At 36.5% G+C, this 72,089-nt stretch overlaps 3 protein-coding genes across 3 annotated transcripts in view; 1 reads left to right on the plus strand and 2 right to left on the minus strand.

The window, feature by feature from the left end:
• Positions 1-19,649: 19,649 nt before the first annotated feature.
• LOC103150962 (probable N-acetyltransferase CML3) lies at positions 19,650-21,104 on the plus strand. Its single transcript, XM_007570745.2, has 2 exons — positions 19,650-19,804; positions 20,337-21,104. Exons 1-2 carry the CDS (start codon positions 19,786-19,788, stop codon positions 21,080-21,082), a joined length of 765 nt encoding a protein of 254 aa, XP_007570807.1. The 5' UTR covers positions 19,650-19,785; the 3' UTR covers positions 21,083-21,104.
• Positions 21,105-46,312: 25,208 nt separating this feature from the next.
• cbln4 (cerebellin 4 precursor) lies at positions 46,313-57,564 on the minus strand. The gene is made up of 3 exons (XM_007570746.2): positions 56,495-57,564; positions 51,874-51,990; positions 46,313-50,080 (listed from the first exon to the last, which is right to left on the minus strand). The coding sequence occupies exons 1-3, from the start codon at positions 56,759-56,761 to the stop codon at positions 49,883-49,885; spliced, it is 582 nt and encodes a 193-aa protein (XP_007570808.1). The 5' UTR covers positions 56,762-57,564; the 3' UTR covers positions 46,313-49,882.
• Positions 57,565-69,932: 12,368 nt separating this feature from the next.
• LOC103150964 (formin-like protein 13) overlaps positions 69,933-72,089 on the minus strand; it is a 38,118-nt gene continuing 35,961 nt past the window's right edge. The window contains exon 17 of the mRNA XM_007570747.2: positions 69,933-70,780. Coding sequence (XP_007570809.1) covers positions 70,679-70,780 — 102 coding nt within the window. The 3' untranslated portion in view covers positions 69,933-70,678. The remainder of the gene's footprint in view (positions 70,781-72,089) is intronic.

Genomic DNA, 72,089 nt, shown 5'->3' on the forward strand with positions numbered 1-72,089 from the left:
GCCTCAACCTCANTGTTAGGCCTAATTGCTTCTCCATTCTTGCATGTTATTCAAATCATTTGTTTTTTCAGTCTTTCTGAATCAAGTTGCATTTTTTGGTTGGACTACTTTTTCAGAGACAAAAAACTGAAGCTGTATAATCTTTTGAATATATTGCATGTTTTAACATTAAATATCACGTTTATGTAGATCACACAAATCACATGCAGTCCAACAATTTAGAGTATTTAAATCTCAGAATACATTCACCACCCAGGCAGCATTTACAAACTATTTAAGAGCAAAATTTGCAGAGTTTGAACAGGAATCGATCCACATCCAGAAATTCACAATAATAAGGTAAAGAAGAAGCCACATGTGGCTCTGTATGATTTTGAACATAGGATTATAAACTGACACTTGTTAACAAAGTAGTTACTTTTCCTTCCTTGCTGTAAACATTGAACCAATTTTATGTTACTTTAATAAAGTCACCAAGACGTTAGGCAATAAAAAAATATTTTGAGTAAATTTTTTGTTGATTTAAAGGGTAGGGTCAAAACTGACCCCAAATACCATGGAACCTAACAAAAAACTAACACTATAGGAAGGATATAGACATAAAATAACAAGAATATGCAATAAGTCAATTGTCTACATTTTCAGTGTCTACCGAGTACGCAAATGGAGAAGGTCCCCTGTGTTGGACTGGGAGCACGAAAGCTAACTTTGACCCTCCTCCACGTTCACCATCTTCCCTGTTGTGACATTCTGCTAATGAAAAGTCTGCAGCTGAAATTTTGTTTATTGCAGACAAATGAAAACCTAAATATCAAATCAATACAGATAATCAATAGCAGGTATTGCTGTCACTGCTTCATGGTAAAGGAAATTCAAAAGTTGGGCAAAAATGTTATGCTATCATTGCTATGATCAAAAGCAAAATAAATACTTTTAGACCCACAAATCGAGAAGAAACTTTCAACACTTATAAATTTCCTAACTTAGATGATATTCCTAAATTATGATTCATCGTTGACTAACTTAATGCTTAATACATGTTTAACTAAATGAATAGTAAACCAAAGTATTCATACTTCTTGAAATTTTCTTTTCAATGTTGTGATTTTAAATCCTCAAACACTGTTATTTACACATATTTCATGTAATAGACCGGAACAAAGTTGTGGATAATTGTGAAATTGTACTCAAAATTGACATGGATTTCAACATACAAATCAAGTAACTTTCTTCCTATTCCTTGGTCCTGTTCCTTGGTCTTCTCTATACTGAGGTTTGTTCTGTAACAAACCTCTTCATACAGCAGTTTGCTGAACTAATCTTAACCACAAAAGTGAAGTCAAAGTAGAAAAGGTAAGGCCTCTTACACACGGAGAGAAGCACAGCATATTTTTTGTAAACAATTAAAGATGTGAGCCCACTCAACAGGCTGCAGTGCCCCAGAAAATAATGTAATAGGTATGCCAGGCCAGTTGGTGGCGCTACAACCCTGCCAGAGAAGGACACAAAAAAACACGCAACGCCGCCATGTTTGTTTTTTGTGTTTAAGGCGCTCGCGGGATAGAACGAGAGCTGGAGCTACAACGTCATCGGCTCTTAACGGTCACACTGTAACATAAAACTGCCACAAAAAAAAACCTGCCATTTTGAAATTTATTCTGAACCCAGTTTCAAAATTTTTTGTTTATGGTTTCCCAAGCTGCCAAATTTGTGTGGTTGCACAACCTAAATGACAAAAAATGTTGCGGAAACACCTAAAATTATCTTGTGCATCTCAAACAATCGTCCATCAACAACTTACGAACTTATGAAACCCCGTCACTGTAAGTATAAAGATATTTATGTTATTGGTATTAACATAAATATTCCTTATTTGTTATTGAGAAGTCTGATTCATATGTTTTATGAAATGTATGATCTTATATCATTACTTACTGATGACTAATTTTTTACTCCATCATTTAACATGGACTGAATGTAATTAAAAAACACTTAAAACACTGGAAATAGACAGTATTCACTCTTAGTGTGGGGCCTAATCATGTTTCTTTTCTCCAAGTTTCCTCATGTGTTTAAGAAGATAGTGAACGTAGAGCAACTTATTCTCATCACATGCAATTTATATTTTGATATATCTGCTGACTAAGAAAGAGCAAAATCAGCATCAAGCACAGCAATATTAGATGCTTATCACAGAGCCCAAAAGTGGCTCAGAGCATTTTCTTCATAACAAGCAAAGAAGTGTTTTAAGGGGCAGGTAGAAAGTACTGAGACCATGTACTATTAGACCTCAGTGTTTTTTAAATCTAAATGTTAGTGCTTTAATATCTTTAATATGTCTGTGTCCTAATATTTTACATGAAAAAACAGCATATTAGAAATTATTGTAAATGCTGTGTAATCTAAATATATGTAGGTCACCCATTGGAGGAGCTTAGTCTTAAAATGAGCCCCTTCTGAGTCTACAGATCTAAAGATATTACTGATGCTCTGCAACAGTCACACTATATTAACAGGGTGACCCAATTAAAAATGTGAGGAGGACCATTTTCCACCTTAGCTTTGTAAGGATTAGACACGATGTGAGCCCTGGAATCCTGCCATCCTTCAATGTGTCATACATCGCTATCTTTAACTGTACATCTCTGAACCACACTATATTTTTGACAGCGTCAATGTTTCTGCAGGGCAGATGGCGTGATGCATAAACGTGTTGCACCATGCAAACCACTGCATATTTTAAACTGTTGTTTAAAAAAAAAAAGAAAGCGGCAATTTCTGTCCTAACTGCTCCATAGATGAACATCAGAACATGGACATGATGTCAAAAGAGAACGTCCCAGACTGAGCAGGTGCTGCGACCAAGCTGGCAGGAGCAGGGTTCGCTCGGACCACAGGTGCCCGGAGTAGCAGCTAACCCCATTTATTTTCAGAGCAATTATTTCTGTCTTGCTAATTATTCCTTTTATAATTTTATAGTTTTTCAAATATTGTTTGGTCCACCTTAAGAGGAAATTACAACTTTGCTATAACTAGTGTTGAAATATAAAGAAAGTAAATGAAAACTGAGGTACTATTAAAATGTTTCCGCGCTTGTAGCCTGCGACTGTTTGGAGCATTAATGAGGCATTTTAAACCCGCTGTGCTTGGCTGCTCAGTCACTTTGTCATGAATCTGAACCCAAACACTGGAAATTATCCAGCCATTGTTTTGATAACTCTCAGACAGTCCATGAATAACCCAGCTGGCATTTTCATTGCAGTTCAGCGCTGCCGTTTCCTGTGTGGTGCTACGCCCATCTGTCTTCCTCTTTTAAAATACTGTTATGGATTAGTTTTACTCTGTCTGAGTAAACGGGTGATGACGTGATGGGTGGACGGGTAACTGGCAGCTAAAGCCCTTTAATCAAGCAAATGGAAAGCTAAATGTTGCCATTTCATCAAACAGGTAATTCACTCATTTGAGGGTTAAATTATTTCTTCACAGTTTGTAGTCAGAGCAAATTTGCACCTCAGTTGAAAAAGTAAAACAAATGTTTGATCAAACATCATAAAATACAATTTAAAAATGCCCAGTTGGGAAACCTTGCATTCAGGCCAATTGTGTCATGATAACAACTGTTTGTTTTTGCTTTCTTGTGTGTTTATGTTCTGATCAGTTTGTGGGTTTTCTGTATTGTTTGTTCTTGCCATTGTTCTTTCCTTCGTGTTTAGATTTTTTTAATATACATTTATTTTTTGTTCCTTTTGATTTCCTCTCTCATCTTCATAGTAATCTTTTCCAATTTTGATCTGTTATTTGTGTTAATTAGTCTCCCCTCTTCAGTCTCCCCCATTCATACTCTCTTGCAGCTGTTTTGCATCCCTCTAATTAGGCCCACCTGATTTCAATACAGATGCAGGCAGTCTAGAAGCAGAATGGGGTGAAAAAAAGGATTTAATGAAGAACAAAAAACACAAGCATACATTTACAACATGAAGGGAATGTGGCATCTAACTGAAGAGAAACCAAGAAGCTTAAACACTGAGGAAAGACTTGAGAGTCACATCATTCCAACATTAAATGATTAAGACAATAAGCTGAAGTTTTTTGGATATTTTTTCCATAAAAATATATTTTTTTGCCAGTATCTAATTGACAAACTATTTTGTCAATTAGATATTTTGGTAAGTAATCAGAGTAGTAATACTGACCCTAACAGGGAACAAAAAGTAACTGAATGATGGCAGAATTTCTTTTTTTTCCCCATCTACTGTAAGTCACCATGGACAGGTTGATCTCCCAAAGCACGTTCTGTAGTTTGGTTACCCAGGCTTTTTCCTCCTGACTGATAAATATTACCATAAAAGTTCACCTTAGCAACTCACATTGGACCTGAGGATTTTGCAAATGCTAATGTTTTCCTTGAGCACATTGTGCTATGTGTACTTGCCTGAAGCCAATGTTCTGTACAAATATATCACAATATAATTATTTCACAGATTTTAGCTTCAATTTACTAGTATGTCTACTTCCAGACTCTTTTTTTTTCCACACAATTTTTTTTTTTCATTTGTGGAAACAGGTATGATTGGTCTGTGGTTCTCTTGGAATTCCTCAGCTGGGAATTCAACCGAGGAAACCAAACTGTTGATGGACCGGTCGCAGAAGGTAGTTGAATTTTAATGATACAAAAACTATAATCAAAGAACTGATTACATTGTTCAAAGTAAATTAAAGTAGTGTAAAATGAGTGATGCTATTAAAATCAAGAAACGGTCAGCAGGTACAACATTTTTACTGTTAAGAAAATACATTTAAAATAAGCTAGTTTTAAAACTTAACATCTCTTGATTCAAATAGCCTAATTGCGGTTTTAAAATCAGTAACGTATTCTGGCTTTTTGACCTTTATGTTACCTGTAGTTACAGCAGATGGTTTGCTAGGATTGTTTGAACTGCCTTTTGTCTGTGTGGGAAAACAATACAGTAGAAGTTCTAGCTTTTCACACTCATCTGTGTAAAGCTTTAGTTTTTATCTATTTATTAATTTATTTTTATTTCTCTTTCTCACTGTTGACGTTTTAATGATATAACCCCCCCTGGAAAACGTCCCAGTTAAACGACGTTTAACTAAAGTCCTACGGGGTTTAGAGTCCCAGTTGACGGCATTTCAACTAAAAACCTAGAGGTTGGAGTCCTTGTGAAACGGTGTTTTTGACTAAAGTCCCAGAGGGTTAGAGCCCCAGTTAAACGACATTTAACTGAAGTCCTAAAAGGGGCGCTGGTTTTAATGTTTTTATCTTTTTTAATCTTTTTTTTGTTTTTTCAAAATCTCTTTCTCTTTCTCACTGTTTATTCAATGTCACATGCAGTTTTTATTTTAATTATGTAAAGCACTTTGAAATGCCTTGCTGCTGAAATGTGTTATACAAATAAAATGTGATTGATTGATTGATTGATTGATTATATAAGGTTCTTTAAAATAAACTGAAAATGTGAGCTGTCCAGAAACTGCTGACTCCTGTCAATTTCTGCAGCTTTTCATGAAGATCAACAAAGATCTTAGCAAGTATTTTTTTGTTACTTCTGATTTAAATTAGCATGTCACACTTTATTTTTTTATGTGATGCATATGTTTTTTTTTAAATATCCTTTAAAGGTATTTAATGTTTTTAACATTTCTTTCCATACTTCTTAAACTGTAAAGCAGTTTGAAACACAATGTGGATAAGAAGTGCTAGAAAGAAAATAGCCTCATTTTTATTCATTAGGTCTGTATCTGCAGCATCATGTTGTTGCAGACGTTTGCTTCATTGTTTCTTATTCAAAAATTCCAGAACCAAAAAAAAAAGATTTTTTTCAGATCCAATCTGAAATGAAATACGACCAGTAATCTTGGATGTGTGAAACCATTTGACAGCTTGATGCAGCAGTTGCTGTCGCATTGGTTTCACTAATTATACCTCCACTCCGCGGTGGAGATGCTGGAATTGGCTGGACCAGAGGTCAGATGGGGAATCTTTAGAGTACAGCAGAGATGAGCAGCAGCTGCTGATCATAACTCATTTTTGTTTGTTTACTACTCGATCGTCTTGTCGCTGCCGCCACCGCACACTGAACATTAAGAATATGATTATTTCAAATTATTTTCTTTGTTCATCCTTTAAATCCCACAGTTCAATTTGCATACTGCCTTATCAACAAAGTGCCAGGTTTTTATTCATTGTGCTTTATGGGATGTGCATTTGTAATATGCTAGATCAGATAAAATAATTTGTTGCATAGATAGATTTTTACACTTGAATGCTTCCTTTGTCTAATCCATTTTTAGAATATAGCTCAGCAGAATGCATTAAACAAAACTCTTTTATCAAACAAGAGGCTGTTTGCTTTTAAATGAACACCAAGCACAACCAGGTAATAGAAATATAAATAACTGAAAGCGCCCATAATGGAGAGTGCCCCTTTGTTTAAACAGAGATGTAAAATTTACAGTTGCATTAAGTCTTTAAACTCTATTCATTGATTTTTGATTTTTTCATAATTTTGGGCTTTTTATAATTCAGTTGAGCCATTCTTTTTTTAGGAAAAAGTCACAATACATTTTCAATATTTTTTTTTAAAGATACAGTGCTGCTATTTCCTGTCAATGTGACTTTGCGTCAAATCGCACCTTCATAAATTTCTACTTGGTGCTTCTCTGAGTTTTATGGCTCGACTCCTAAGTTAATTACACTATAATCAATTCCACGATGTCCAATAATTAGATAACATAATAATAATAATAATAATAATAATAATAATAATAATAATAATATTCCATAAATGTTTTTCATCCAATCTGTCTGTTTTTTTTATTAAGATTGAGAAATATATACAACTTTAACTTTATTTGTTTATAAACTCCTTCCTTCTTCTCTATTATCTCTGTTACTCTGTTGTCAAAATTGTACTTGTTTTAAGAATAGAATAAAAATAATTGCTTGCCTTTATTTTCAAGTACGGTTGCTTCAGCGGAGATAATCGGCAAGAGAACATTAATATTCTGATTGTATGTTTGTATTTTTCCAATTGTTTTATGTCCTTTGAATGTGTAGAAGAAGATCACTTGTTGCACATTGTACCTTTGGGACTCAGCAGTGCCCCCTATCAGTGTGGCACAGTACTTTCGGCCTCAACCTCAACAAAAGTTTCAACCTCCCCTCAAATTGGCAGACAGACAGACAGAAGTTGAAACAGGACAATGTTCCCACAAACACATCAAAATTAGTTTTGGAATGAAAAAAGTGGCCCCAACCTTTCATTTCTAGAGGATTTGTGTGCTTTGTCTTAACCTGTGCAAGGAACCAAACCAGTTTAAATGAACTCTGCCAGGTCTGGCTAGAAGAGTGGTTAAATATCTGGTCAGAATTAAACTGATGTGTCCTAAATGTATGTGAATTTAATCGTGCACATTTTTGGCAGGGTGTTGTATAAAAATGAGCATTAAATCTAAACAGATCAGTTAGGTCATCTGACATTATTTTAGTAGGAATCCACTTTCAATCTAGTATTTAAAATAAAACTAGAGTCTGAAGTTAATTAAAGGCAATTTTTCTGCAACATCTATAAAAAATAGCTGAAGTTCCTAGTTCTAATGTTTGATAATCTGTGATGCAAATATCTCTAATCCATCCATGTAGAAGCTTTGTGCCAAGTAAAAAAAAGGACAAAAAAGTGAAAAGAACAAATAACACTTGCTTTGATCAGGTCTTCATTTCAGTCACTTTAAGAGAATTCCTGCATTTAGAATCTGCATGATAAAGATAAGTGAGCAGTAACATATAGAAGTTCCTGTTTGTCAATTTGTACCACTGTATGGCTGCGTGACTCTGGATGAATGAAGCACTGTTTCCCTATTCACCTGATCATTTACAGTTTTTCATCCTCAACATAATAATGCCTCTTGTCTTTAATCAGCGATTTAATAAGATGTGACACTTCAAAATATTCCTTGCTCCAGACGAATCGCTTGTTTAATTTAGCCTACAACTACCTCCCCGAGACCATAATTAACCTTAAACAAAATCAGTTTCTCCTTATGAAAGAAACAAGCCACTGGTTATTCAAAGTTTTATCCGTCTGCCAAATCCCTCCCTAATCCCCCTCGATGTCTCCAAGCGTATCGGTTGGCTAGGTGGAGGTGGGCAGCTTTTTAAGTGAGATAGATGGAGTTTAGTTTGAGGCTGCTGCAGTTTCTTTTTCTGACCCAGCCATCTCCTGCGGGAGACTGGGATGAATCTGAGCCTTAGTACAGTTCTGGTCTCAAGCATTTTCTTGATGTTAAATCTGTTTTTAAAAGATTATTCAGCAAACTGGCCTTCCCTGATCTTTATTTGGTTCATTAGTTCTCCGTTAAGCCAGTTTCTATGAACACAGATTTAAGGACAAGCGCTACAAATTGAGTGTGTTTATGTGGCTGTTACATTGAGAGGGTTGGGACCCAGGAATGTTCCAGAAAGGAGATGAGAAAAATATTGTTATAATCCAAGTGATTCAATAGGATTTAATTAATCTTTAAGTCAAAATGCAAGAAATGGAAATATTTGGTCACCAACATAAAAATAAAAAATAAGAAATGAACAATATATTAAAAAGTCATGCACTGAAAATAAGATGTCTAATTAGACATTAAAAGATGAGAAATTAAAAAAAATGAAAGGAAGATTTTTATAAGCTGATAAAAACAGTTGGGTAAATAACAACCCATCCATCTGAAGTTGGTTGCGGTGCTGCCTTGCAGCAAGAGGGCTCTGGGTTTCTGAATGTAGTTTGCATGTTCTCCCTGTGAACAGATGGATTCTTCCCAGGTACTCTGGCTTCCTCCCACTGTCTGAATTCTGGTTTATAAAACCCTGTTGTCAAATTTCAACTTCTTTTTCAAATTGGTAAAAGAAGTAAACTCAAGTAAACCCAGCCTACCACATTATGTCTCTGACTTTTCAGCAATCCATCTTCCTAAATGATTTGTTGAAAAGCAAATATTCTGAGTAGAGGCAGGCTAAGTGCTGCCTCCTCTGATTTAGCTCACACTCTGGTCTTACATGGTGTCATATCTGATCAGATTTTCTGCACGCAGCATTTTGAATGTCAGAAGTCCAAGTGGAAAACATTTGAGTGGATAGTTTTGTGTTTTTCATCTTTCCAATGTTAGTTTACTTTGCCATTTATTCTTCTACTTACAGTTGTATGTTTGGATTAAAATGGTAAATCAAGTGGATAAAGGAAATTCAAAAAATTAAGTTATGTCAATATTATTTTAATTTTATAATAGTTGAAGCAGCACCTTGATAATCTCTTGATTCTAAGTCACCATGCTGCAGGAGAGGCAGAGCCTAAGGACCCAGGGTCCATCATGTTGGTTGAAGTTGCTGAGGTAAGTAAAACGTTACCAGGTAGCAGGACACCAGGGATGGAGAAATCTGCACCGAGATGCTCAAAGTGATGCTTAAAGAGAAAGAAAGTTCCTGGGACAAGTTCACTGACATCAAAAGTGCATGAAGAGAGAAAATCTGTAGGGTTGAGGAAGCTACAGAAAGCTGCAGTATGTAACTTTTGTAAACAATATGCTTTATTAAAAAGATGTCATAAAGCTGTTACAACGCAGTTACAGTTTGATTTGTGACAGATAATTGTAAAAAAAAAAAGTTTTCCTCTCCTCTTCCTGTGGTACATCAACCTACAGAAATACACCGCTCCCAGTAAAAAAAACAACCAATCAGAGCCAGGAGGAGGGTCTTAGCGTCGTCAATCTGCTCATGTACACCCCCTCTCCCTTTATGTCTGCTAGGCAGCTTAGTTCTCCACACCAGAGCATGTTGTGAATGCTCAGGCTAGTTAGCATGGCCACTAATGACAATGTTTCTGTAATGGAAACTTGTTTCTCTGTTGTTAGCATAATTAGCACTTACACTTGTGGCAAGTGCTCATTTATATCATTAGTTTTCACAAAACATTACCCAATTTATATTTAAGTAGATTTATAAAAAGAAGAAAAAAAACAATCAAAATCCAGTAAACCAATAACACAGTTCCAAATAGGCTGGTCACTTAGCACTTTTGGGATTTTGGTTTATTAATGCTTGAATCTGTGATGGACCATTTTGATGTACATTAGGATTCATGGTGATTAATGACCTATACTGACAGACCACAGAGAAGACAGACAAGACTTGTATTTTCTTTGTACATGGAAACAATTATTTTAGAGAAACTGATTTATTTAGATGTGCAATAATGACACATATCAGGTTTGACCAGATGATTACCATATTATTTATGCTAATAAATCTCCTTATTAGAAAAAGAAAAAGAAAAAAATACTCAATTAATTGGAGGTAAAAACAAAATACTAAAATATGTGCTTTGGAAAAGTAGTAAAACTTTGATGTTGCCTTCCTGTAGCAAAGCCCTGAGGCCATTTGTTCCCTTTTGTTTGCTGCATGGATGGTTTAGACAAGATGTAACCTTCAATTCATCTATCCATCTCCGTTGTTTATGAAGTGAATGTCCTCTTCAGGGACAATTACTCCTAAAACTATTCACCGTGGGATCCAGATTTTCCACTTGCGGCCAAGTGAGCTGATTATGTCCTGTAATGATCATAACTTATTCAGCTACTGTTTGCTGATCCTACCAAACCTCTTTAGATCAGAATTTAAAAAATACTGCAGACTGTTGCACCTGTACTGGGTGCAGTCTCTCAGACAGAATGAAAATTACCTAGAATCCTCACTTAAGGTGAGACAGACGCTTTTGTCTGAGCGCTGTGAAGTGTTTTTGCACTTACAAAAAAACGAAGCATGACTTGGTTTGTGATAAAGGAAGATAATGAAGCAAGAGTTGAAAGAAAACGTCTTCCAACCCCTTATGGGCCTGTAGCCGTTTCTGACTTTTACTTTTCTTATCTTTTACAATCAGAATGAGAGTCATAAGACAACCAAAGCATAACAAGCTCCCATTATTTTTTTTTTGATGTATTTACTTTGTAGTGGGTCATAAGAAACAAGATATAATCTGACCGATTCACATTTAGACCAAGGCATTGTTATTCATTAACACCTGATCATGACTAATTTAGGATTATCAGGACTTATCCTGATTTTATGAAGCTGATGTTCTAACACTTCTTTTTACAGTAGCTATTCTCCAGCGCCGTTCACCCTAAATGGCACCTTTAGTTAAAAATAAATAAATAAAAACAATTAAGATAAATTAATCTTTCACTGCAACAGCATAATTTGGTGCTTTATTTGACAGAACTAAATTAGTGATTAACTCAGCAGTTTTTAATAAAACATGCAGTGAGAAAGTAGATTCGAACCCAGGATCTTCTTTCTGTAAGACACCTACACCACCATGCTGTAACTAAAACTAAGTTTTCTTTGGGTTTTTGAGCAGAATAATAATCAAAACAGAATGGCCAAATGGACATATTCTTTATTTAGTATATTGTTAACGAGGGACTGTTGCCCTACTAAATACATTTTAACCAATCAAACGTTATAACCTCTATACATTGTTAGTCTATGTGATTAAACCAAATGAAAGTTCTCATAATATGTCAGCTCGAATCTCAACAACACTAGTAATAAGTTATTAAACCATGATTCTTTTTCCAGTCGCCTCCTTTGATTCCAATATATTTCTAGTACAAATTCAAAGAAAAAAATCAGAGGAGATGCTTTTATAATATTTGAATTGTAATGGCCTTTAAACAGCACTCGTGACTGGGATGTGTAAAAACCCAGCATAATAGGCAATATCCAAAAGAAATCACAGACTATATTTGCCTGAAGCTGTGCATCAGCCGATACACAGAGAACTCCATAACAGCGGGTTGCTTGCAGTACGTCTGCTGCTTTTACCACAGGATGCAAATATATCACAACAAAATCCTATGATTGCATATTTCCGTCCCTTTTCCAAAGTCTTTGTTTTATTTGCAGCTAACCTTCCACATTTTGATAGCTGAAGACTCATGAGCAGTGCTGTGTTGTTGCTCTGTCAAAGTAAGACTAAAATGGACTTTGATAGTGTAAAGATGCTTTGAATAAGCTTGGAAACTCAGGAATGCTCTGAGGAATGCAGTCTTTGGATTAGTGAGGAAGGTCCGATTTAGAGGTTGACCTCCCTGCGACTTCACACACTTTGGTCATGTTACGGCATTCTGAATTCAGATTTATCATAACCAGAAGTTGGGAATCCACCAGCGTGAGTGGAATAAGGGGAACACAACTGAAGCCAAGCTTGTGGATCACATAACACACCTGGTGTATTGCAGAACGAACCAGAATGTAACCATTCAGGGAAATAATGAGTGAGCACTGTGTATTTTTTTGACTGTATCCAAGTTGAAAAGGTGTCTGTCAAACATTCATAAAGACACAATTTCCTCTCAAAATTCACAAATTTACTGTAGCCTGAAACCTCAATTAGCTCCGTTCTGCCTGGATGGTTAGATCTGATGAATGCTGAAAGAATTTGATCGCTAGGTAGCTGTTAGTACCGGCCCTATTTTTACTCTCTTGGCTCCAAAAGCTCAACCAATGCAGTAACTTAAGAGAAAATAAAGTTGCTCTGGCTTGTCAAGTTACGTATAAATTTGGAAAACAGGTGTAACAGAAAAATGCCACTGTAATGTATATGTTTTTGTTTGTTTTGTTTTGTTTTTACATATTTCAGCTCCATTTTATTGTGTGTTTTAACTTTCATGGTGAGTCAAGTGTAAATCTTCTGGGATGTGTGACTGATAGGAGCAGAACAGGGCGGGTCCATGTTTGAATTAGTTGTGTAATGCTCTATGCTTGTTACAGTCTAATTAACGTCTCTTTCTTCAACAGAGTAAACTACTTGGTCCTCTGTTTATTCTATGATAAATAGATTAACAGAGCTTTATATTATCTGTTTACGATTAGTATATATTTTTTTTCTGTTGCGTGTTTTAGGCTTACTAAAAACAAGCCACAGAAACCCAACCATCAAGCACGTTGCTCTGACCCAACATGGGAATACTGTGTGTGAGGCTCAGATTATAGATCAAATCTTTACCTAGTATCACTCAAGAAGGCTAAACTGATGGTGGAGGTGAAGAAACTTCCTACAGGGAAGTAACTCTGAGGAAACAAATAACAAAGATGTGATTCTGCAGACAAACCTCGATCTGCCCAGTATCAAGGCGCAGTAGCATTATGATTGCCTTTACAATAAAATATTATTGTAAATACGCCTTTATTCAGTGACATAATAACTGTCATGAAACTCCTGAGGACCACAGGTTAGTCCTGATCAGGTCTGAAGAGACTTAAGCACTTTACTGATGGGCATGCCAAATTTACAAATGGTGATAGGGATTACTTATGTTTTAATAGAGCCAAATTAGATTTTTTTTCATTGTTTATTTTTTGCTAGTTTCATTGTAATGCTTAAAAATATTATGTTTAACTTGGATGTCCAATATCAGATGCAATACACTGGTCTAGCAAGCTGACAGCAATATGTAGTTTTCATTTGTAGTCACTTGACTGACCGCACACTAGATTTGTTTCCAGGTTTCTGGAAAAGCGGTGAGAAGGGGAGAAAAGTTTGCTTAGGGCTTGATTAAAAGATGTCTTGCCACTGGATATGAAGGGGAAATCACACTTTTATGGTTTAATCCCTTAATGTCAAACTGTTATGACAAGCATACTAAACAGGCTCTTTCCCTTTCAGTCTTTGTGGAAGAATACAACCATGAATAAAATTTCAGTTCAGTGGTACCCATGTCTCCACTGTACTTTTAATGAAGCAGTTTAGTTTTTATTTGGTTTCCAAGGCATCTCAGGTGTATCTGATGACTTTCAACTTCAAGACAATGGGCAATCAGCTCAGAAAAACTCTTAGCTAATTTTATGACAAACTTTAATGATGTGCTGAAAAGACTTGTACTATATTTCTTATGTTCATCTTGATTATTTCTTCAGCTTTAATCTTCAGCTTTATGGATGCCAAGTCCCTTCAAAGCTTTAACACACAATCTTTTCAAAACAGATCAATAAATTGAAGAGTATTTGTAACTGTTTTATCAATGGACCCACAGCCACATGTACGTGTTTGATTCTGAATTATATCAATGTATTATCTTGCTGAAATACATTACACTACTCCAAAAAGAGGCTAATAACAGCCTGACACTTTTCTTTTTGGAAGAAAAGTGGATTAAGTTGTGTGTTTTTATGTGTGTGTGTAGGTGTGTGTGTGTGTGTGAGAGAGAGAGAGAGAGAGAGAGAGAGAGAGATGATTATGATGATACGCTAAACAGAGCTAAGAGGCTTTTATTTTTCAAGCAGTTCTGCAATCAATATAATATGGTGACCCAACTTGAAGAAACCTAAAAGCATCTGAAGGAAAAGTAAAGCAAAGAGTCAATATGTCTCCATTTACATTTCCTCAGATAAAGGCTAAGACTTTTAATTACTTCAAGTGTTATGGACAGGAGGACTTTATTAATAAGTCTTTTTATGAAACAGGGTCTGCATTCACATTCTCATTATTAGTGTACTTGTCATTTCCTGCCCGACAAACACCCAGCCTAAACATTTCAAAACCCCCGAGGCATTCTGACAGAGGCGAGGCTGCCATCCATGAGAACTGGATCAAAATTAAAACCTCTGCCTCAATGTTGTCAGAGACGAGGGTTTTTGAGTTAAAAATTTGTCATTAAGGATCAGCTGTCACGGAGCTTTCAGGGTACATTAAAACCTAAAAGTCAGTTTTTATCAAACTACACGTTGTTTCCTTAGAAAGTGCGGTTAATTTGGGGAGGTGTGAATGTGTAATCAAACTCTGCTCACCAAAAAGAAACTCTGCTCTGGCTGAAATCCTAGGTCTCTGTTCAGTTGAACCGAACTCTGGTGCTGTTCAAATGTGAATGCCAAGCAGATCAGAGACCGTTCCAAAAGCAGGAAGCAGACTGTAGTGCAAGGGATTAAATACAACCAAATAAAAAACACCAGCGTCTAGCATTATCGGTAGAAATACCAAAAGACAAAAGAGAAATTATTCAACTGCTAAGATCTGACACTCCATTGTTTTTTACGTTTCTCATAGATGGAAGTTGCAATCAGTGTCTTCTTCAGAAGTTTTCATGTTGATTCCTTCTGTGGCTCTTGATGCAGCGCCACCACAGTCAAGGGGGTGAACAGGTTTTTAAAGGACTTGGTTTGTTTGAGAGTATAACCTGAAAGTGAACCAACCAGCTATAAATATAACTAATGTTGCCATTTTCATCCTCAATCGATCCAAATATGCCCTGAAAGTCAGTACTTTCAGTAGTTATAACAACACTGAAATGTTGTGACTTATAATGATAGTTATATATTTACAGACACATGTAGAAATACACTCCCACATTGTACTGAGTTGTACAGTTCCCCTGTCCAAAACAAAGAGCACAACAGGTGACACACAGCGCTGCATTGTGATTTTCCATTCCCACCATCCTTTTATTTTTTTGCTTATTGCATCTTTGAACTGTTCAGTATTCAGCCAACGATGTATTCACTGTGTAATTATCTCCAGAACTCATAAGTTAAATTATGTGTGGTCATAAAAGGCCTGACGCTACGGACGAGGACCCATATGTTTTCTGAAACAATTTTTAATACAGACGCCCACAAGCTGCCCTGTTATGGTGTGAATATTTCTCGATCACATTTTCAAGGCTATGTTAGTCCTGCTTTTGTCTGGTAGTGTTTGTTGACCTCAGCAGCTTTGTTCCCTCCAGGCAAGATTGCATTATTCTCCCCAGCCCAAATCCTGCACATCAATGTTCTAAAGTAATTTTCAATCATTGTTTTGTTACTTGTCTCTTTCAGTTTCTGCAACAGCCAAACCTCACATTAGTAAAATTGCAGTAGAATGTAAAGTACAGGGGACTCATGTTACTCTGTCAGATTTTTCAGGAGGTGATTATAGGTAATCTTGTCAAAACAGTCAAATCTATATTATTTTTAAATGCATTATCCTTCATTATTAGTGATACCTGTCAGTTGTATCTGTTGCCATGGAAACATCCAAATTGTAACAGGGTAGTTGTGAATTTAGCATTTTCTATTTCTGGTAAAAAAAAAAAACAAAAAAAAAAAACAACAAAAAAATTCACTCAATGGTTGTTCTAGTTATACATCGTCTTTGTTAAGTTTTATCTATTAATGGTGTCCTTGCTCTTTGTATTGTATTTTCCTGATGCACCAACAAAGAAGCTGTGAGATAAAATGAGAAGAAGTTTTAGAGGAAGTCACTTGTTACGTTCTGCTCCACGTTAATGAGAAATTCAGAGTCATTCTGCTGGTGAAAAAGAGACAAATTAGTCTGGCTTTTTTCTTTTCTTTTTTCCTTACAAAAGACAGAAGAGCTGCGCATATGTTGAACATTATAGTCCTAACTCTGATGTGTTTTGTTAATTATTCTATAATTGAAGAATTGTTACAGAATAACATTTTGAGGAAAGTGGTAAAGTGTGAGCCACAGAGGGTTCGATTTAGGAGACCTGCACAATGTTGGAAATCCTCAGGGACTCAAATCAACTTCTCACAGAATCCAGTGTTCATATGATCCTTGACCATCTTGCCAGTTCAGGAGGATTGCCATTTCTTGTTTGGTGTAAAATGGCGCCATATTGTCTTCATTTTCAGTTTATAGATGGGACAGAGATGTCTAAAGCTTGGGATATTGTTCAAAACCTAATCCTGCTTTAAAATGCCATCCCTGAACTTTAATACTAATAGAAACTACTACAATATTTGCCCTCTCATTTTGTAAAGTCATATATTTTCTACTATTCTTTTCACAGGTTATATATTTTCTGTTAGCTTGTTCTAAATTAAATGTAGGCAAATCAAAAGCTTTAAATTTCTTGTGGTGAAACCATTCTTTTGTTGACCTAATTGAACTTATTTAATGATGCCAAAAAGATTAAATCTCTTTTAACCCTTGTAGCAGATATCTGAAGGTTTTGAATGAAAATTGGCTAGTATTGATGATTTCAACCACCTTTACAAATACCAAGATGCTGTGGATTTAGTTGTCTTACTTGCAGGAGCAAATTGTTTGTGTACTTGCAGTTGTAAATAATCGGTCCCTGTTTTCAAGGTGAGGAATATGTGCAAGACTGTGGTGTTTTTTCATGTAGGTTGCTTCTGAGCTCTGGTCGGCTTATAGCTGCTGCTCAGCCTTATTCTCCACATTCCATGTCTCTTAACTTGGTCAACTTGCTCAGCTAGCTCCCTCCTCAGAAGTTGCTCATGCAACTCCTTACTATAACAAGCAGTCTATTGTCTTTTTTTCAAAACCAACAACAGAACCACATTTCTTTTTCCAGGAACAATTTCTGGCCTGTCCTGCTACAATTATCCATCCATTTATTGTGTATAGCTGCTAATCCTTGGAGGGCCACATCAAGAACACTGTCTCTAATGATCATCAGGCTAAAGGCAGTGTACACCCTGGACAGGTCACCAGTCTATCACATAGCAACAAGAAGACACAGAGGAAAACCATAGGGACAAATAACCCAAAAAGTTATGTTTTTTGAAAAGTGGGCGGAGTCTGGAGTACCTGGGGAAACCCATGCATGCACAGAGAGAAAACCCAAACTTCATCCTTTGCGCATCGAAGCAGCAGTTGTACCTTCTGCGCCACCATGCTGTGATTATCCCACTTCAAATATTTCAGTTGCATAATTAGTCTTTTTTTTTTTCTTTTTTCTTTTTTTTTGTCAAATCAGACAATATGGTCAACTGAGAAAGTTATCTTTTTACTTTAACAAACTGTATTCATCTAAACCTTTTCCTGGATGAATCATGATAATTATGCTTGCAGTGCTAAACGTTTTGTGTCTACTCTTAACAACACCAAAACATATGCGATAATACTACCACTAATAAATGAAAATCAACACATCTGCAGCCTTTAGCATTTTATTACATTAATTTATTGAGTTTAATTAAGTTTTCCACAGAACGTGGGAATTAATTACTTTGCTTCAAATGCATCAAACTGAGCTTAATCAAACCAACAACGATGTGCTTTTAATTTCCCTCTGTTTCTTTAATGTTGCCGGAGCTTTTAGATTGATCCGATGGGATTTAAATCAGACTGGGAAATGGGAAAGGAAGACTTTTACGGGGATTTGTCCTCACCAAAAGGGATTTCAGTGTTGGTGAGGTTGGAGGTTCAGGATTTAGAACTTGCATGGTGGTTGTGAGTCGGTTCCAGAAGCTTCCTGTACAACTCAACCTTCCAGCCCTTATGGATTCATGAGACAGTGCTATTGATTTAAGCAGGTGTAAAGGCCCCTCTCCTGCCAACGAAAATTAAATCATGTCCAGGGGCCACCAGATTATTGCACAAGACACCAACAGGCTAGGACACCTTTATGTCAGAGAGGCTGACAGTATTAATTTTATTTTAACCTTCAACGGCAGAAAGGAAACAGCCAAAACTTTCCCAGAATGTGTTTACTCACAAAGGCTTGTACAGGTTCATAAATCAGTCACCCAGAATATCATCTGAGATTTCATTTAGTTTATTAGTACAATTCAAAAACTCATGTTATGTAGCATCATTACACATAAAATGTAGGACTTGAAGTTTATTTCATTTAACGTTGCTCAGAATAGCTTAGAGCTAACAAAGACCAAGTTTTTCAAAAGTCCAGTTGAGAGTTTGTGACTAGGAAGATCTCCCACAAAAGTGGTGTATCCTAGCAAAAAATTGTTTAGAGTAAGGGAAAAACAGTGATTCCGTTTTATTATTGAGTGGACAAGTGAAATGTAAAAATCATGGTTCCACTGTGCTTGATCAGCAACCGAATTCACCTGACATGAACTCTTGAGGCAATCTATAAGCTAAGCTCCAGAGAAAAATACTGGACCCAACATAACATCCTCTTTGTTGGGAGGGTGTTACAAAAAGAGCGGCTACAAAAAGCAGCTCTTTTTGTAGCAGCTCATACAAAAAGAGCTGCGAAATACTGAGTACATATACTGCACAATATGTACAAAGAAGCAGGCTGGCATTTCTGTTTTAAAAACATCAGTATTTTAGGTCCAGTTTAATATTCAAATTTTCAAAGAAACATAGTTGCTTGTTTCCATTTAAAGATTTCATATAATTATCAAATTTAACAGAAAGAGACAATTGTAATCACTTTGAATTTTGCGAATAATATGAGTTTCACTGGTTTTCAGTGATGTTCTGTTTTACTGAGATGCACCTGTATTATGATTATGATTATTTTAGGCTGGGGATTGTCTATTAAAACCTCAATCGTGCAATGTATTTACATTCTGCTCAGTTTCCCCTCTCAATTTATTCAGGATCTGTGCTCATCCTCCCAAAGAAACCCAGTGATTGAGTTCTTTACTCTGTTGACTAAGCTAATTAAGTTTATAAAAAAAAAGTCTATGTTTCTTAATCAAATCATTGCTGTGAATAATTTCAATCAAACTTTTAACACACTTCCACAAATTGATATCATCTCAATTTAACTGTGTGGCTCAGTATACACATTGTTCAGTGCTTTCAACAATCATTGGTTGCAAGTCGTCTAAGGTCTTCCTGTTGTGTGTGTGTGTGTGTGTGTGTGTGTGTATGGTGAGCATGCTCAGACTAATTTCAATCCCTTTCATGAACGACTGATTATAAGAATCTGTAGCTTAAGTCCAGGCACAGCAGCAGCATTAAATTCTTCAGTGCAAGCGGAAGACAAGGGGACCGAGTCGGCATGGCCCACAAAAGCGACTGTAAGTTAGACTCTTTTCAGTTTTTTGATAGCTCTTTTTTTCCTGCTAGAGGAGTTGATTATAATTGAGGTTCAGCTGCTAATATGAGAGAAAGAGAGAGAATGAGTGTCACCAATTAAATGCCAGATGACATATAACAGCACTCAGTGAAACCGGAGACCTTTTGTTTGTTGCCTCAAGATCTCACCTTGATTGGATTTTTATCAGCAGTGCATTTGAGACCTAATTGTATTCCATCTCACAATGACTCATGCTTGGAATGTGAAAATGAAATAATAGGCTAATAATTTCAATTGTGAGTTTCTCCTCAGGTTGTCATGCAAATGGAGGTTTTGTATTAAAGCTCAAAGGCATTAATTACAATGAAAACTGTGTGATTCTGTAAGAGGTATATTGATGGGTGTATTTTTTAAAAGCGTTAGGTAAGCTTACTGAGCCTATTGTGAAATCCATCAGGAATTTATTATTGCAACAACAGGCAGATTAGTCTCACTGAAAACTCTTTTCCCTCCCCCTCCCTTTCTTTTTTCAGTCCAGTTCTCCATCAGGGAATACAAACCCTCAGATCAAGATGTGGTCATGTCACTCTTTCACGATGGGATACTTGAACATGTTTACCCAGCGTTTTTCAAGGCAATAAGCAATCCAGACCATGTTGGGATTGCTCTCAGTATTTCCATGGCCGGCTATGTCCTCGGAGGTAGCTCCTATTTCCAAGCATTGCTCTTTGGGAGCCTTTGGGCTGGCTTCATTTATTACTGCTGCCATGACATCTACGATAGCTACATGATGGGCAGGCTAAACACAGACATGGCCGACATTCAAGCAAGGTACCTGGAAATCCCAGACAATGGCTTTTGGGTGGCAGAGGCAGACGTCAACGGTCAGGCCAAGGTGGTGGGAATGGTGGCGGTGACAGGCCAAAGGGGGGTGGAAGAAGGCGAGAGGTTTGACGACTTGAACGGTGGAGTGAGCGGCACAGAGTTTGCTCAAGACGCAGGAGATGGAAGTTACGCCCGGATGACTCACGTGGTCGTGGCATTCGCGTGGCGCCGCAGAAACCTGGGCTCGCAGCTCACATGGAAGGCTCTGGATTTCTGCAAGAAGAGAGGCTTCTCCCGCCTCGTTATGGATCTTAGCTCGCCACAGACCGCGGCCATTTCTATGTGTCAAAAACTAGGCTTTGTTCAAACGTCGTCCCACCATAACACCCATGCTAATCCCTGGTTCTCCAAACTAGCAAGAATGAATGTGATTGAAATGGAGAAGTTAATTTAAGAGAAATGGACACTAGTTTGACCTCAACACATGAGACTGAGCAAACAGTTCAGTAAAGCAAGAAAATTACAACTAACTTATGGTTTTTGTCATTTTTAATTCAAACAATTTTCTGTGTGCGCTAGCTAGTTGCACTTGTTAGCTTGCTCGACTCTTAGTTTCGACGAGAAGAATAAATATTCCTTTTTCTCTACAAAGCAGCATCAATATTCACAGTTTCTTTGTATTTTTGTTTACTGTGATACATTATGCATACACCTGCTCTTATTACAGTCCATTGCCCACAAACCTTCAGAACAATGAAACAATTAGTCAACTCTTTCGCTTGGTCAAATTAGCTTTATTGTTTGCAAATGAAAAAAAATAACTGTATATGAAGCATTAAAGTGATTATGGAACATTAAACATAATCAGAATTAATTAGTCATTCTTTAGCTGTACAGAAAATGAAATAAAATGTTTGTGAAAACGGAGAAATACTCATTTGAAAGCAGGAGAACTTTATCTTAAGCTTCTTTCTAGGGGAAGTAGAATCCCTTCGCCTCAGAGGAATTAATGCCAGCTGACTTCTAAGACCCTACAAGTCTTTGCTTAAAATACCAATGAAATGCAGTAGTATCAGGACATTGGAAGGTTTAAAATTCTTTGGAGATAAGGTGTGAGGTGTGTGTATGTGTGTGGCATAAAAAGAAGATAAAGACTTCTCAATACTGCAGAGCATTCCAGTGAAATACACAAAAAGAGTCCTGTGTTTGATACCAAACAAAAGGTTGACATTTGGCAATAATATTTGCTCTGAACAGGATACAGGACAATGAAGGACCATGTTAAGCGGTTCTGACACACCCCAAGATTCATTAGGTAAACAACATGGAGTTACAGATTTTTCATCCGACATTACATCAGAAATCCCCCAAAGGTGATTAAATTTCCCCCAAAATTATCAGTGCCACACAGCGTTGGTTTATCTTGCAAGTGTGTACATGTTACCAGGCATTAAGCCTACAAGCAAACATAAATAAATAAATACAGAGAATCAAAGCGTGCAAGTACAGGTGTGGCCAAAATGAGTTTCAAGAGAGAACGTTGGCTGGATGGAGCAGCTTGGCAGTGAGATGCACTCACCATCAGAGACCTTCAGGCATCAATCATTCCTGCTGAGCCTGTCAGAAAAACATTCGGCCGGTGGCCAGCAGGCAGGTGCTGAACCCGCCAAAGGAAGATGAGAGTTAATGCTGGCCAACCTGTTGTCATCCTCTCACAATTACCAGCACAACTGGCTTCAAGGTAATGACAGCTTAATTGTAATTCCACTCATACCCATGCAGCACTGAGGAGCTTCTCGCTGTTTGGATCTGGTGACAACGTTAGATCAAGATGCATCACAAATCTTGTGGTTATGATAATCACCACAGCTAAACTTGTGCCAATGTACATCAGGAAAACCATGAATGGTTAAGTAACGAATTACCTAAATTCAGTCAGTTTTTTTCTGTTTTTAAAATTTATTTAGTCTATTTAGCCCCTAAACTGTCACCCCCAAAACGCTTACATGTAAGTCAATGGGTTCATGAGGCCACTGGTGTCCTCATGATAGTTTAAAGTACTTATCAGCTTCGAGTTTCTTTCAGCTTGCCTGATCTTAAACATTAATGTTTTTGACACCTTCATCTCAGAATTTCTTAGGAATTTCTTTGGGATTGATTTGAGAGACTTTTCTATCGGTTTGTCATTATAGGAGTGAGGATTCCCAGTGTGAGATCGCTTAAGATCAATAAAAAAAATGGGCACAATCTCTTCAAAGGAAGAGATCAAAAATCCAATTGGAAAACATTTTTTGTCTGGTCTTAGAGGAAAAGTGATGGGATGGTATTGAATGTGTGCATGTGCGCGTGCGCGTGTGTGAGTGTGTATGAACTTTTTTCAGCGTAGCTGGAGATAATATTGTGTCTTCCTGCATTCTTGCAGTAAAGTATTTTTCCTTATCTTATAAATCAAAGTCCTATCTCGATCTAAGCGTTTTTGCTTATGATAGAAAGAGTTTATATATCTTTTAGGCAAACTTTTGATGACAATAACAAAGCAAGTAATCAACATTACAAGCAGCGACTGTGTGTAAACAGGGCTTTCTTTTAGTATCCTTATTGAATAGGCAAACATTATGGTGATTAATTGCTTAAGGATACCAGCTCACTTTGTGCTGCTGTATTGGAGCCAAACATAGATTGTTTGGATCATTCATCATCATATGTTATTCACCACTGCCTTGAATAATCGCATTTTATCTTCATTGTCGCACCACAGGAAGTAAGTTACTTTTGGTTCATTCCCCAGAGCTTCAGTGCAGAAGAACACCTGGCCAATTACGTTAGCTGATAAACCCAAGAAACATTGCAAAGCTTTTCCTGTCTACATTTTCTTCTAACTTTTGTTACTACATTTAAAAAGCTGAAATTATGCAAAATCTGCCCCTAATTTCATTGAATGATTGGACATAATCCTCTTTCGGAGGAGAGGTTAAGACCACACACCAGATTCTGACAGTAAAATCAGTGGAAATTTGTTAAATAGGTCATCTGAATCCAAGCTAAGGAAGTCGGAGCATGTGGGAAATTATGCTCATGAATATTTATGAAAGATAAAATATTAGATGAATGTGTAATTTGATGTATTTCATATGTATGGGAATAGAAGTTGTGCCCATTGAGATTTTTCTTAGTTTGTTACAATACTTCATACTACAATACTTCAACATATGTAATTGATGATCTTTGGCAAGACAAACACATCATAACAAGTTGACGGAAAATTATGCATGTTAAAAATATGAAAAATGTATAAAGTATTTGTTTTCAAACTTCGTTCTTTTGATTTAAGTATTCAGAAACAATTTTCTTACCCATTCGTTTTGCAAAATAGCTTAAGGTCCATAAGGTCCATTACCATATGTCACTGATGGTGTGTTTAGGACAGTGATCTCCAAACTCATGTGGTTCTTAAAGAACCACATAAGAATTTTTTTTTAATTATAAAAGCAATAAGATGTTTTTGTAATATCCACATAGCACATGTACAACAGAAGGGCTGTAATTGTACCAGGCTGTTAAAATAAATTTAAGATTTTTAGTTTCACACTATGTCCTTTTATATTTAAGTGAGCTACCTATCTTTCTTTATTTTCCATATATATGGAAAGGGCTCACTAAGCTAAGCTAGCCTCACTCTTCAAAATATAATATTTTGTTTTCCTTTGTAAAAGTTAGATGATTAATTTTGTTCTAAAATCTGAAAACGGTGCATTTGAGTTTAATTTTTGTAGTGCATACTTCTAAAATCTGTTTTGTTGTTTTTTTGGGGGGGCAGAAAATAAACTTTATTGTTTTAGCATTGACTGGGAACAACCCATGGTCATGACATACAGGTTCTCCCACCTGTATGTGGGTATATGCTGCTCTTCCAGACCTCCCATGATCCTCTTGGATGCTTCTCCTTACCTGGATCACCCCAACTTGGCAGATTTATAGTTGTGCATAATCTTCTATTTTGGATAATGGATTAAAAAACTTTAGTATAGTTTTTAATCTAACTGGGATGTAAACTACACAACTTTACCCTGACTTGCCTGCATTGCTCCTTGGTTTTAATGCTGTTTGTTCACTCATGTTCTCCTTTGAGTCCTTTACAGAACTGGATATATACTGAGATGAAATTACACCCTAGAGGACTTTATTTGTTGATTAGGTGAGTTCTGAAAGGAATTGTTTTAATTTGAAATTTTTATAGGGTTGTCAACTTAAAACAGAATGCATCATCTTTCTCCCACTTTACAAACTATCTACTTCTTCTTGTCCTCAAAAAACTGCATCTAACTGTTGGGGTGGAATGTGATTAATGTGGAAAAAGTTCGAGAAGTGCGAATACTTTTGCATGTCCCTGTGGTTGATAAGTGTTTTAAACAGGAACCAGCTGCATGGTGGCTGAATGTCGCAGAGGACGAAGCTCTGCCTTGTTTGCTGAGCTGCAGCTTCAGTGGAAGAGGACTGTGGGGATTTGTTCAACGAAGTAATTGGACACAACAACAACTGAGAAATTGATTGCAGCTGCTGTAATTACGAGAAATATGGGACAATCAATTTTTATTACAAATCCGATACAGTGAGGTGTAAAAGTTCCTGAGTGATCCTCCTGTGCTTAAAATGATTTTGGTGTATATTCGATGAGCTAATGAACCGAGGGACTCGTATCGCAGTCACATCTCAATCACAGCAGTGACTTACAAACTGTAGTTTTAAATAAGGTACTTCAAGTAACTGTGACAACTGATGGAAAATGGGAATCAGGTTTTAATTTGTCCTTTATAAGCACCAACTTGGAAAAGTGAGCAAGCACTGTGCACACGGTAGCACTGAAGAAAGGAATTGCATTAAACATTTGAAATCTGGTTAGTGCTATTTTATTAGTTTGGATCCTTAGAGCCAAAAGACAGAATGAATATGTTTATATATTAAATTATTTTAAATGGGACAAAAGTTTTCCAATTACTCCAAGTAAGATTTTAACTTCTCAGTTTAGATACAGTTAGATTGCAACAGTCAAGGTCAGTGTTTTTTTTTTTTTTTTCACATATTTTGGTATTTTGTTGTAAAGCTTCATTTTATCAAGATTAAATTTACCTTGTCAAAAACAAACTTTCATCAACCGCAAGCTTGTTCTTTGAAAACATATTTTTGGTGTTGTTTTCTTACAGAAAAATAGTTTTAATCAAATTCATTTGAACACTTTCACTAATAATCATCATATGGGACATGTTTGCATAATTTAAGCAACATTTGGCTGCAGTGAAACACATGGAGACAGAATATGATGGAGACCAGAGCAAACTGGATTGGAACCTAAATGTAGATGTTAAAATCTGTTAATGCCAGATGATTTTCGAAATTCTTCCACCTCTTATGATGCCAATGACCTCAATACATATAATGTAGAATAAGTTTTTTTCCCCCTTTGTGCCTTTTTAGATCTTTGTATTTTGTGAAAATACTGCAGAGTAAATCCATTGTTAACCAAGTTTTTATCATTAGAGTAAAACTGTTTACACCACTGGGTGGTTTATATGAAGAATCAAACTGTTACATAAGAAAAAAAAACAATTAGATGAAAGAAATGAACCCAGGAAGCCAAGAAAATATACATGAGGTTTTCTTCTCATTAAAAGGCAAAGCAGAACAACATAATACAACAAATCCTATTTCAGAAACTTGTGATTGCAATGATGAAGTGAAAAAGAAAAAAAATTTACAAACACAACAATGAGTAAAATATTCCAAAGTTGGATAAATGCACTTTGGGCTGTCACATAGAGGAATTGTCAGTAACGATTTCCTGGGTTTTTCACTGGTTCAACATGATGAGTGAGTCTGCGCTTCTGTTGCTGACCAGCATGGAGTGGACTTGGAGTCGTATCCACTATCGCTCTTAACTTAATCAGCTTTCTACTCTCCGACATAAAGAGCCAAGTTCCAACCCCAACAACATTACCGGCCTTGCAGATCAGTTTATTCAGCCTATTGGCATTCGCTCCTCTCAGTCTGCTGCCCCAGTTAGAGCTCTGGTGACCACAAACTCATAAAACATCCTGAGCATCGTCTGACAGATGTTGCAAGACAAAAGTTCTCTTAGAAATAGAAATAACTTGTTTTAAAAGTGAAGTAATGGGCTCTGCTGCAGTATAAATTTGTATTTGTAATGATTCACTCGCATTGAAAAAGGAGCTGCAGGTATCCTGGTCCTCATTATATTCACCAACAATTTAATTTTTTGTTGCTGAGAGTTGCAAATGATTCTGTTTCTCCACTACTCTGCACCCAGTTATATCATTTTCTTTAATACAGTGACTTACAAAACTATTAGGAAAGACTAGTGTGGTCAGGGATTGGAGGGCAAAACTGGAAGAAACCTGTTAGAAACGACAAATGAGGCGAGTGCAGATTTCCAGGAATGTCACAATTATTTAACTGAAAATCTACAGAACGAACTGAAGTGCATGAAAACAATCTCCTGTTGAAGACATTATGCGTAGAATAATGGGTCAAAATTTCTGAGCAATGAATGTGTTGCTCAGAAAAGGCTATGAAATTTGGAATCCATTTCTGTAAGTGTGTACAATACTTATTCACAGTGTCTTTTCAACTATTACTTGCTTTTATTTCTTAGGTCATTAGCAAGTATACTTACTGATGAAAATATTGCTGCATTCATTACTTAGTAGTATATACTGTACTGTGTTAAGTGTTTAGATGTGGAGTCATGTTGATGCATCATTGCCTTTAGGAAGAACATCACTCTATACTCTTTCCATATAAGCTGGGCAGCACAGTTAGCTATAGATACAAGCTAGAAACAGCAGATAAAAACTCCATTTAGCCACTGCCTTAGTAATATTGCAATGTGTTTCTATTTAAGTATGTATACTGTTACGTATTTGTACTGTTTTGCATTGTTTGCTACATGATTGAGCTTGTGAAAAGCCAAGACTGCTCACAAACAGGACACAAAGGAATACATGCAGACATGCATTTGCAGGTCTGTGAGGTGTGAGAAATAGACAAGAATCAACAAGTCTGTTGCTCCCCCAGGAGTTCCCACATTTCACATTACTCTGTAACAGTTAATAAAAAGACTGTCTAGCTAATAAACCATAGAAAATTGACCTGCAACTACTGCAATTAATGTCATCTTCTGCTAAAGAGAGATAACTGGGTGATTTTCTGCACAACTACATTAAAATCACGTCCACAGATGGATATACAGCAGAATTTAATCATGGTTCCACTTATATTAGAGAAAAAAAATCCACACTGCAAATTTTCAAGGAAAATACATTACATTCCCCCTTTGATTGAGCTGCATGTTATTCTAAAGGTTTCTGAAGTTCCATGACAAGAGTTGGAGGACAGTTTCTTATTATGGCCATTCAGTGAGACACAGATTATGTTGCACTGCGGTGAGGATATGTGGCATGTGTTGCTGTGCGAGGACGACGTTTCGTTCAGGCGTGATGAGCCTGCAGCTCTGAGTGAGAGAAATAGACCTGTTAAGGCCTTCGATTTCTCCTTAAGAAAGCAAGTGACACTAGCGTAGTTTCTGCTATCAGTTATATAACAGCGAACATGGTGGCTGTCATATTAGCACAGATTATGCTGCTGCTTGTATAATGCGCTATAATTCCTGATGTCTGGACCTGACCTTTCTCTGCTTTCTTGGCCGCAGTCACAAACTGTGAATCTCTTTTGGGGAAATAACTCATGAATAGTTCAGCAAAACGTCCCCCATCCAAATATAACAACGATTACTGTGTCAAACACTTCAGACCACGGAATATTTCTCCAAAATAAAATTAAGGTTTTAGGTCCTGTGTGCATTTTCATAATGTAATCTAAATCTTTATGCTGCTTTTGACCATACAGGACCTTGCAAACTCACACAATCATTGTCCGGGGTTGGCCAATCTGCTTAAAGTCATGGTGAGTTTAGTTAAAAAAAAAAAAAAAAAGAAATTCTCTGGTAGTAGATATCCTGACATAAAACAAGAAAATTAAAATTCGAAAATACTTTGTTGATCCCGAAGGGAATTAAATGTTGTTGTAACTCATATTAATTGAAATTCTTCAACAAGTTATTGCACATAGAGATGACTCTTAGCAGGAAAGATCTCCTGTAGCAGTCTGTATTACACTGTACTTGAAGAAGCCTCTGACTGAAGACACTAACAGTCTCATGAAGAGGATGGTCAAGTCTTTTAAATCAAAAGCAGTTTCAAAACAATGGGAATGTTTGCAGTAATGTAATGTTTTAATGTAAAATGTTTCTGTTAATAACAGGTTCTAAGATAAGACGTGATATGCTAATAGATTTCCTGTACTTGTTCTTGGAAACCTTTGCTTTTTCCTCAGCTTTACATGCCGTCAGTATTGAGCTGTGAGACAAAACAGAGTGCAAATGTGGAATGTGGAAGGTGAAACGTAACCTCTAAGGTAAACCAAATGGCTCAGAAGCTGGTATTGACTGCCTTTGGAAGCTTAATAGAGGATTTAATAGGTCGAGACAGAGAAACAACTTACATTTTTCATGAAGCCGTATCTGTAGAGTATTAATGTTTGGACAGGCTGACAAATATATCTAAACAGTGTATTGTGCTTGCTGCAGCTCCGGCGTCTCTGAGGATCATTTTGAGGTGGATTCTTCCTTCCAAAATGGATTTCTTTCTAAATGAAACACAGACTTACCTGCGTGGACAAAATGGACCACACGGTGAAACCATTTTAAAATGGCTCTTGTCTGATAAATACATTTCAAGCATTTCCTCACATAAAATAATCTGACCACTTGCACCATGTTCATTAAGTGTTTCTGGACTCATTTGAGTATAATAATCTTCTACAGAACAGTTACTTTGTTTGAAAGTAATTGAACATAATTGCTGAAGTATTTCTGACACTGAAACCAAGAAATCCAATTCTTTCACAGGATAGATTTTTTTTTTAAACTTTTTTAAAAGTCTGATAAATTAATTACTTTCTGTTATCAAAATTCGGAAAACTGTCTCAAAATATATCTCTATATGGTGGAATTTGTATTGCTTCAAAATCAATACAACCCCACTGAGGGATATTCTAAAAATAATCCCTTTTCTTCATAAAAGAAATGAAACAGCACCATTTTACTGCTGCAACACCAGGAGATATTCTGATTTTTTTGTCCTCAGAGAAGTGAAATCAGCACCACAACCAAGGAACCTTCCTGTACTAACAATCATCGGGCAGATGTGTGTGCTTTCTTCTCTCTTCCTCCATCACGGTGCACAAATTAGGAATGGGCAGTCTGTGTGAAAACACCGAGGTAATGTGAAGCAGACGCTGCTTGGAAAAACATAATTTGTTTCCAATTTTGAACAGATATAATTTTTTTCCCCAAAAAAGGTTTATATTTGCTTCCTGTCACAACTGCTGCCAGAAGAACTGCAGGTTTAAACAATGCTAAAGCTGTAACTCCTAGTAAAACTATCATTTTCACCAAAGTGTTGATAAAGTAAGGCATCAAAATTTACATTTATATTTTTGTTGTATGTTGCGTTTCAGAAATATGACATAAAATAAGTTATATGGAAGATAGAAGGAACAGTTTTAAATAGCAGGGGAAGGTTTGTCTTCTACAAACCCCGTCTTTTTCTTCTTCACTCCCAGAGGAAATCTAAAAACAGCTCCAGATTCTTGGACATCAGCAACACTGTGTTAATAAAAACTCCTGAACTGACTTCTGTGAAACAACATTTTTAATTGCTTCATTGTTCTACAATGCACTTTACAGACACTCTTTCATTCACACGCTTGCACACTTTTCATTGAGCAACTTCTACAAGTTTTGATTAACTCCAGCCTCGACTATTGTAAAGGACTATAAAACTGTCACCATGTGCCTGGAAAATGCATAATACTGCCCCTTTAAAGAAAAATATGTTTGCAATCTTAGTCTCTTTTCCTAATGGCCTCTTAACATTTATCAATAAACAAAGACCTAGGGGAAAATCTGTTTGTTTTTTTTGTTTTTTTAATGGCTACTCTGTCACTTTATTGTTTCACTAACATGATGGAGCAAAATAAATGATAAAGATTTAGAAACTACAGTTTTGTTTGCAAAAACATCCTGGATTGTAGATATTGTCTCCAAACCACAGCAATAAGTCTTTCTTTCCAACTGGGTGGAATCCCACTCATCCATCCTCCCACAGTCAGACTCACTGTCACCACTGCGCCACACACACAAACACAGACATCCAGGCAAACCTTCATCCTTCATTTGCTGGCCCTGTTTCTGTCTGTGTCCCACTGTACGCCTGAAGAGCCCCACTAATATCGCTAAATTTGACCAGGCGACACCTCCAGGCTGCCTGCCTTGTGGCTCTGGTTCAAAACTACTTTTACCCAGTTACAACTTGCTACAGCCCAGAAGCTTGAACGTCGGCTGCAGAGGAAGGGTAGACAGATGGATGTTTATTAATTCTGCGTGCTGCACAGAAATGGAGATGTCTGCTGTGGGTCGCTTGTACCCTCGGCTAGCTTAGATTCCATAAATGAGCACATCCGTTCGCTCCTTTCTCAGGAGATTTAATTGTTGTTGGACAATATTTGAAAATCCCCACTAAGTTGCCATAAAGTTTCCATCTTTTTCAGCTTTAGTTGCTGGTACACACCAGGGTTCCTGTGCTGTATTGTCATCCTGTTGTCTGATTCATGGGCAGAAAAGAAGCTGATAAGACCAGAGTAAGAACCACATGAGGGGCCTCATCAGTCACATCACCTCCTCGGGGTCAAACGCACAAACCACACAGGCCTAATCATGCCTGCATCTTAAATTTGCTTGGATTTCTCCATGACAGACTGATGTTTTATTCTGCTCCTAACTGGCAAAACTTTGCTGAGCTATGTAATGATGGTGATGTTACAGCTTGTGTTGTTGGGATCTGGGAAGAGTAGAAAACGAGCAGATTTCTTTGCTCAGGTGAATTCCTAATTTATTATCTTATAAATTAAGGTTTTGAACTCCAATCAGAAGTTTAGATCCACTCACAATTAAGTGGATTATTTGTTCTTTCCTTAGGTGGAATTATTATATAATAAACAGTAGAATTTTTTTAACAAGAATTCAGTGTATGCATTGTTTTTGCAATAAAAACACCACAGGGAACTACAGCATATAAAAGGACCACCACGGACTGGTACAACATCCACAGACATTTATTGCAAATTTGAAATAACCTGGGCTTACTCAGTATTGAGCTGTTTATCAACAATGATCACAAGTATGTTTGAATGAGTCATGGTGAGGCTTTCAAACCTGCCGTCAAGCATGGTGGTGGCTGCATCATGCTGATATGTTTCACTGCCACAGCTAATGATGCATTTTATACAAAGCCAATAGAATAATGAAGTTTGATGTTATTTGTTGTGTATTTTCCAACAAATTGTTCTCAACTCTCAACACCGCAACATCAATGACATCTCAAACAATTTTTATTCCTTTTCCAAATTTGATTTCTTTTAAATGCAATTAAACTTAGACTTGTTTTATGAATTATCAATTTTTTGTTAAATAGAAATTAATACTGCTGGCACTACTTTCAACTAATACTGTGGGCTGAGTGCATTATTTTAATTTTTTACTTAATCTGATTCAATCAAATTGAATTCAAAAACATTGTCTTTTATTTCTCCCCAAAATACCCAGTGAGACAAAATGTCTACATCTAGGCTACACTACCAAATTTCAGTGCAACACATACTGGTAAACAGAAAGCTATTGTGATGTCTTATCTGGGTTGGTGTTTTAGTTGTAAATTAAAAGTCACTGAGACCCATAGTGAACCCAAAACACTTTTATCTAATCTCATAAATATCTCAATGAGGAGGAAATTTACAACACGTCTCAACAAGAACAAGAGCAAAAAACCCTGCATGCTTTGGGTTCTCTCAAGATTCAGAAAGACAGATTTATTAATCTTCACCCTATTTCTTGTTAAATCATGCATTTTTCAAATAACTTGGTTTTTAGGATACGTAAAAACTCTTCAGGATGGATCTTTTGGAATACTTAGTATGATTATTTTAGCGAAACTACCATATCTCTAAATAAAAACCCAATTTATAGTCTGTGAACTTTTTCACCTGTATAATAAAGCTATAATATTACATGTAATTATTTTTAATCTTTAATTGTCAAACAGAAACATAAAGGCACATAAAGGTTAGAGAATATTGGTGGAACAAACAGCATCACAAAGTCCAGAGCTAATTCCATTAGAGAAATTGTGGCAAAACGTGAAAAATATGTTCACAGATGCTCTCCAACCATATTGGATACTGCAAAGAGGAATTGGCAAAAATGTCTGTCTCTAAAAGTCCAAAAGCTGGTAGAGACTTACCCCAAAGGACCTGCAGCTGTCACTGAAGTGAAAGATGATTCTGGAAATATACGACGCAGTTTTCACTTTTTTTGAGAATCCTGACTGTTTCGCTCCACTTCACAAATATGCACCACTTTATTCCGGTGCATTATATTTAACTCTAATGAACTACAGTGAAGTTAGTTGTTGTAATGTGACAAATTGCTGAAATGCTCAAGGGAAATGAATATGCTTGAATGGCACTGTGTAGCTGTTACTATACATTTATTAAAGAGAATTTCTCCTGAAACCACTTTTGCTGAATTTTGATAGCCACAGCCTTTCTGCCTCTTTTGGCCCAGCTCTCTTTATATTTAGCACAGCCTCAAACAGTAATAAAAGAAACATGTAATTTCCACACCAAACTGCCATTTAAGTACAGTTTCTAGTGGAAACCAGTGTTGGAGGTTATATTATGGACTATTTCAATGTTTTCTTCGTCAGTAAACAATCACAGCTGGAGATGTGTAATAAAAAGATGCTGAAAAGTCACTAAATGCATTTTTGTTGTGCCCCTGAGATGAAAAGGACAGAATTTCTCCTAAAACTTGTCAACGCTCTGGCAACATAATTTTCTCTTTTACAAAAATGCATAAACACTGGCAGCATCTGTTGTTTCCAAACACTTCATGTCTACAATTAGAGATGGATGCACGTGACTGAAACCTGTTTTTGTGATTTGCCGTTTAAGTTTTGTCCCAATTAACAACTTATTTTCCCATCAGTGTAGAATTCACTGACGATCCTTTTGATCAATCTTCCTGCTTGCAACTTTGTTTGTTTTCCTTTACTTTGAAGGCGTGAGTGCTAATTCTACATTTTCAAGCATTTCCAGCAGTAAATGAAAGGTTTGAATGATGTCCTCGCTCTCAGCAAATGGAAATGGCTTAAACACAGGATCTCTGTATCATCAAATTTCCTGAGCCGTAAGGAGCCTCAGCATTCTGTCTGAGGCTTTCAGGGTTTACATTCACATGGCTGCGCTTTTTCCTACCGTCAGTCTGCAGACAGCTGAGGTCCTCTGCAGCAGCAGTCAGTCAAGTCAGTGAGTCTCATCAATCTTACTGTGTCAGTGGTGAAAAGTAAAGGATTCATAGGCTTCACTGAGTCAGAAGTGATGCTCAAATACTTCCTCAGGAAAACTGGCCACTGTGACAGTTATCGGCCTCCATGTTTATTATTTTACTAAGACGAAACCAGTATATGAAGAGACATTTTTGTTATTGTTGGTAGGATTCTTGTTTGCTAAAAGAGAATCGATTCCACCACAGTACTCCTTTTGTCCCAACCAGAAAATTGAGGAAGATTTCTTAGGGTGCATTTACATCAGCCTTATTTAGTCTGCCTAAATTGAACTGTAGTTCATTTATCTTGAAAGTCTGTTTCATTTGGGGTGGTGTGAATGCGCACCACCCCAATTGTAATACGGTCCAAAAAAGCAAATTCTGGTCTGCCTAAAAACCTAGGTCTCGGTTTGGTTGAAGTGAACTATGGTGCGGTACCCAGACTGGAGACCAACCCGAAAGCAGAGAGCGAACTGGTGCAGGACATTCTGGGTCAACAGAGCCAATATAACTGTGTGAGTCTATAAAACTAAAGGGAGAAATGGCTTGTGGTCGTTTAGACAAAAGAGAAATCCAACAATCGCTAAAATTTGATGCTACTCCATTTTTGTTTACATTTTGCAAAGGACGAAGTTGGCCTGAACTTCTCTGAAGAATTTTGTGTTGTTTCCTTCAATAATTCTTGGCAGCACCACCACAGGTGAGGAAGTGAACAGGTTTTTCAATTAGTTTGGATCTTTTGACACAGTGCAGTGTGAAAGCAAACTGCACCAGATGAAAGTGTAGAAAATGTTGCAATTTTGGTCCCTAATTGAACCGAGTCCATCAGGTGTGAAAACAACCTTAGTTATCAAGAATGATTAATAAGTGTACAGAAATAACTACTATTAAATGCATCAAAAATATTGCTCTGTGGGTAACCAAAGACCAACATATCAGAATGAGAGGGCTGGTGTGATATTTTCCTATTTTCTCTTCATAAAAGACTCAAGTATGAATGAGATCAGGAGGAGCAAGCTTCAATATAAAAATAAAATAGAGTAAACATTCTCATATTAATCTGAAGGCAGTATGGACTGACTTGAAAGTCATTAATGGACTGAACAATGGAAGGAGCAGGTGGCTGCAAGGTGGGGAGTTGAAGGATTATAGTTAGCTTGTAGATGCTATGAATAATTTCTATTTATTTTCTAATGTGAAAATGAATTTTTTAGAGTGTTGGATAAGTGTCCTGTCTGCCCTAAGCCTGCCGTGCTCAGTCCGTGTTCAGTCAGTCAGGTTTATGTTCTGCACATACGTATAAAACCTGCGTAACAAACTGTGCGATCACTTTACAGAGCTGTTCAACCTGTCTCTTATTCAGCAGAGGGACTTCAAGCTCTGGGAGGAATCTATAATTGTACCAGTGGCAAATCATTTAATGATTTCTGACCAGAGACCTTGACCTCTGTTGTCATGAAATTCTGGGCAAAGCTGTTCTGACCGGTAAAGTACAGGACCAGTTTGACCCATTGCTTACCAGGCACACAGAGTAGTGGTGGATGATCCTATTACTCTTTTTAATTATCTACTCAAGCTTCTTGAGGGCACAGAAATTCATGCAGTGTTTTTATATTCTGGTGAAAAGAAACAACTAAACTCAGATTTATGTGCTGAATGAAAACAAAGATGTTTTACATGAGAAGTCCTGTGTTTGAGGGTTTTGTCAGAAGTGACAAAATAAAGGAAATCACTGCAAATATTTATTAGGGAAATTCATAGAATAAATATGCATTTATTGTGTAGTTAGTTGGACAATAGCCATAAAAAGTGCTAGCTTGTAAAACAGGACAATGATTGATTCTAATTCTGTTTTTACTAATTAATTCATGATAATTTTATAATATTCTTCAGTGTTATTGCTGCTAAAGCATTAATTTTCATATTTTGAAAAAAATGTTTAAGAAGTGTTTGTAGGCTCTTTACCTGTAGCTGTTTGTTTATTTTTAGTACGTTTTTTTGACTATGATGTAAATTTAAAAGTTATGTCTGAACAGTAACTTTAACAAGTGTGAGCTTCATTTTTCAACCATCATTGTAAAAAGTAACAACTTATATATAAAAAAAGCCCAACATCAGATATGGCACATATCTGAAGCCTAATTTAGTTGTTCCCCAAGTTTGCTTGTATTCCTCAATGTCACCGTGACAACAAAGCTCCTGTCCATCTTTACCAACTGCTGGGATGTCAATGGTGGCGTTCTGGACTGCATTGGTTCATAGTGATGTATTTATTAATTTGAAAACATGTAACCTCCTTGAACACACTACACAGTTTCATCAGTGTGATGTCTGGTTTTTATTGCCATATCTCTAGAAAATAAGCATAAATCTGGAGCTCTTCAAACATAAAACGTCTGATCACGAATTAAAGCAAAACTCTAACAGCTGCTTCAGTTTTGTCCATTCTGCCCTTCTGTCCTTCCCTTCAGCCAGATCCCCACCTCTCTGTCATCTCTATGAAGCTTTGTATTCATTAGCATTCTCCACATGTGCTTGCTTTGCCACCTTTGCTGGTTACTTGACTCCTGTGGTTAAAATGCACACCTGTTCATTGCTCTTCAAACACTGTTAGTACCAAATACAAGTGAAAAACATAACAGATGAACAGATGTCCAACATTTTAAAGAGTTTGTATTAAAATACATTTTTTAACCTATTTTCAGAACACAATCACATAGCAGGCAATGTACTAGTACTTACAAAATAAACATCAAATCGTCTATTTCTGTGAATGTTTGATTATGCTGTAAAGTGGAGTCCTTTGAAAATAGGTAAATAAGTAAAAGCCCGTTTAGATCAAGGCTGAACTGGCCCATAGGTCAGCAGCACACACTTCACAAACACAAATCAAAAAATTGTTACATATCTTTTTCTTGTTAGCTTTAATTGATCTCAATTAAGGGGATTTTGTCCCTGCTGATGATAGAGGGCTGCCCTCCTGACTTCAATCAGGTTCTTTGATCTGATTCTGGAATCAGATTTGAACCATAAAGTTTGACTGTGAACGTGTGAAACATCAGTGTGCAATCACACGTCTTCAGCCAAACTGGTCTGGCATGTTATCTGTTGCAAAAAACTAAATCGCTATGGTCTAGATGTTTTCAGGAACTGTGTTTTACTTCATTCAGTCCCTGCATTATACAGTCATGCTTTCAAACAAAATGAGTATTAAAACCCATATTGCACCAAATGTCTTTAATCCAATCCACAGATTCTTTATAATCACAATCAGGTAGGCAATCTGTTTGTAAATAACACTGCAGAAATAATCACTGCAATCAGCTCCAGCTGAACAAGTGCTATTATTATGCCGACTGTGTAAGGGTAATCCAAGCTCATCATGTGAATGACCTGCTGCAGAAGCCCAGCAATTAGGTCTGTGACACCCTGTCCAAACACACTCATGCAGAGCAATCAGACGTCTGGGTTCACACTGATCTGTTTACATGTCAAATATAAAGGTTTCTAACAGTTAAATCAAACTGAGACCAGTATAACTGCATCAGCTGAATGAGTCAGCAACAAACTGCACGGATAACAGCCACCAAATATCCAAGAAAAATAGCAGAATTTTCTTTTCCCTTGGGTGTTTAACAGACTTCACCTCGCCGCAGATGCAGCTCGTTCAGCTTCAAGCATGTTTAACACGTATTTGTCTGATGGATTGGTGCTTTTACGCTGTCATCATCTTGAATATTCATTTCGAGGCTGTCTCAAAATTGGTCTTTTTTGGCTGTTAGATGCAAAATGTTGACAACTCACATGCCTATTGTCAATAACAGTCACTAATGCACCTTTTATTTGAGTCATACCTATACTGCCTTTGCCAGTAAGTAACCGTCCCTTTCTCTCTGTCCTCTTTTCTGAGGTTTCACAGAAGACAGTTGACAAGGCAAAGGCAATTCATCTTCATTGTGGCATCCACATTACCATTAATGTGCTTTTTCGTACATAATGCATCTCATCTCCCTCAAGAATGCAGTCAAAGGAAAAGTACAATATCCTGAGAGATGAGCTTGTCATTCACGGTTATTATCACCAAGTCATCAAGGAAGAGCAGAGTGACTGATGACTGAGCTGAATTTACCAAAAACACACAAAAAAAAGCCTTAACATATTTAGCTACCCACAAAAATGATGACATTGAAAAATGGTTTTCTTATCTGTGGAATTTTGTTGGATTTTGTCACATTAGAAGCTCAATCGTCAACCTATTTTGCTGGTATTTTATGTGACAGAGCAACACAAAGCAATGCATAATTGAGAAGCAGAAGAAGGACATATGGTTTTACTTAAAAAAAAATCTGAAAACTGAGGCATGCATTTTAATATAACATGGTTGCACTATAAAATATTGTGCAACCAGTTGTCGTTAGATGTTCCAGATTCATGCTTGTTTTATAAAATAACATCACAACCTTGAATTTATCAGAGGACTCCTCTGTCCATGAGTCATGGAAGATGGAAATGGTTTCATTTATGCCATTATATTTTATTGAATGTTTGGGGAAAAAAAGAAATGAGTGGTTTGATTCAGAGGTGGGCACCATTAACAAAAAGGTTGTGCTAGCTAACTAAAGCACTGTAAACAGTTCTGCCAATGCTAAAGCTCTACTCCAACACAGTATTTAAGGGAAGCTAATCCTAAATCGCTAACTTCACTTCAAATTACATCTGTCTTTGAAAGACTACAACCCTCCAATTTAACTTTAACATTATAATTTGCATGTTCTATAATGCCCTTAGATATTGTATTTATGTTTACATCTTGCTCTCTACTTTTCGTGTTTTAATTTGTTCCTCTACATTTCGTATTTGAAAAAAAAAGTTACTGGCAAACTTCCAACTAAGAACATAAACATGAACACAAATATCTACTTTAAGAATTCTTAGGAGTCGATTAGCAAAACTTTAACATAGTTATCAAACTTTATTCAACTGAACGTTTGCAGAATAGAGTTTAGAGTTTATTCGGAAGCTACAAAGGATTATTTATTATTATTATTTTTAAAAGCCTATTCAGCAGTCCAGACCTACAGTAGCTCCAGTTGGAAATAGCTGCCAAGAACTGACACGCTATCCAATCTGACAGAGATGGAGCTTTTTGCAAAGAATGGAAAATGTTTTTATATCTAAAATATCTATCATTCTGTAGCTCTCACTCCCTCTGGATCTTGACAGCTGCATTAATTACAAATTTATAAATGTGTCTAATGAGCCAGTTCAAATATTATTACAGTGTCTTTCGGTTACTCAGCGCAGCCCCTCTGATCCAAACCTGAAGCCTCTGAGCCCAACCAAACCAGATTTTCCTGAGGTGTAGAAATCAGAACGAGGCCTGTTGTAAGCACAGAGGCCCTCTGAAAAATTGCTCTGCATGCAAACGTGGCTTCTACGATTTCTAAGCCCAACAATCAACCGTTCTGTTCCAAACCTATTTGCATACAGCAATCACAAATTCAGCATGGCTACTCAAAAGTACAAATTTCACAGCAACCTCGTCGCTTCATGCATAAATTTGTTTGCAACTCAGTTTGAAATGGCTCTGAAAAACTGCTTTCTCCTCCTGGCTTTCATTTCTTGTCTTCGGATCAAAACACATTATTATTTAATGACCAATACTTTGATCTTCCTAATGCATAATGCACCAGTATTAAACACATCATTTAGCCGAGCTGACTGGGAAAATGAAACACTATCAAATTTATGGTTTGATTAAAAGAGACTCCACTGGAAAGTGGCAGGTCCAAGGGAAGATGCTACAGAGTGTTTTTGGTTTGTGCACAGAGAGCATGATCCGATTAGACAACTTTAAAAAAAACCTGCAACGGTCAAGCCCTAGATTTGGGAGGAGTAGCATGGCTTTGCCTTGTCTGTTTAACAGTGGGGACAGATTTCTATCCTGGTCCATCTACTGAGGGGGACATGGGAGTTTGGTGGACACATCCACATGGAAAGCTTAAGATCATTTCCCGCCAGGCACATTTTAACCATCTCATCGTTGTATAAACAAAGTAAGAGTTAGGTTCACATTCCTGGCAAACATCCATGGATGGTTGCCAGGTTTCTTGGGTTTGATTATTAAAAATATTTGCCTTTTGAAGTCATTATAATACTGTTTTAATAACAGCTTTGTATGTGCTATTTGGATAGCGCTAGTCTTGTCACAATAAAAAAAAATTGCGGGATGTTAAAATTTATATAATGACAATAGCAAATACACCTTCTTAAAGAACAATATAGAGGAATTTCTAAATAACATTTAACATTGAAGTTCGAAGACTTTTTGAATATACAAAATTAATAAAGCAATCAAAAATAATAAATAAAATGACATTCTCTCTGTGTTATTAGACCATGCAACTGATGTGAAAATTCACTCCTCATTACGCTACAGAAAAAGAAAAGCGAGGTGTCTGATGCACGGACTCAAACCTTGTGTTGTCCAGTCTCCAGTCCAATAGAAAAAAGAGAGAGGAGGAAAGTAAACTAGCATGCAATTAAAAATGATCATCTCATTAATTGATTTATTGTTTATTGAAGCAGACTTAGAAAAAAAAGTGTGGTTTTGCTTACATACTACTGTGGAATAATAAGTTGTGACTTTTAGAGACCTAAACTTAAATCTAACCAAAGTTTGAAGGAATTTTAATATTCGTCCAGTACAGGTTAAGGTCGGGTGGCTGAGTTCTGCTTTAAATATCAAGCAAGAAGCTCCAGGGGCAAATTTGGAGTGGAGTCACTGGTCCTCCACATCGAAAGAAGTCAGCTGAGATGGTTCAGGAATCTGATCAGAAACGTTAATGGATGGCCCCATTGGAAGCTTTTTCTCCATTGGAATTAAGGTTTTATTCTTATTTATCACAGTAAATTGAACTGTGATAAGAAATGGAAATGATGGCTAGCATCATTTCCATGCACTGATGGGATAATCACATGAATATTTTACATCTAATGTTTCATTATAATACTCTATTTTTGTAATTGCTAATTCAGTCTAGAAACTGCAGCTAGGCTTATGCATCATCGTCATTATCATTATTACAGCTCCGGTAGAGTCTAAAATGATTGGAGCTCTTTGATGTAGAAAAATTGTTTTTGAAGATTGTTTTTGTCATGGTTTCGTCTCTATTGTTTTATTCCGGTGTTCTACATATTGAGGCTGTAATAATCCCCTATGGCCAGGGGTATCCAAAGTCGGTCCTCGAGGGCCGACTTTGGGCACCCCCGCCCTATGGGATTAGTTTCTGTTTTTGGAAAATAAAGACATTAAATTTCACAAGTGAGATGGTAACTTTTCCAGCAACACATGCTGGACGACTCTGCCACAAGCTTAATGTTTATCACAGAAAAGCTGCTGCTTTAATGTGTGGTAATGATCTGAACGAAGACGCTCAGTGTGTTTGAAACTAACCGAGACACTAAATTCAGGCTCTGGGGCCTCATTCATAATCACACCCCAAAAAGTATACAGCCATCAGTCACGAACAGCCCCAGGTATTAGATCTAATCCTGCATGTTCAAATCTTACACACGACATCAGCAAAACCATAAGGAATGGCTTTATAAAGAAAAAGCTTTTTGCTGAGTTTTTATATTGAATCACAATAAAAATCTATTCCCCCCCCCACATTCTTTCTGTATTGTAGCTGCTGTGTTTACCCATTCCAAGTAACAACAGGCTGATTCTGATCTCATGAATCATGTAACTCTCATATTCTGCTACCTGAAACACGAAGCTGCCTTATCTCCACACTTGTTTACTGATTCAAGATGAATGCTGCCGCTGGTAACACAGAGGAGAGGATTACAAGGAATTAACACCTCTTAAGTAATACTAGTTGGATTGTCCTTTTGATTCATTCACTGGACCAAATGGTGTTGGCTAGAGAGAAAGCAGCTCCCACTGTAATTTAAGCACATTTTACAGCTAATATCTCCCCCTTCATCACATATTAGCTTAATATTTCAAAGTAGAAGCACGGACTGGAAATCCTAGTAGTTTATTCCTTAGTCTTTACATACATTTAAATCTGTTTTCACTCATAACAAGTTAAATCTCCCCCCTGTTTTCTTTCCAATTTCCAAATATAGGATTCAATAACTGGATAATCAATTATCCAGAACAGACTTTACCAACTGAGATTAAAATGTTCTTGCATTCTTATTTATGAGTGAGTTGTAAAATTACAGGATAGTGGAAGTGGAAATCTGATGGGCCAAAAAGCTGCATTTGAGTGTGTTCAGCGACCTCTGAAGCTGCGCAGGACCCGTTAAAGTTATGAAAATCTAGTTTCTGTTTTCTGTTATAAAAATTTAATCTCAAAATGTTAGTCCACAGTTTATTTTGCATATTTGTAATAAGAAAGACATGCAGAAAGAGTAAGCAACTGATGTTTTACTCCGTCTTTCAGTGACAGTTCTTCCATCAGTAGGGGTTAAGAACCAAACACTCCTCTGTTCCATTATGGATCCAGCTGTGTGGATGTGTTTCATCTGTGTGTGTGTGATCTTTCCTGAATGGAGGATCTTTGCTGGAGGGCGTGGCCATCCTGCTGCAGACTCCTCACCTGTCTGCAATCATCCCATCATCTGCTGAAGATTTGAGAAGCTCTTGGAAAGGCCATCTTTGCCCAATGATCAGCTTTTATTGGTAGTTAAGTAAAGTGTCACTCTGCGTTAACTTCTTGCTGTCTAAGCTCATTGTTCATGTTTAACCTGCTCCATGTTTACCCCTTAAAGTTGTTCTATTATCTTGGGAACATTACTTTTTTTTAACTGTCCAAGCTGAAAGAAAAGAATAATAAGGTCCACAACCTGACTCCTAGGTTTAGATCTTGGTTTTGGGGTGGGATTAAACTATTATCAGAAAATAACTCATGAAAATAAAAGGACTGAAGAATGTATTGTATAATGTAAAAGTCCTTGTGGAGAAAAAGACACAACCACGTGAATGTGTGTGCATTCAGAAGTGGCTCATGTTTTTGTTGTTGGGTTAATGCAGAGTTGTTATTCCGTTCAGGTGTTGTTTCCCGCTGGATGCGATCAAAGTGAATGGTGCTTTGTAAAACTAAAACCGAGAGCTGAAAACAATCAGCTTTAAGTGCTGAAAAGGTAAAACAAAATGCATCCAAACGTACATCAACGTTGCTCTCAAAGAGACCTGTGGAAAGGTCAGAATTAGTTTAGAAATTCAAAGCACGCCACAGCTTTTTGAATGAAGTGGCTTCAATCTTCACACTGAGTTTTGTGCCATTGCATTACATTCCAATCAGGGCTGCAAGTTATTATTGAGTTCACTAAAAGATGATTGATCTTACCAATCAATCAAAATGTCCACTTATTAATTGACAAGCAGACATTTTCTTAAAGTTTTCTTGTGTCAAGGTCGACCATCTTACCAAACCATGAAGGGCATTTTTTTTTTTGCTAAATAAAAAAAAAATCACATTTATCAATTTTTGTGTCAGCTGTATTAAACAGCTGTATTAAACATTGACCAAATAAACAGAAAATGTTGGTTTTCTTACACTATTAAACTTAAGACATATTTATACAATTGAACAGGATGTTTGCTCTCAAAGGAATGTTAAAACTTTACTCTATGAAGTGAATCAAAATTAAACGTGTTTATTGGTGCCATGTCTTTTTCCATGTTATTTTCCATTATTTCTGCATTCTACTATCTTTTTTTTTAATTAAACATCCTCAAATCATCAATCAATAAATCATAAAATCTAAGAGAGGTTCTGAACAGGCTTGATTTTATAGGAATCTGAAAAAACTTTTTTTTGGAGAAATACAAACTTTCTCATCTCCTGAACAGGATGTTTGATTGCCTGAAACCACGTGTTAACAAATTAGACTTAATTTGAGAACATCTCCAAACATACATCTTTAAGGGCAATGTCATTATAAGGATGGGGATTGTTTCAACAAACGCTCCTTAAATTAAATACACCTGCTTCAACTTATTTCATTATCTATTGTTTTATAAGAACAAAAAAACAGAAATACACCATGTTTTTTTTTACTGTCATTTTTGGAAAAACAAAAACAAGTCCAACATTAGAGAGATGTGTGTGGAAATCTAAGAACAGCCTTGGTGCTTTCATGAGATTTGATGAAGTCAGCAACCAGGTGGTGCTAATTAAAGCACTTGATTAACAGAGCTCCAGTAGTTTTACTCTAATAGAGAGGTTTTGGCATAATGTGTGTCCGAGTACTACGCCAAGGAAGAAGAATGCTGCCCAACAATTTGGGAAAAGTTATAAAGCCACTCACTAGATAATTGTAGTCAGTCTTTAAACAGAAAAAAAATCTCTATAAGTGGAAAACATTTAAGAGAGCTCCAAATGTTTCTGGTTGTGACAGCTTCCTGGTAAAACAGTGTAATCCTTAGAAACATTATCAGAACCCCAGAGCTGAGTCTCAGAAACCACGTCTGTTAAAATATTAAATGTTAGTTTATGACAGCACAACTGTCATAAACTAACATTTATGACACGGTTCCTTCCTTGTTTAGAAGGAACCGTGTTCCAAGGAGAAAGCATCTTTACACTAAACAAAAAGGGCAGAGCAATTTCGCTTTGCAAAACTGCATCTCATCTAATCTCAAAGATATTACAAAGAATCTGAATGAACTTTTAAGATGTCTGCAACAATATCCTGAGCATAGAAGAGACCAAAATAGAGCTCCATGTTTAGGGAAAAGTAAACTTAGCATATCAGTACTAAAGCCTCATTATCAGCTGTCAGCTGGTGTAGGTCTTATTTTGCAGTCTTTGAGTAAATCTGAACCCCTTTATACCAAAGTACCTTCGAGTTCAATGTAAGACAGTCTGTCCAATGGCAGAAGCTGTAAAGAACTGGGTTAACGCAGCAGGACAATGACCTCAAACACAGCAGCAAACCTACAAAAGGAAGGCTGAAAAACTGCAGGGGACCAGTCAAAGTTCAGAGGTCAACATAATTAAAAGGCATATGTCTACAAACTAAGTGAACCAAAGAAATCTTGAAAGTCAGTAAGGAAAGATTAATTTAAATAGTGATATCTTTAGATAAACATGAGAGAAAATCAACAAAAGTATAAACAGTGAGTAAAAATGAAAAAAGGGAAATAAAAACAACATTCAAACAAAATTAAAATGAAATGAAGACTTATTCACATAAACAAGTTCAGTCTGAGATTAATTTACTCTCCAGGGGTTCAATAGGAAAATCAGTAACCTTTGACCCGATTATCTAGAGGAAGAAGAAGATAAAATATGTTTGTCAGTTATATGCCACAAATATGTTTCTTATTGCTTGGACATCCACATTTTTCATCATTCTGAAATACTAATTTTACATTTGATATACGAACAGTACTTTTATGTCATTAGAAAACTATGTCCAGATGCTGCTGCATTTTCTTGCACTTTAAATAAATTATGCCCCACTCCCCACCTTAGGTGACTGACTCAGTGTCCAGGTACTAGAGTCAAAAAGAGTTCATGTTGTTTTTTTCTCATTACTGTATGCATGACTAGAAATAGCAGTATGCGTAACATGAATGAACAAAATTTATTTTTTTAATTCTTGATAGTTTAGTATTCAGCGCTCTGCAGCACTACAGTACTTCTTTCCACCAAACAACTCTGACTGGCAGTTTAATAAATGCCAAATGACTCACTCACAGCTATGCTGAGATGCTTTTTAAATCTGATTGTGTTGAATAAAAATGGTGATATTATTCCTTTAACTAGTAGCAACCAGACCTTTAGCTCTGACTGAACACACTTAGCATGCTCTTAAGACAAGCTTTCTTTACCCAAAATCTGCATCATATTTGATAAAGTAATGTCCACTAAGTTTGTGTTTTGCAGTGTGAGAACTCTAGGTCACCACCATCTTGTGTGTAATTGAAATACTGACAGACATTTTCAAACATTAAAGAAAACCCTTTAAATCAATGAGAAGCTTCATGATAAAATAACTGTTTGGCATATAAATAAGCTAAGGACAAAGCATCAGCTTTCACAAAGTCAGAGCCTTCATAGCTATTATTTACATTCACTCAAGATATTTCTGAGAAACTGACCTCATCTTATAAATAGGAGATTAAAGGGCACATCCAATGAAAAGAGACAACATAAGCTGTTATATTTGCACAATGGAATCATACATTCCATTAAGAATAACTAAAAAGAGAACATTGTGACATATTCATGTCTACGTATCATGTCAAACCGACTACTGCACTAACTGGTTTGAAACACTCTTAATTAGACAAGCAATACCTAAAGAAAAGCATTTAGTAAGATGCTGAGGATGTTTAACAACAACTTTTTCTTTTAAAAGCACTAAATGCATTTGGACAGCATGCGTGAAGTTTGCAACATCCCTGGGGTAACATCCCAGAGGAAATCCCCTCTGAGTTGAAAGCCACGCCTCTTTGATTCTGCAATCATGGCAACATGAGCTGATAGCCAATCAGCAACAGGGAACATGAATGGCACTTCACAATGGCGCTTTCAGCTTCACAAGCTGCATCTTCTTTCAGATTTTCTGGGAAAAATTTTAAGTTATGATCCACAGAAAAATCTACAAATACTGAACTGTGAATAGGAGGGGCACAGTAGGCGATTTAATTGACTGCTTGGTGTTGCACTGGATTTAATCTGAGGTAAAGGAGGGCAGGTGAAGTTGTGCCACATGTTGTTGGATGTGTTTTAATATTCCTTTTACCTTGCATTTGTATGTGTTGGTGGTAGAGCACATAAAGTTCCAAAGAAATAAAAAAGCGTGTGGATTTCAAATAAAAAGATGTCCAAAAAGCTTAATGGTGTAAATGTTTTTTTCCATTCAAGCTTAAGAAGATCTGAATCCATTTAAAAAAAAAAAAACAATGTTTATTCATCATTCAATGTTATTATTCTTTAATACATGAATACACTGATGTATACAATTAAACATTTACTGAAAAAAATAACTTGTATAAATATTAAAATAATCACCCACTGAAGCCACAGGAGTTTTAGCAGCACTGTCAACCATTAGCAAGGACTTTCACCCCCATCAGCAAATAAATGTAACTGAGCTGATACACATTTCATTTGTTTCAATTCTGTGACAATTAAAATCAACAAACCAACATGAAGCTCTACTGAGGAGTTTGATAAACGCTTTAATGTTTTGTTCTTTGGAAAGAACCTTTTGGGACAAAACTTTATCAGAGAATATTCTGGATTTGCTGTTAAAACCTGTCTTATTTTCTCCAACAGTTTCTGATGTGTGTCACTGTAAACTATCAGGATGTCTGCTAAGATAAATATCACCTTTTACCTTACAGTCCATCACCTTGTTTTATAGCTTCTTACAGAATATGATTGTGATATTTAGGATAGTTCATCTTTCAAAAACAAAAAATAAAGGAACAATGCACAAGAACTAAGAACCATTAGTTTAATTAGTGTAAGACAGCATTTCACATGAGAAAGTGGGATTTTTTTCTGGTTGAAACAATACTAATCGTGACTTCCATAGTTTACAAAAGGAGCAAATTTGCTTCTATGTTTGCAGAGAAGCCATCGCACGCTGAGCTGAGTAGCAACATTTAATGTTTAAATTCAACAGAAGTTCTGTTATACTGAGGCTGCTGCAAGAATGTACAAGTTAAATGCATGTTCACCAGCCTTTTCAGCTTTAAGGCTCATGAACCACAAGCTGATTGTGTAAAAAGGGATGCTGTTTGCACACTTAAAGTCATAATAAGCAAGTTTTATTGGAAATTAAATCATCCCTAGAGCTAGATTATGATGCCAGGAATGTGGAAACATAGGCGCCTGCCTCACTTGCCAACTGGATTACACGGCACCTGACCTTAATTACAGACCTGCTCAATCAGGATAACACCAGATGGATAGACAGGGAGAGGGATACGGATGGAATATTACATATGATGTTTGGTTATTTTTGCTTGTCTTCTGCTTTTTATTCAATGTTTGTTTTCTCAGCTGTAATCATTTTATGGTTCTTAAGGTCACACATATCACAAATTTACAATATGACTCAGCAACAATTTCGAACATCAGATTTCTGAGGACCTTATAATAAATTCTTTATTTCAGAATCCTTTCTCTTCCTCTGGAAGTCTTGTCAAATTTAAATCAATGCCAAAAGTGGATTTGGAATCTCTGTTAGAAACACCAGCCCATGCCTTAACATTTATATTTTAACAAAACTTGATACTTGTAAGCAAATAAATCATTTCTTAAAATAGACGATACAACATAATGTTATGCTTGACAAATTAGTCACTTCACGTCATGTAATAAAGCAATAGCACTTGGTATGATATATATTTTGTTCCAGGAATTTATAATGTTAAATATAGCATTTATTAAGGTTGCTGTTCATTCAAAATGAATGGCACTCCTGGATTGGCTGGTTTACAAATGCAATGCAATATTGTGTTAGGTAGGATTGTCCACAAGTATTTCAGCTTCCAAAGTTGCATTTCTTTTGAATATTTTAAGTATGCTCTGTGAAAATATCTGCAAATAGGCAAATTTTCCACAAATAATTAGGATTTACATTCCCCAGTAAAGTCCTCAAATACTGATCCTTGGATGAGATCAGGATTTGCCCTACACTACATTCTTATCTGGTCTTATCTGTCTTTTACAAGTTCACCAACACATATATCTGTGTTGGTGAACACAGATATATGTTAGTCATAAAGTACAAGTTGTCAGCTTCTCAAGCATCTGGCAGCTTGAGGTGAGTGATTCTTCATTAGCGCAGACAGATTGTCTACAATCTGAAAAGGTTTGTAATTGTTGTGCCACTGTTGCAATAATGAGTAGCAGTTGCAAAAACACTGTTGAGGTGGTACACATGTAGTGTACGCGGTGTGTAAAAGCTACACTGCTCATGCTATGGAACATTTTGACATATATGAAAAATCAATAGCATGTTAGCTGAGCGGTAGCTCATGAAATTCTGTCTACTTCTGTGTTTATGGGTGGAAAGGAGATTCTGGATCCTTTTCATGCATCGCAGCATTTCTTCCTACAACATTGAAATTGAAGGAAGTAATAGAAATTTATAAAAGTAGGCATTTAGAAAACTTAAGCCTCTGTTAGCATGCTAAGAAGTGGCTTAGTTCATTCATGTTTTGAACTGATTCTAAAATAAGTTACTGCTCCAACAAACTCAGAAGCCGAGTATTTTGTGTTGCTGGTCTAATTAAGATTCATTGCTCTCATGTTCTCATATGTATACATTGGTCATGGTAGTTGATACAGCCAACAAAGGCAAATACAGTTTACACCAACAAAAGCAGATGAAACTAAATTCCATAATTGTGGCACAAAGAAAATCACAGCATCCTAAGCATATTTCAGCAAATCAAAGTTTGAACAGTGTCTTTTACAAGTGCTCTTCTCTGGGGCTGCTTGAGTGACAGAAACACGTGGTAGCAATTAGGAATATTTCAAGTCTTTTTGATCCAAACCTGACTTTTCCCCAGAATCTGAGCATTTTCCAAAGTCACTTCCTTTCCATGTAGTGATATTTTTATTCATGTCATTTCTCAGTCATTTGGCTGAATCCAGCAGATGAAGCAGCAATGTTTTGATTATACTGTGACAACACATTATGAAGAAGTCTGTAGACTTACAATTGTTCTTTTTTCTTGCTTTTTATTTTCTTCTACAGAGGGAAAACAAGAAAGCCAGAGAACGTTGAATATTGCCATCCGCCCACTAGATTTCCTTTTTCCAGCTTCAGATAAACTTTGTCCTCTTTTTCAAGATAAAGTAGAACTCCATTGGTGGCAGCTTCACGAGTCACATCTTTGTCCCCTGCAAAGGCAGAGATGACTGGTTTTCCGTTTAGCATCAAGTTAACCTGAATAATCCACAAGAAAGTAACAATTAATGACAATAAGGATGACAATAAGGTACAAACAACAAGCACAAAACTGCAACAAAGACATTTATTAAAGTTAAGACAGGGTGTGCTGGTAAATATAGAATAATATCCTCAGTCTGAAGTTTGACTGCATCCTCAGGTGAGCTTTTCAAACTGGATGAACTTCAGGGAAACCACTCACCTTTGGCTGGTTTGAGACTAAGATACTAGAAGTTTAGGACTTGTGAAAAAGTTAAAAAATGTTTCCTCAAACTTTTATATATTTGCCTCTGAAGAACATGTAAATGTGAATTCAGAAACACAGCCTTGGGAATACCTTCAAGAAGCAAGGTGCTTCCCTCTGTGATGGAGACTTTTGGTTACTTGAACAACAAAGGAACCCAACTTCCTCTCTGTCTAAAATGTGTTTGCTATAATTTGTTGTTTTTCTTTGTATTAAATGATTATTCAAATAAGTATAGTTCAATTTATTATGGGACTATTTTTATACATATCCTGCTTTTGTACAGGTATATATTGATTGCCATTTGTCTAGACCAGTGATTTCCAAACTTTTCAAGCTGTGAGAAACAGAATACTGGTGGAAAAGACCATCATTACAAGTTAATCATACCATAAGGTCAATTAAACAAGAGTGTTCTGATAGTAGAAACATAATCATGAGCAAATATGTTACTTTTATCTATTTAACACTGACATATAACATTTACAGCATAAGTGTGCTTTCTATTATCAGTGTGGTGCAGAGGGGTTCTGGACTCCACACTTGCTGATTCACAAACCCCAGTGGGGTTCCAACCCCGAATTAGGAAACCAGTGGTCTAGACTACTAAACCAATTTAATGAGATTTAAAGGAGCAGTGAGGCATTGGAAAAGCAAAAATCCAATAAAATCCAAGGTGAATTGCTAACACTATTAAAACTGCTGCAGTAAGATCGGCTCCTTCCTGAGCTGACAGAGCTGTCTTGTGGTTGATATGACTAATGCCTGGTGAAAAGATTTTTTTATCTTGGTTAACAAAACACCTATTCTATTAGTCTGGTTCTGATAGTACTGTTTGTTTGATTTACCAAAAAATAAGTTCTGATAAATATATCTTTCCAACATATGCTCTGATCTTTTTCCTCTTGCTTTTTTTTTATTTTTTATGAAAAACTGCCCAAAGTCCAAACCCTTTGGTGTGATGAATGTATAATATTTTTGATTGAATTATTTTATATTTAGGCTTTATTGTCTGCTCCACTTCAGTTATCCAACTAGCCTTATTTCTTTTCAGTCCCATGAAGGCACTGAAGGGAATATACTCACGTTTGTACAATACACACTTATCAGTTTAGCTTTTTCAAATCTTTTGGCCAATTAGTGAAAAAACCTCAGACTTTTCAAGTTGTTTTGACTATGGCTGGCATTTCCACTAGACCACATTTATAAAATAAGTTAATTTTTTCCACTTGTCATGGATGCATTATTACCAAATCCACTGAAAAGAAACATCCTAAAATGAAGGTATCAGATATGTTTGTTTTACTTCTGTATCATCTGAGCTTGCCTTGAGGATGGCATAGGTACAAAATGTTAAAGTCACCCATTTTTATCCTAAGTAAAATTATTAAAAGTGATATTTAGAGTACATCTTTTTAAAGCTTTTGATGATTAACAATTTTTAAAGCTGATATAATTGTGTCAGCTAATATCTTTTAGAAGAATTACTATAATACATTTAGCCATTTTTACAGAAAATGGCGTGTGAACTAAATGAAGACAGTACCTGTATAGTTTGGCTCTGGTACACTTTAATGACGTGGAAGTTAAAACTGTAGACTCCTTTTCTTGGGGAAAGAAAGACAGACTCAAATGTGAAGTAGTTTCCTATATTCACAAGCACCTGGGAGAAAAGGGGGAAAGCAAAAACAGTATGTATTGTGACAACGGTCCTTATTTATTCAATACTTCTATGAAGGCCTTATTTCAAATGGCTTTTGTGATTAAATAAAAAATGTTATCAACCATGCCGGATTCTCTCCTGTGAGTGTCCCTAGGCTCAGACACTGAAATGACACAATTTGCCAAACATTTAACTGCTGTTCTTAGGTGGATTAAAAAATGCATTCAAAGGTTTCCAGGGTTTTTATTTGTTTTGTCGTTTATGGCTACATCACACTTTCCATTGCCTCTTTTTCAAGATAAACCTGAAATGATGTAGAGGCTTTGTCATGTTGTACTATACACAAAATAATCTACTGACAATAAGAAAGTAGACAAACATGTTTTCATTAATTTACATGTTGAAATCCATGTAACCTGAATATGTCCGTCAGCATCTCCAGCAGACCATTTACAACCGTCTCATGGTGTCACTAAAAGGTTTTTCTGCACACACAGTCACATTAGAGCCACTGTGTCTAAAGCAAAACGGAAAGAAAAGGTTAGTGGATTTTAATTAATGTAGGCAGCAATTCTCTTCCTACCTGCAGTTTCACACCCTCCTGATTTGCACCTGCTCAAAAACCAACATAAGCTGAATCAGAACCCTTCTCATATCTAGTCATGGGATTCGCTGAATTCACACACCAGATCGTTATGCAGAGACGTCAAAAGATCACGGTGTGCAATTCGGATTAGAAGGCAGACTGTTTCAGGGATCCCAACACTTGATGCTGCCAATGTACGTGTAATTTTTGTGATTTTTCATGTTTGGGCTCTTCTTTTATGCTGAGACTGCAGGGACAGTCCAAGAATGCTGAGGCAATAAGCTGTATCTGCTTCCAGTTATGCCTGTCACCAACCACAGCAGAGCTTTTTAAATGGTCAAGTCTCTTTTGGTGCAGTTTGACATTTCTTGTCACTACAATTACCTCAAATACTATTCTTTTGCCCTGAAATCCAATATGTCTTACGAAAGTGATGCAAAATATGATAAAAATACAATATTGATACAGTATATATTACCTCCATCTCAAGGACTAGAACCAAATTGCACCAAAAAATTGTCTAGTGAATATTGGTGGTGATGGGGGCAAAGTAGAAGAAAATTAAAACAAGCCACATGTTGTGCACCTGACTTCACACAAAATCTAATCTAGGTAGAAATCACGCCCTCTATTCAGATGTGCCTGATTGTCCTTGTAATTAATTTGTATATTCATATAAACAGCATGTATTTTCATCAAAAATCATTTTGCTTCTTTAAAATACAGCAATTGTTACATTGATATTCATATTCCAATAGTTACTATGTCTGCTGAGCGTAGGGAAGAAATTCAAAATAAATGAATGGTCTACTGTAAATTTTTAGCTTACTAAGTGAAATTACTTTTACTTTATTTCAGTAGAATTGTAAATTAACTCTTCTGAACTTTGACTTTTGTGGTTTTGAGTATGTTTTAAGAAATATATTGATATTAGCAAATCCAAGCTAGTTCATGACAGTATTGTACTTTAATTTATAATCTAATCAGTATTTACCTTATCTCTGAATGGATTAGATAAAGGGAAGCATCATTCTACTATAGTTAAGTCTTAATCATCACTTACTGATACAGAAACTCCATTTTGTGATTTTTACACTCAAATTACTTTCTTCAAGTTAAATCCGAGTAAAGCCTCCAAGAGTCGGTACCTGGACTTCCTGATGATCTGAATGATAACAGTAAAGAATATTTCTATCAATCCATTTTCCTACTTCTCTCATCAGCTGTGGACACACCTGATACAGAACAACTGATACAAAGTTTGAATTTCTCACATCTGCTGGACTTGATGGGCGGATTGCTCCTGCATCTACTTAATGCAAAACAGTTGCAAAAACTCAAGGAGACTCATCACTTTGCAATTTTCCCCTAGAAGCTATAAACTCAAAAATGAATTTTAGAGCCAGTAGTGTAGGAGAAACCAAGGGGAAAATGTCATTTTAGGGAATCGGTCTTGTGTGTTTCCACCATATTTTTCCGGATTCCTGCAGAGACGAGCTTCTGCTTGTTATTTTTAAATGCCACAAGAGAATCTAAAAAGTATACGGTGGAGTTTGTGTTCTGATAATTACAGATAACAGTAAAGAGGCTTTTAGTGATATAACAGTGAGGACTGTGCCTTTTGTTTGGCCAGAACAAGTTATGCATTATGTCCCAGAACAGTTCTAGAATGTAATTTCAGTTTTCTTCTTCAGTAAAAAAGTATTTGAATCTTTAATCTTATGTTCTCTTATGCGAGGTAAGCCAAAGGATGATGGGTGATTTCAGGCATTTTTCTTTCAAAACAAGTCATAAACCTCAAGAAAGTAAATCTGTCTTCTCGGACAGATTGGTTTATAATTAATTATTCATTTTTATTGTCAGAGACTATTTATACATTCTAAACAAATAAGTAGGTCAAAAGTCTGTGTAGACACTTATTATTGTTACAATGATAGCATAAACACATTAAATATGGGTAAAATTGGCTATAGCTTAGAGTATGAGTTGCTTGATCTGTGTTGTTCACCCGACATTATTTCATACATTTACAGAAGTAAACATATCACAAACTGTGTTTTTGCTTTTGCCTACTTCTTTCAGTAGGCATAACATTGGGAACAATAGGCTATTTAAAATGTTCTTGGAAAAACATATGATTTATTTAAAACATGACTCATTTAGACATTAATTTATTATAACAGCATGCATTAAATAGGATGCTGGCCCAAATTATCTCTTCATATGTCAGGTTGCCAGGTAACATGTCTCCTATGTTGTCAAATGAGCTGAGTTATAAACTTTTTAAAAGTTTTAAAAGCTATATACATGATCATTTCATCCAGATGACTGTAATGTGCTTTGGCTACATTTATGGTACTCAACAGTAGAAAGAAGTTGGCATAGCAGCTTAATTTGGGGTGCAAGTGATGTTTAATGAATGGCTAATAATAAGGATAGCTCTTTGTTGTGACTCCTATGGAGACCATGTTGTAGGAATCGACAGGTCACATGAAATTAGGTCCAGGATTGCATAAATGCTTCGCTCTTTTACTTTCGCTCCACACTAATGGGATCACAAAATTTTAACAAATGTTTCCTTGCACTCTGAGACACAACATATAAATGTTGAACATATTTACGGTGGTGAAACATATAACATGATGCCTCCCATAACCTAAATGGCCAAAAGGAAAGCCACCACATTTAGACGATTGGACTGATTTTTCCTTCTGTTCAGTCCCATTCTGTGTAGAAAACTTCTGAGAGTGTGCTACTATATGATTTCATCCACAATGGGCAGCAACATCCGTATCTCTCCAAGTCTTACATCAATGAAGTAGGAAAACCTGATTAATACATGTGTACTAGCCTCATTATCCATACACTAAAAGCAAACCTTCTGGATGAAATTTCACGTTTATTATATGCAATATAATAATTATTATTGTACAATATAGTTATTATAACATGATAGCGTTTAAAAAATGTTTTCTTTGTGACAGCAAGATGCTTCCATAGGATGTGCTTCCAGTGAGATAATAATGAAATAAGGTTTGGATGTTGGTGGTTTTGTTACAACACGACAGCAGAACTTTCACCATGTATGAAGAGCATCTTTAGGGAAATCCAGGAGCTACGACAATAAACATAAAGTCACAGTAAGTTTTTTTTCAGCTATTTAGAAAAAACTTGCAGGTTGCTGGCTTTAATTATTTTTAAAATAAGCCCTGTTTTTTTATTTAAAGTTCAATCTAACTGCTAATTCTGTACACATTTCTATTTATAAATACCTAAATAATTTGCATACTATCGTGCAATAAATCCTCAAGCATTAAAAAATGTGTTTTTAGTTTTTAAAGAAAGCCTGTGCTTTAAGTTAAACAATTGATAAGTTTTAAAAACTATAAATTGTGTGAGAATTTCAAACTTTGGGGCCCCTTGCTGGCGGGGGGAGGGCCCTAAGCCGCAGCTTTGTTCGCGCATGCCTTGAACCGGCTCTGGGTGAGCGTTACGCGTACATGGCGCTGATGGTAGGAAGCGCGTACATGGCGCTGATGGTAGGAAGCACAGGTGTGTGTGTGTGTGTGTGTGTGTGTGTGTGTGTGTGTGGGTGTGCGTGTGCGTGTGTGTGTGCGGGCTAATACAGGACACAAGATCCGGTTACTTTCGGATCTGCGTGCTGGCAACCACATTATTTGCGTGTTAACTGCGACCACCGTCAAACTAAACTCCAGGGTGCAGCTGCAATAAAACCGACAACGATATTTTAATGTCCTGCATCACGTCAGAGACAAGTTTTACGAAAAAGCCGAAGGAGTAAAACTGGATTGAAAACATATTGACAGAATATTAAAACTGATGTTAGTGCGCGTTCATCAGTTTTTAAGCACATTTTAAATAAGATTAATTGTCACAACAATAAAAAAAGGTTTTAACCTGATCGAAGTAGATTATTCTTGTTTTGTTGCTCATTTCTGACGGTTCATGATTGTTGCTCCGGACTGCAGAAAAAGCCACCTTGGAGTTGGCGGCGCGCACGGAGATGCCGAGCGGAGAGGACGAAGACCTCCAGTCCGTGGCCGGGTTGGAGTCGCACACCACCAGACATTTTCCCTCCAGCACGATCGGCTCCGTATCATTCTGAGCTCTCGCAACCCCGGAGATCATTGTCCAGCTGAGCAGCAGTATGAGCGAGTTCACCATGGCGCTCCTTTTTCTGTTGTAATAGCTCCGATTTGAAGAGAGCGAGAGAAATTCTCCTGCGCGCCGCGAGTTCTCCAGTCCCTCCACCGGTCTTCACCGCCGCAGACGCGTCTGACGCTGTGAGCTTCTCTTACTGGACCCAAAAAAGAGCCATAATTGAGCGAAACATCAGTGACAATGAATCCTTATTAGATCTAGATCACGTTACGCAGAAACAAAAGAAGCAAAAATGTTATCATTTTCAGTTCGAATTCATTCAGGAATCGTGGATGAGACCATAGTGGACCACCGTGGAAACTGGATGAAAAATGGTTCCAGTGAAATCAATCGATGAACCGTCCATAGCCCTCACTCCTCCGAATAACGCATCTGGTAACAGCTGCTCCCGCAGTGATGTTCCGCCTTTGTGCGCGCTCAGACTTCCACTTTACGCACACACGTGTGGCAGGAGAATAATTAACTATGTGTGCGTAAATGTCCCAAAGCTTAGATTACATTTCCTCATTCTCTTCAAAATTAATTTGATCTTCACAATCTCAAAGTACACTCTGATCCGCTGACAGTAATAAGAACATACATGGGATGAAGAATGAGAAAAAACATAATCTTCGAGGAAATTGTTCCCAGGTAATTTTCACTTTCTGTCTCAGCTTTGGGAGCCTGAGTGCAATAAAGAGCATCTCATCAAAACATCTGCATCTGTCCAGATCTGTCCAGACTAGGTCTCTAGTTTCAATGTAATATTGTGATTCGTTGTAGTCTCACCGCGCGCAGCTGGACTGGACATTTTTCAAAGTTAGTGCGCGGATCTGTGGTTTTTCAAAGGAGTCAGTGAAGGAACCTTCATGGCTCCTGACATCAGAGAATCTACTGTCAGATTATGAATGTCTTCAAAAGGCAGAACTTTCCATAAGTTGAAAGAATTTCTCCCCTGTTTTAAACTCGATTTCATGCATTGTAAACAACATGAAACTCAAATGTGTACAAGTCTAATTGGTCAAGAGCTAGTCAATAAAATAAAATAAGTGTTCAGCTCATTTGGAGTTCTAAAGCATGTAGATCCTTATTTACTGTTAGTTCAAGAGTTAGTTTCAATCTAAACAGTGGTGAATTGTAGCTGATATATTTTGCAAAGACATTTTATCAACTGCTCCTGCTGAATGTTTCAAGCAGTATTGTTGGAAAATGTTCCAAAAATCCCAGTCAAACATTGTTAGGATATGTGGTAGATTGTTTTACCTGGACACATCACCGGTTCATACCAGGACAACAAAGAACCACACAGGACAGGGAACCTAAGCCTGTAATTGCTGTGAGACAGAAATACAAACATGTCTAATATCTTAATAATTATTCTGTCACAGAGTTGCATGGTATAATGCAATGCATCATTGCTGTGCTATGGAAGTGGCTCTGAATGGGGATGGAATGGACAGACGGATCATATCACTGATAACATCTTGAACATTTTCTGTTGAATGCATTATAGTATTTCATATTGTTGGAGTGAAGAACTATTCAACAAGTCTGAAGTTGTATTTAATTTTCAGATTAAAACTGTAAAAATAATCTCCTTTAGTAAATGCAGCAGCGATAAGGTTTTCTTCTCCTTCAGGTAATTCCTTATTTCAGTAAACAGTCAGGAGGAGCTGCACAGAGAGTCTAGTGATGACGGACGGTTGTGCAGCTCTGATCATGTCAACACTGTAATTACTCTTGCTTCACAGCAGGAAGGATCTTGGTTTGAGCCTCAGTTAAGGGCTCTTTTTTAGATGAGATTTTATTTTCTTTCCATGCCTGTCTGGGTTTTTCAATATGAGTTAAAGTTCTAACCCAGATGACTGCACACATCTATTTATTTACCCATTTTGCTCTTTATATTAAGTTAATTATGTCTGTATCTTTCAAAGTTTCTCTTTTTACCATCAGGAGTCAGAGTTATTTAATGTTATGATATGTAATACAGCAGCTAGAGACGAGTTGTTCCTGTCTCTAGTTTTATTGAAGCAAAGGAGAGCCTACGTTGTCACCTCATGACTCTGTCTATTGTGAAGTTTTGTCTCACCACCCAAATAAGAAAACTGCTCCCTAATGAACAAGCTCATTAACATGGTTACTAATGAGTCACTCTCAGATAGTCTCTTTTGAAAAGCTGTCTCACCTTTTCTCTTTCTTGTTCTACTTGAAACCCTGCTACATTTAAGATATGTTTGTGTCTGATGCAGATAGCAAGGTGCTGTTGTTGGTCTCACAAGGTAAAAAGGCAAAAATGTCTTTAGACGTCCCCACACAAAAATATGGGAAAGCTAAAAATGCTCAATTTTTAAAATTGTGCCTGAAACTATAATTATAAAATAATCAGCAGGTAACTGAAATACCTTATTTAGCGTAATACAATGGTGACTACTTGCTTGCTGAAAAAGAAATAAATAAAAACAAACTTTACTTCTTCAAACATAAGACAATTAAAAGAATGGCTGCAGTTGGCACGCTAAGGTGACACTTAGCTGATGTTTTGTAAAGTTATAATAAATTTATCTGTAAATATTTAACATCTACTGTTCTGTTTGAGACAGTTGAGTTTGACTCTGTTTGACTCAGTTAACTGAGTTTCCAAACAAGTAGAGAACTGGAAAGAATTTTAATAAACTGCAGGTCCAACTTACCAGCTGTTCGGCCTCCACATCTTTTCACACTTCTTCACTTCTCAAATGAAGGATACTCCTACTGATCTTGGTTTCACAGAACCTCACATCTAAGAATCAAAAATCTCCCTTTAACTCATCACAGAGTAAAATTTTAAGTTTCTGGAGTTCTTTTTAAATGAAAACTTTTGATTTTAAATAATGAATGTCTTTGAATTTATCAAGTCAGCAATAAGGTCTGTGAAATAAAGCGCAACCTACTATTCATAAGCTCCACAAAAACAACCACTAAACCACCACAGAGATTTTAACTGCCTTTTTATTTCTTTGAAATTCCAGTCAAGCAGCTTTGGTAGTAACCCAGACCCCCAAGGTCAGGTGTCTCACACCTCTTTTCTTTCTCTGCAATGCTGCGTGAAGCCTCTGAAGAAATCACATTTTATCAAAAACATCTGAGCAACCTTTAGGATTTGTTACATTGTCTGCAGGGTGAAAAGTAGCCTCTTACTTCATTATTTCAGCGTAAGCTTAAATTAAAACTGCATTATGTAACTTTAATTAAAAAAATATTTTTTTTACATTTTTGTTGAAACTGTCACACAAAAACCAAGCTCCTCTGCCTTCTTCCAGTACGCATAGTGCTAACTAGAAACAACCAATCACAACCTACAGGTGGGTCTTGGTGCTGTTGGTCATGACTGTGTGCACCCCACACACTTCCTCTCTGCTGTGAAACTGCTTCTTTCTGTCTGCAGAGCCTGTCGCTAGTGAACATGGCAACCAATGACAGCGGATAAACAGTTTTCTATAATTCTGAGTTGTTTCTCCGCTATTAGCACATTTAGCAACACGTTCACTAGTTTGATTGACAGCACTAAGATGCTCCTATGATTGGTTGTTTTTGACGGGAGCAGTGAATTTCTCCAGACAGCCCTGGTAGCACAGGCAGGAGGTGGAGGAGCTCAATCTTTTCATAGTGATAGATTTAACAAACACAAGAAAAAATTATAAAAGTTGCATATTGCACCTTTAAAGGATATTGCACAAAAGGTTGTATTACATTGTGTCAATAGCCTTTGATTAAATTGCCCTAAGAGCAGTTTTTTTCTGCAGTTTCATCATTTATATTTAACATAAATATCTAACAAATAATGCCATATGATCCACCAGTGAAGCTTGCAATGCCACTTTCCTGCATCTCCTTCAACCTCACTGTGAGAAGTGGCACCAGCTTGGAGAGGAAACTGTAAGCCATCTTGACTAACTGTGCCATAAGTGCTGTACTGCCTTTATGTCTGACTGACATGTTCTCTCCTGCCCTAAAATGTTCAGTTTTCCATCGTATCTTTAGGCCAGTATTCTCTCAACATGGCTAATCAGACTAGAATTGAGAATGTTTTTTCTCCACATTTTATGCAGCAATATCAGACTCTGCAGGACAGTAATGGTCAGCACATCTCTGAAGCATAATTCAGTAATCAGGATAAGATAAGATACCAGACCAGGCTAAAGAGAAGCAGAAGCAGGCTACCTGGATACAAATGCTCACATTTTCTTTTTACCACCTGTAGCCAAATTAAACCTCTGCATGTATCCCAATATTTTAATGCTGAATAAAAATTCAGGTAAACAAGTGATATTTTATATTCACTCTGTTATTTTGACCTATCACACACAGCAGTGATTGGATCACTGACCCCGGTTGGGTCATGTCAAAGAGGTTAAATCTGTGCATTGATATTGTGATTTCAGTGGGTGGTTAGAATGATGGTGACCTCTGACTTCCCACATAAAAAGTTGTGTACTGATAGCTTGCATGTTTAGAATGAGACTTAATTTAGAAAAATAATAGTTGTTAGACCGCGCTTCTTAAGAAACGTATTGTATAAACAAATCTATTTCTTTATGTCTTCACATAAATTTGAAGTTGATCAATAGGAAACATTTGCAATTAAAACAAAACATTTAAAACTGTTGACAATGACCATATAGTATTTAATTTGAATTTTCTGTTCTGCTTTAGAGTGTTGCATAGTATCTGCTGTGATAATACATTATACCAGGGACCAATGTGTTTGTATAAAATATACAGCTGGCAGACAAATATTTGCTCAAAGGTTGCACATGAGCTTTATAATTATTTTAATGTTAATTAATAGTTAATTTTCCCGAGTAGTTTGTATCTTCTAGTCTCATGTTTTAGTCATAAAGTACAGCTGTTACTTCCACTAACTAAAAGCAACTTGATCCATGATACAATGACGGTGAAGTGGTGTTCAAGAGTGGAATTATTCCATTAACTATTTTAATGCTTGTTTATGAGGTTCATTGTTATTTAACTATCAAAGTCAAAGTCGGTTTATGGTCTGTTCTTCACATGTGCCAGAAAGAGATAAGAAAAGACATTCCTGACATTCAATAAAGCAAAGTGCACAGGCACAATAAAACATATTGTCATATTTCTTTTGTTTTGTAGATGCATAGAATATTCTATTCTTCTAGTTCTGAGTGAATACAGTATTCATTTTGTGAAGATTAGTCTGAATGGCAACATTAGTTTTAAAATATACACCAAATATACACTCAAGACAACTATTGCCCAAGATAGACAGAAAGTTCATAACATACTTTTGTGCACTCATTATTTTTTGTTCTTCTGTGAGACTGATTTACAAATCAAACTGTTGCATCAGGAGGAGTGGTGTGTAACCTTATCCAAGAAAAAGTGTCCAAGTACCAGAATCAGTCAGCTCTGGCAAAGTGCTCTTCTTTCTATGTAGCTTTTACGTTAGCTTTGTAACTTTATATCCTCATTTGGATAAAAGCGTCTCCCAAATGAATAAATATAAATACACAAACAGGATATGATAAGCCTCAGAGTTTCAGCAGTAAAAACCCAGTCAAAGCTGAACTCTGCATCAGTTTGTACAGCTGTCTAATCCCTCTGGGTTACAAAATACTCACATTTTTTTATCCAACAGAAGGAAGCAAGACACATGAAATTAAGGCCTATTATTAGCTGATTGTAAAAAAAAACAAAAAAAAAAACAATTGGGCATGAAAAGATGATTATTTAATCTGCGTGTACTATATTATTCATGTTGTGTAGCATGTAGCGTGTAGCGTAAGTATTGTTAATTCAGAAAAAGGAGCAGTGACATTACTTACTGTTTAAACTTTACCTTTAATAACATAAAGTTACCTAATTTTTAAAGTGAAATCAGTAATACTTTTATAACAAATTTATATCAGTAATGATTTCTTGGTTAATGTCAAGTTGTCATAACAAAGACATTTTGAATAATGTCAACTTTGTATTAAAAGTGTCATGATTTACCGAATGACGCTTTATGACAACAGTCATAAACATTCATGAAGGCTTATTCATGTTCATGACATGTGTTATGTCATGTTTATGACGGTGTCATGACAGTCTTATTCACCCCCTTTCAAATAAAGTGTTACCACTTCTACACCACGACTGAAGTTACATTTACACTCACATTTTCTTAAACACAAAGTAGTGCATGTCGTTTTGAGCCTGGATGTAAAGCTAGAGATTAGCAATCAGTTAGTGACGTTGGCGACGGTTAACCATCACTGATACTTTCACATTTTGCTGAGGAAATTTACTGATGCTGTAAGTCAGCATTAGTCAGCCACTTTTAAGTTTACACATAATCAAAGAGTAGCAGCATTATCATAAAATGTATTATGTAGGGACCTATGCAGGTAATCATTGTTATCAAGTGGATGTCATAGTGCTTTAGTATGAATAAAAGTCAAACCTTCCCTGCAGTAAAAATTCTTTCTTCACTTGTTTGCATGCAAAATATTTTTTCCACCCTTTAGTTGTTCAGAAGTCTTCACAAAGTTTTCATCACATCCAGTTTATGTGGATGTATGTCTGCATTGGTACATAGACATGAATCTTTGACAGAATTTTTTCAGCTTCACATAAATATAAATCTAACAGAATGAAGAAAAGGATGTTGTTAGAGTCTGTATTTTCTTTCAAGTTGTAAAATGATTTTCTTCCATGCTGTTGACATGTGATGGTTTGGTAAACATTCCCTCGGCTTGTCTGAAAACACATTGCTTTCACATCAGCTGGATGGGGTTGTATTCATTTCAGCCTAACGACGTCAGAGCCATGTGTACCTGAAAAAGAAGCTAGCTTTTCATTTGCAAAGTGAAATCTCCAACCGCACCGACGTCCCAAACCTGCCGAAGCTCTTCCGAACAGCCTGATTAAATGCAAACATCTTTTCACACATTCTGATGTATCACCTAAAGTACACAAGCTTGTAAAATAAACACCAAAGCCCCCTGAGGTAACACTTGGGCTGGAGTACTAAACTGCTGACACTCAAGCACATGCAGCACTTCATTAACAGACATAAACGGAACCCAACCTACATATTGATGAGTTTGGATATCAGATTGACAGAAAAGTAGTGAACAAATGTTCTGTGGCCAAATAAATCCAGGTTTACTTTTACCTTTTGAATGTTTGGAGAAGCTGCTTTTACACTGTTCTGTTGGCACATTCATATGTCCCCAGGTTTAGACTACCAAGGTATTTTGAGGTGAAGTTTAAGAATTTAGACAAACACCTCTTTATTCCCTATTGTATGTATTTTCTGCAATACCAGGTACATCTGGCTGCAAAGACATATCCTCAGTATGACACTACCACCACCAATTTTGACATTTATTACAGTTCTGTCTTGACTCTGTCAAATATTTTTCCTGTCATTGAGATTAATATTTATTTGGCAACTTTTCCAGAGGACATTTAGCTTGTCAATGTGCAAAGCTGCAAGTTTCAGCTGAGTTTGAAGGTTTTGATTTTGACATTTCTTGTCTGGTTGGCAAGAAATGTCACTGATGATATAAAACTGGCTTCACTGAGTATAATGTGAGGCTGAAGCAGCTGCACACAACAACAAAGTTGAACGCATTACAACAGGGTTGCTATGTTTGAGCGACTTTGTTGAGAAGCGTTAAATTGCAACTATGTGCAGTTTACAATAACTGAACGCCACAGCTGTTTGGTCTCTTACCAGTGTAAAAACCTGCATGGAAAGTTGTTAAAGGTGACCTGTTATGCATCCTTGAACAGGTCAGGATTGGTTTGTAGGATACACAAAACAAGTTCATTACATTTCTTTTAGGTAATGAGATTTTAGTCTGCTCAGTTCTCCCTATTTTGAGCTCCTTTAAGAATGAGCTGTCTTCACTTTAAATCCAAAGAAGCTGCTGGCCACGTTCCTCCACTCAACGTTTACACTCACACGTGAAAATGGCTACAAATAAATGTGCAATCACACAGCTGTTTATCTTTGAAAAGTAGAAGTAGAGTATCCAGCACAACCAACAAGAATGAAACAAGTTTTTTTTCTGAATGGTAAGTTAAGAAAAAAAACACTCCGTCTTTAACAGCAGCCATTGTAAAACGCATACAACAGTAGAACCCAAATAGAAGTATTAAAAATGTGCACAATTTGAATTTTGCATAAGATGTTACCTTTAAGAATTGTAGATGCAACATTCTTGTCTGTCTTGGATTATGGTGATATTTTATATGCTCATACTGTCTCTCAGTGTCTTCTTGCTTTGGATTCTGTTTCACAGGGCTCTGAGATTCATCACAAACTTAAAATCTCTCTCTATCCACTGTATTCTCATTTCGGCTGCTTCTACCTTTCCATTCACTGTTTGATTCATTGGGATCTTTTTACTTATAAGGCAGTATTGGGACTCCATCCTCCTTAGCTAAACATTTATATCCACCAGAGGCCTGCAGGGATTTTTTACCAGCAGTCACAGGCCTGGTTTTTACTGACGGTTCCTAGAATCTGCACAGATTCTGGCAAAAAATCTGTGTGTCATTGCTTTTAAGCTGCTTTAGAACCTAGGTTTTCAATTTTTAATGTTGATGTTGTTGTTGATCAGTGAGAGTGTGTCTCTCTCTAAGTGACTACTTAGAACTGTGCTGCTGCCATTTGCAGGACATTCTTTTAAAAAAGAGATTTCTACTCTACAAAAGCCGCTGTTATGAGCCACAGTCTGAAACAAAAGCCTTGTTTTTCTACAAATGTGCAGCCTAATCGTTCCTCTGATTATAGAACAATAACCTCTGTATACTTTCTGCTGTTTAATGACTTTCTTCTGCAGGAGAAAATAGGTAAGAAATGAGTCAATAAAAAAAGAAAATCCTGAATGTTAGATGACTTATGGATTAAATATCGCTTTGAACTTTAATGAATATCTGACAAATCATCCCCAGACTTTACCTACATTCATCACCTACAGCCCAAAACGCAGATCATGTTTAAAAGAGCAACAATCTCCCAACTGGGAGTATTGTAGATTGGTGGTTTGATATTGAAAAGGGAGAGTGACAAGATGCAAAAATACGATGTGGAAATCTGTTGTGTTTTGTTTGTAACTGTTACGGCCAGTAGCCTTTTCTGTGTTTGTTTGTTGTTTTCAGTGGCTAATTAGATTGACTCCACCTGGAAGTGGGTGCGGCCCTGCTCGTCCTGTCCTACATCCTGAGGCCTACGGTGATTGGGTCATCAATTGCCGGCTCCACCAATCACTATTGAGGCCTCCCTTTAAGAACCAAGGACATCCTGGGAGAAGGTGCGGCTGTTTCTTTTGTTTAGACAGCTTGCCACTTTGTTAGGTGTTTCACTGCTGTAAGCTTGTGCTGCTAGCTCTGATCACCTTTGTTAGCTTTGATAGCTCGTGTTACTCTTGTTGTCCCTGTGAGGGATCTTTGAACCTCTGTTAGAGATTTGTAGTTTGCTTTGTGTACCCTGTTCTGAAAGTCCATTTTTGTTTGGTTAAGTTCTTTGGTTTACAACTGATTGTGTACTTTGTTTTGTTTAGTACTTTTTTTTTGTTGTATGTCCCTACATTTTGACTATTGTTAATTTTTACCCTCTTTATTTTGTTGAACCAAACAATAAACCTCTAAATTGTTAAAACCTTACCACCTAGGTTTCTTTAATGTTACTTCCCTTTCCCCTGGCTGAGCCGGGTTGTAACAGTAACACATTAGGAATATCAATCAGGTGATATTTAGCTATAAATATTACAGTTCACATCAATATGCAATCTAATATGTCACGGTGATAAATGAGGAGAAAGCAGTGTACAAGAGGCTCAAATTTGCTGAAGTCAACCACATTTGCTGATGTTTTCAGTGACATTTGAGATCTTGTGTTGACTGCCTCCACAAAATCCCAAATCATCTCCACCAGATCCAGATGAAAGATGTCTTAAACAGTCTTAGTCTGTAAATTGAAGTGTTTTGCATAAATTTGAATTGCTATAAGATAATGAGGAGTGATGTGTGCTAAGGAGTTTGCAACATTATTGCTCCGTGTCTCTGGTGTGTTTGGGAATATAACCCAGAACAAAACTGTGTGGCTTCAGCACTGAACAAAGGAGCTGCACTTTGTCTTTGTGGAGCTTGTGTGTTAATGTTTCAGTTTCATCACAAAACCACTAGAAAATATCACAGACTACAACTTTACAGTTTTCATTCTCTCATAGTAAGAAAAGGCCTTAAAAACATTTTTCAGTATCTCTTTGTTGTCAAACTGCTGCTTTACATGTCTTGCTCCTAAATGTTCACAGTTTGGTCAGAGTCAAATACTCTTTTAAAATGTTTTCCAGATTTTTACTACATGTTTATTATCAGTGGCTGTGAGACTTAAAAAATCCTGTAGGAGGCACAAATAAAAATCTGTCCACATTTCCATTTTCTGCACAAGGTGTCCTTTTTTTCCACTTTAGCATCTGTCTTCCAACATGTCTGTGCACACCCCTGCTAACCTTGGACACTTCCTACACACCAGATGATTTTGTGTATTATGTATACAAATTGCTGAAAATCCACCATGGACCCATGAGCATCTATTTTATAGTCATTTGAAAATAGCCAGTCATTATTCCTATTTAGTCGATAAAGATATATTTAAAATTTGACTTTTTGTTACATTTTTTTGCACAAATTTAGAATAATTAAAGATGGTGAAAGTTAGTCTTGTTCATGCTAGTTGATATTATCCAAATTCCAAAACTTTTCAACCATTATTGTATAAATTTCAAGTTTTTGTGTCTGTCCAGCTTTTACTTTTCAACAGTTTTTGCATTTTGGCAAAAGGAAAGACAAAACTGTTGAAATTTTACTTTTGTTGCTTCATCAGTGTCTTTTTTCCTCATAAATAAATAATTCACTTATGTTGAATTGAAAAAAAAACTGATGCCATGTCAGCAGAAGAATCACATTTAATTAGCCATCTAGATGCCAGTTTAACACATTTTTTTCTTTTTTCAATTCTTAAGATAAATATCGGTGAAAGAAACATTTAGTGATTTTTTCTGACTTTCCTGCTAACGAACTGGCAGTTTTTGCACACCGAGTTTTAATTAAAGTCGTCATTTTCTCACTAAAATAAAAATGTCAAACTTTTCCTTCTAATTAAAGGATTCCACTCATTATGCCATCAGGTTTTCTTTTTCTCTGATCAGGCCTGTAAATCACATTCTACCAGCATCGGGAAGACCGTTCTGTCCGATAGGGAAAAGTTTTGTGTTGGTTCTGCAGCAGAGCCACCATGCTCCCGACTGTCTGGGAGCCTTGGAGCTTCCTTTGAGGTAGTAGGAGAAGAAAAATCCCTGAGCCTGACTAAATGTTCAAAATAATCACACCCATTACTGCAGGACTCTTTCAGTTTTCATTCTATCAAAGAACTGGTGCAGTTTTAATTGATATGTCTGCAGCAATATTTGAATTATCCCCTACAAAGAAATACCCATCTGATGGTGTCTTTTAAATCATTTGAGGTGAACTACTACCGTTCTCTGTCACCAAAGTAGATGCATTTTGTGGATGTACTTTGATGTAGGATGTAATAGTTTTTTGCCACCAAAAGTCTCGTAGTTTAATATTTTATTCCAAATTTTATGCATAAATGATACTTTAAATCTTAAGAATTTGAATAAAAAGCTCAATTGAAAACAAACGTAGCAAGCGAAGTACTAATTTATATCAAGCAAACCTCTTACATGTAATAATGTAGTAAATAATAATGTAGTAAATGGAAATCAATGAACTGATTTACATTTACACTTTACAAGAATATCTGCACAAGTCTGCATAAAGGTTCCATCGTAAATTATCTACACAGGAAAGTTTGCAAGAATGCTGTTAGTCCCAATGATTTTTTTGCATTTTTTTTCCACTTTAAAGAATAGTGCCATGCTGTCAATATAATCTCTCTCTCACAAGTTAATCTAATCTACCTGAAACATTGTGTAAGAATTGTCAATATTGGATGTTGACATTTAGATTTTTTTATATTTTGATTTTTGATCAATTATTTTGTTTGTTTGACTGGATCACAGTACATGTCATTGTTCTCATTATTAGTTTTTTTATAGTTTTTGAAGCTGCTGTCACCACTTTAATTGAGACTCTGAACTGTGGGTTTCTCCTGGTTGAATAAAGAAGGAATAAAACATTTTTTTAAAAGTGTATTGTGCTTGCACAGATTGGTATTGAGGATGATATGGGTAGGGTAGAAGTATTGCACGGCAATATGATTATTTCATTGCACCTCATAAAATAATCAAACTGCCCGTTGAGTAAGTACAGACAAATACTGAATCTTCATGTGTTCTGAATACCAGAAGTTAATTGTGGAAGATAAACAGCACCTTTGAAAACTGACCTGTTTAACCTTCTAATGTAATTGTGATGTGGCGTAAAACAAAACAAAATCATGATAAAATATACGAACAGTGTTTTGTTTTGTTTTGAAGTACGTTTCACCTGAAGGACTTGCACCATGGAGTGACAGGAAGCACTGTTGCCTCATAGCAAGAAGATGGTTTGTTCAAATCTCAGCTGGAGCCTTTTTCTCTCAAAAGTCTGCCTGTTCTGCATGTGAATGAGTAGAGAATATGAAAACATGCATGTCAGATTAAATCGTCCCTCTAAATTGACCTTAGTTGTCAGCGTGGGCATGCGTGTGTGTGTGTGTGTGTGTGTGGGGGGGTGTGTGTGTGTGTGTGTGACGTGATGGAACTGAGTAAATCCCATTCCAATGTAAAACTGCATAGGGACAAATGACTAAAATATGTTTGGAAAATTCCTGCTAATGCATGACAGACTAACTTGTGTTTTAATTTAAATTACTTTTAAAAGAAATAGATGTTGAATAAAATAAAATGAGGTAGTGTTAATTACATTAAAAGCTATGATTTTTTTTATTTTTCATGATTAGGTTGTTTTAACCTCCAACTAATCTGTTTTGGAATCTGCCGAACTCTGACAAGCTGTTAGCTTGACGGTCAAAAGGCCTGTTTATCCAGAGTAAGACTCTTCAGAGTGTCTGCAGCAGGTGAGACACTGAGCAGAATGTGGAGGGGCGTCAACGTGCCCTTGACTTATTATAGTTGATAATTCTGTTTTTAGGGATCAAAAATACTCAAGTCTTTTCTTTGTGTATTATTTATTTTTTGTGTTACAGGCATACTGCTTTCATTTCTATGTTTTGCTTACATTTCATACAAGTATGAAAACAAACTTGACTTCATGGCAGAGATGCTTCCGGCTGGACTTGTATCGTTGAGGGTTTTTACCAGACGTATTTGACCAACTTCAGCATCTTCAAAATGTCCAGCAAAACTCCACATGTTCTTAAAATCCCTCTCATGGTCTCCTTCCAACAATAATCCCTGCGCAAACGTTGTCAAAATGTCCTGATAAGTGATTCACACGCCGACGGCAGGCTTGAATAAGATTCCCTATTTTCTGCTATCACTATGCTACAGAGCCCTTGAATTTTCATCTTTTGACAGCTTTTTAATCTTGTGCGCACATGATAGAAAATATCACAAAGGGAACTTGAGGATCTCTTTTAAAAAAAGCTGTAACAAAGAAACATTTTTCTCGGCTCATGATGATTTGAAATGCTGCAGAAGTCGTCATAAAATTAAAATATAATGTTTCTATATTTCTCCTGATTCTTCTTCACCATTCATTTACTCTTTATAGAAGACGGTACATATATGTGTGACCATTAGACTGTTACTAGTGTATGCATTGGTTTATAGATTTGTGTTTGATTACCCAATCAACAACTCAAATTGGTGGTAATTGTACAAAATCAGCTTTGACATCAGTCATACTCACCACAATGGGACTAAATAAAACCGCCTCTCTAATTTATGCTAACACAGTTTCAATTCAAGCAGTTTCAGCGTGCACCCTTTGAAAGTCATGGAGGAACTGACAGATCATCCCGAACAGCTCCTGGGAGTCCTGATCCAGTGGTTCTCCAAATTTAACCTACACGTAATAATAAACACAAAAAATATAAAAATAACAAGATTACTTCTTTGAATAATCAGCTTGACAGCAATTACACTTCATGAGACCTTTGGGTCTGCAAAAACAGTTTAAGAATTAATAACTACATTTACTTTCATTAATGATTTGGTGTCTGGGTAGTGCATGTTCTTTCTGTTCATGGCTTTCTGATGTAATTAGCTCATACGCTGCTTCAGCATGCATTCATGTTCTTGAGTGCACTCGTACAATGAGGAAGTTATGTACCGCCTAATTAATACTTACCCCGCGGTGGTTAAGGGTCACCGGCACTGGAATTTCTTAAGTCAAACTTTGTCCTTAAAGGGTCACAGTAGCAAACTCTGCTAATTGACTTATCGAATGCTGTTGCAACAGCACAGACTGGGGCTCAGACCTGAGCTCCTCTGATATTTATTGTACTTTTCCCTCTACTAACTTTTATAAATTAAAAGTAAAAATGAACTCTTCATAAAGGAGATGGAAATGTTTTTAGTTGACATGCTGACTGTCTTGCATTAAGCTCAAGAAAAGCTGCAGCAGAGACATCATCCTTTATAAATACACAAACAGTACGAACAATATCAAAGATCATTCAGCACTGCGGGATTCCTTCAGAATAAGATCCTGCTTTGTATTCATAAAACTTTTCATAAGAACCTGCTCTAAAAGCATTGCTCTGTCAGACACATAATCCTCAATAAAAAACAAATTGTTGCCCTTTTTGCCTTTAACGTTCAGCCCTTTAACAATGTGCTAATGGAGAAATGTTTCTAAATTATGTCCAGAGTTCTTGTTGACCTATTTGTAGTGGAATTATTATCTTCCTCTGTGTAAGAAGGAAATATTTTCTCATATACCTGATATTTCTGCCTGATTTCATATTTCTGTGGGGAGGGGCGGAGGGGGGAGAAACAACAACTTATTCTTGTATAACACTTTGTCGAAACTCCTTTCATTATGTTAACTTCTTTGGACTCAGTCACACATGTCTCTCACATCTAAATACAGGTATTTCTGATTATTTTCTTCTGAAAAGATATTAGATAAGATGTTAGATAGATAAGGGAAGAGCTGTGAGCATCAGTTGGCAAGTCTTGACAAACATATCTTTGACTAGGCCATTCTAACACATGGATATTCAATCATCTAAACCAGTTCATTGTAGCTACAGACATGTTTGGAGTTGTGGACATCCTGGAAGGAAAATCTGATTTTCAGATTTTTTACAGCTTCTAACTATTTTTTTTAAACAAAAAATATTTTTGTGTTTTAGTTTTTATTAGCCCAT

Source organism: Poecilia formosa, unplaced genomic scaffold (genome assembly GCF_000485575.1).
Source record: "Poecilia formosa unplaced genomic scaffold, Poecilia_formosa-5.1.2 Scaffold268, whole genome shotgun sequence".
NCBI lineage: Eukaryota > Metazoa > Chordata > Actinopteri > Cyprinodontiformes > Poeciliidae > Poecilia > Poecilia formosa.

What these genes read in the sequence shown, in the direction of transcription:
- cbln4 (XM_007570746.2), bottom strand. Translation starts at nt 56,761, where the DNA reads ATGGTGAACTCGCTCATACTGCTGCTCAGCTGGACAATGATCTCCGGG. An exon ending in GAATAATCTACTTCGATCAG is followed by an intron (nt 51,991 to 56,494) that starts GTTAAAACCTTT and finishes CTTTTCTCCCAG; the next exon opens with GTGCTTGTGAATATAGGAAA. An exon ending in ACCAGAGCCAAACTATACAG is followed by an intron (nt 50,081 to 51,873) that starts GTACTGTCTTCA and finishes TGGATTATTCAG; the next exon opens with GTTAACTTGATGCTAAACGG.